Here is a 72,089-nt window from a genome sequence, read left to right as displayed (position 1 = left end):
TGTAAGTGTAAACCCAGGCAGGGGAAGTGATGTTATCTCCCCTTGTGGAACTATTTTCGTTCCAGAGAGAGGAGAGAAGACATCTCACAGTAAGTTGCACCAACACTACACTGACACAGTACACATAGGCACACTTGTCACCCCCCCCAATCGCCTATCTAATAAAATGTTAAACCCCCTGATCACCCGGCGGGTGATATCAGTTAGGTTTTAGCGTCAGTTAAGGTCTGCATCGCCCCAGGCAGCATCAAATTAGTGGCAGTAGCGCTAACACCCACGAACGCGCCATACACCTCCTTAGTAGTATAATGTCTGAAAGGATCAATGTCTGATCTAATCAGAACTATACTACTATTCCCCAATATTTTAGGGTTCCCAAAAACGCAGCATTAGCGGGATCAGCCCAGATACCTGCTAGCATGTGTGTTTAGCCCCTCTGCACAGCCCAGCCCACCCAAGTGCAGTATCAATCCATCACTGTCACTTTCAAAACACTAAACACATAACTGCAGCATTCACAGAGTCAGGCCTGATCCCTGCAAATGCTTTTTTTGGTAGCATTTGAAGCAGTTGCTGACAGTCAGATGCTTTTTTTTCCTTTGTGCTTCACTAGTTGTACCAGTAAATTCAGGGGCCAAATATCCAATCGAAGGTACACTAGTGAAGATCCCTACACATTTCTGAGCTTGACAGATGAGAGTGAAGAGGAAGTCACCTATCTGTCCGAATCATGCTCAGAATATGAACAAGTAGACAGCAGCGGCACCCTGACAGATAGCTCTGACGAAGGAGTAGTGGTCCCTGCCAAGGTCAGGCGTACCTGACCTCGTTCTTCTGCTGTTGTTGAGGTGCAAGATCCGCAGGGCTCTCGTATGGAGCAGAGAGCAAGTACTTGTGCCGCTCATCTTTCTGATGAACTGGTAAGCACCAGCGGCCTAGTGCATCCTGGTCGTAAATCGAGCACTGCAGTAACACTTGGTATAGTTCAAGCTAGTGAGGTGGCTAGCACAAGTAGAGTTCTGCAGCCACCAAGAAGACAAAACAGGCCTGTTGAGCCCATAGTGCCCTTCCTGCTGCATTTGCCAATCTGAATTGGGAGCCCACCACTTCTGCAGCACCCGTACTTCCCCCATTTACTGGCCAACTCGGAATTCAGGTGGAAACAGTTGATTTTACGTTACTTGATTTTTATTCGCTGTTTTTCATGGAAGATCTCTATAGATCTGTTGTGGACCAAAGCAATTTGTATGCTGGTCAGTTAATCGCCGCTAATCCCCAGTTGGCCCTTGCCAGAGATTGGAGATCTATTACGGTCTCCGAATTTAAGACCTTCCTGAGACTATGCCTCCTCATGGGCATAGTTAAAAAAAAGTAGCATTTCACTGCTACCTTACTCCCAGTAACATTATGGGGTCCTACTGCGCACCTAGCACTGAGTCCATACGTGCATTTTACTTCCCTTAACTCCCGCCCAGGGTTGCAGATCTGCTTCCATTGCTACAGTATGGGAGATGGATCGCAGCCAAAGGAGTGCCAACAACATCTCCGTCGCTGCAAGAGGCTATCTCACCTCTCACATGTACACACCAGGGACGTGGGGTGAGGTCAGTGTATGGTGAGGCATTGGCTAGTATTAGAGCCAGATACACACAAGTTACATAGTCACAAGTTACGTATTCGATTCTCATTGTGTAGGCAATTGCAGTTCTACTCATTTAACAAACATTATTATATAAATAGTGAATAAGCCCCACGTCATCATTTAGTCAATAAACTCCCACATTATTTCGTGAATAAACCCCACATCACCATTTAGTGAATAAACTCCCACAGCATATCCGAGCGCTCTGAGATGAAAAATGTAATCTTCAGCCAATTAGCTTACGCTTAAAGACCCTCACGTCAGTACGCAGGCAGTCAATCAGATTCCCCCAGACAAATAAGCGTTTGGTGAAATAAATCTATTGGTCAGCAGATTTTTATTCTTTATTTCTGCATTCTATAACAGCCCTGTAAATTCTGAGATTTCACTGATCAAGTACAGGACTGTTACAGAATTCAGAAATGAAAAATAAAAGTCACACTGTGCTCTACATAGCTACTGTACCAACGGTCTTGATTTTATTAAAACAAGTCCTTATGTTGGATAAATTAGTAAACTATGAGAACTAATGAAAGTGCCATAAATAATCTGATTATATACTGTATAGCACCATCATTAGTTCTCATAATTTACTAATTTAACCAGCATAAGGACTTGTTTTAGCATATGTAAATGGCATTCAAACCACACGTGAGGTATCGCCGCAAACGTTAGAGCGAAAGCAATAATTCTAGCACTAGACCTATTCTTTAACTCTAAACATGTAACCCAACATTTTTAAAGCGTTGCCTGTGGAGATTTTTAAGTACTGAAGTTTGGGGCCATTCCACAAGTGTGCACAATTTTAAAGTGTGACATGTTAGGTATCTTTTTTCTCAGCCTAACATCATCTTTCATATTATACAAAAAAATCGTTAGGGTTTTTTTTTTATTCACAAAACCGTTTTTTTACAAAAAAAAAAAAACACGTTTGAAAAATTGCTGCGCAAATACCATATGACATAAATAGTTGCAATGACCACCATTTTATTCCCCCGGGTGTCTTCTAAAAAATATATACATAATGTTTGGGGCTTCTGAATAATTTTCTAGCAAAAAAATGATGATGTTTACGTGTAGGAGAGAAGTGTCCAAATTGGCATGGATGGCAAGTGGTTAATTACCATAAGTAAGTAACATATAAATAATTATTATATATTGTTTTTTAAGGTAATTTACTATATTTTCAAAAATTGTACTCAAGTAGGTGGCTTAATGGACAAATGACTAAAGTTTTAACTTTAAACCTGCAATTTCACCGTAAATAGATAAATAATAAATTATTATGCTATAACATATATTACATAATAATATATTATTTAGCTTGATTAAAAAAAAGTACCTTTTCAGCAGCAGCAGCAGATTCTCCCTCTTAACTGTGTGAGAAAAAGATGGGATTATGGGTAAACCTTATACCCATAAACCCATATTTTTTACTTGTAGTTAGGAGGGCTGGACTGGAAGGAAGCATAGGTCTTTTAGACATGTGAAACAAAAATATAGAAAATCTTGGACTACATCCTGCAAAAGTATTATGAAGCTAATTTGAACAATGACCAATTTGCGGGCGGGATCCCTCCCCATAAGCAATTAGATACTCTATTCAAAAAAAGAGGGAGAAAGAATTGTCCACAGAAAGCAATTAAGGGATGGGTCAACAATGGTATAGTTGTACAAAAGATAAGGCTTTATTGATGAATTACACAAATAAATGAAAAAAGTCCAAACAATTTGGTACAACGACCGTAATGGTGGACCTCGTTCCTACAAAGTACACAGTGAATAATAAATAATTACTGCAGAAATAGACAACATTGTCATTAAAACCCAGCTGGCCCCGAACCCCCCGCTACCCCCACCATGAAAGTTCTTATATCCAAGATGTGGACAAAAGATAGTGCTACACTTTATCCTGCTCCTTTTGGGGAAACCCCCAGTATTGACTCCACCCATGGGCGTCCGCAGGTAGGGGCAAGGGGGGTCAAGTGCCCCCCCCCCCGGAATCAGGGATCAGATCTTAAATTCAGCACAGTTGCATCGCTATTGGGGTGCGGGCAGCCCGCACCCGGGTGCCATCCACCAGTGGGGTATAATTCGGCTGGAGAAAAATTTCTATTGATTAGCAAATCACAGGTTCCAGCAAAAGTAGGCAGTGTTCAATTATTGCTCAGACACAACGAAGGCAGCAATATCAATTCTACACTGATTGATATTAACAGTGTATATCTGTGTAGAGAGCTGCATATTGATTATGGTGGACAGTAGGAAGTACAAAGCGTTCAACACAGTTCAAGTTTCAGTCTTTAAATGATCGCCAAAGTGACACCCTATAGGGAGGTAGCATATACAAAAAGTTTGCCCTAAACGGGCTCTTATCCCTCCTGTATTCGGCTAATTATATCGCAGTTACTGCCATTCAATGTATCTTTTATAGGGGCGATCATATAGTGTGGTTGTGAAGGCAGTTTACTGAGTTCCCACCCCTTGCAACAACGAGTGGTGGAAAAGGAATGGTTTGGGAGTTCATAACATCCTTGCCTGTAGTTGGGCTGGAGAATTATTTTTATTTTTTTCCAATTGTTTAACTCAGCAACTCACATTTGCCAACAGAAATACACGGTGTTGAATCGTTGCCCTATCACAGCAAATGCAGCAATGTAATTTCTACACTGAGTTATATTAACAGTATATATCTGTGTAGAGGGCTGCATATTGATTGTGGTGGGCAGTATAAGAGTACAAAACGCTCAACACAGTTCAGATTTCAGTCTTTGATTTATCACCAAAATTGCACACTATAGAGAAGTGGCATATACATAAAGTTTGCCCTAAGCGGGCTCTTACCCCAACTGTAATTTGGCTGATAATGTCACAATTAATACCATTCAGTGTGTCATCTGTAGAGGCGATTGTGTAGTATGGCTGTGGGACAACTTTACTAAGTTTCCACCACTCACAGAGACTGAACTCAGGCATTGCTTTTTTCCTCCATGTGGTTAACACATAGGGCTTCCTGGTTCAAGTGTCTGGGCGAGGGGGAAGGGGTGGAGGGAAGGGAAGGATGGGAAGGGAGGGAAGGGGAGGGAGGGAAGGGAAGGAAGGGAGGGAGAAGGGGGGAAAAGGAAAGGGAAAGTGTGAGAAAGGGGAAGAAGGGAACAGGAACGACAAGGCATAACCAACCTCTTCCTCCCACCAACCCAAATGGAGGCAGGCATAAACAGGTGCCCAAGCGGCCCCCCCATTGATGTTCCACAGAGTTGCTGTATTGTACCCTGTATTGTACCCTTAGGATCGACTGGCTCCACCTGGTGGGGAAAAACAATACGCCACACAATTGGATACTTAACCAGAAATATTGTTTACTTAAAATGGTTACAGCAATTGTACTGTCATCCCAAAATAGGATGACAGCACAATATATTTCAATATAACAAAGTATAACAGATGTATATAAATGTATTTATATGAACCTGGGAGCTCCCCTTCCTTTAAAGGCTATACGTGAGGCCTCACTTAAAAGTACTTTAATCCGGGGTTTTCGTTTCTTCGCTAGTTCAAGTCACTCCTTTGTATTTGCATTTCAAAGTAAGGTGGAAGTTTAAGCTGAAATGCTCCTGATGTAATTCCAGTAACTTATTTCGGTGGCTCTGCTACGCCTACGTGGAACTGCAGATTCCAGGGTGGCCTGTAAGTGAGTCTAACTGTGTGCAAAAAGTTAACAAACGATGGGCCGTAGCCCGCTCACCAACTGAATCAGAGTTCCGCGTTATCACTTTGGTCTGGTGACTGTGCCTTGTCCTTCCATCAGCTAGGCCAGATGCTCTGTACCGCTCAGCCAAATCGATCCGATTCTCAGATTCTCTACCGAGTGTCTTTGGACCTTCAAAATCTGGCTACCATCTTTCAGGCTCCATCAGGTTACCTCACAAGCACGAACAGTCTGGCACTCCACAATAGCTGTTAGCCACTGCCTCTCGGGACACCCCTCCACAGATCCGCTCAGGCCGGTAACGTGGTCCCAAGAGACCTAAGATGGCCGCTCTGGTCCCTTTTATTTCCTACCCAGCATGCACTGCGTAAGAGAGTGTTCATGGGTAGGTCACACACGGACTCCTGGGTAACAAGGTCAATCTTCAGAATCCAAACAGTCACTTCCTGTACAAGTCTCCAGGTTGTTCTGAGGTGTGATAAACAGGTGCGTTACCCATAATTGGACACTAGATGGCTCTAGTACGAAACCACAGTAATGTCCACATACCTCATATTAAAGCATGCATAATCACATCAGTTAGCAAGGATGTCAGCGCTACAGACATATACAAAGATTCCACGTTGATCCCAACCAAAAGGACTTCACCAGTGAAGGCCAACTCATTGATCTTGTTTAACCAGTTGCCGACCGCCGCACGCCGATGTACGTCGGCAGAATGGCACGGGCAGGCATAAGGGCTTACATGTACGTCCCTTGCCTCCCGTGGGTCGGGGGCCCGATCGGGCCCCCGCCCGGTGCCTGCGGCGGTCGGTTTTCGTCCGGGAGCGATCCGGGACGAGGGGGCGGCCATTCATTCATGGCCACCCCCTCGCGATCGCTCCCGACGAATAGAAATCCCCCGTGACATCACTTCCTCTCCTGTAATGTAAACACAGGAGAGGAAGTGATGTATTCTCTCCTCCGTGCCGGTATTTTTCGTTCCGACACGGAGGAGAGCGGATCGGTGAGTTGCACCAACACTCTACACACACAGTAGAACATGCCAGGCACACTCACACCCCCCCTTTACCCCCCGATCACCCCCCCAATTACCCCTGCCCCCCAGTCACAGTGACACCAATGTCATTTTTTTTTTTTTTTTTTTTTTTGCATTGGTGTCATTTGTGACTGTAATAACTGTTAGGGCAGTTAGAGTTAGCCCCCTTTAGTTCTAATGTACCCCCCTAACCCCCCCAATAAAGGTTTAACCCCGTGATCACCCCCCGCCGCCAGTGTCACTAAGGCTGGGTTCACATTGCAGCGGTTTATGAGAACGAATGTGATTCGCACCGCACTGCAGTGCAAATCACATCCGATCTCTGTGCGATTCGAGTTCAGCCATTCGCCGCACCCGCCGCACCCGCCGCAAATTCGCACGGGACCCTTTTTTTGGCCCGCAGCAGAATCGGATCGCATGGGTGTTCACACCATGCGATCCGAGTTTGCAGATCGCACTGCGATATGCGAACTGATCTGGGGGTGTCAGTAACATTTCACTGACACTCCCAGCAGTTCGCATAGGGCAGTGTGAACTGCCGCCGGGAGGCATGCGATGCGGGAACCCGCCGCGGATTCGCGGCGTTTCCGCATCGCTCCAGTGTGAACCCAGCCTAATAAGCGATCATTTTTCTGATCGCCGTATTAGTGTCACAGGTGACGCTAGTTAGGCAGGTAGGTATTTAGGTTTGCCGCAGCTTTTTATAGCGCCAGGGACCCCCATATACTACCGCATAAAGCCCCCTGATTGCCCCCTAGTTAACCCTTTCACCAGTGATCACCATATAACTGTTACAGGTGACGCTGGTTGGTTAGTTATTTTTTTATAGTTTCAGGGCACCCGCCATTTATTACCTAATAAAGGTTTAACCCCCTGATCACCCGGCGGGTGTCATTTGTGACTAATAACTGTTAGGGCAGTTAGGGTTAGCCCCCTTTACTTCTAAGGTACCCCCCTAACCCCCCCAATAAAGGTTTAACCCCGTGATCACCCCCCGTCGCCAGTGTCACTAAGGCTGGGTTCACATTGCAGCGGTTTATGAGAACGGATGTGATTCGCACCGCACTGCAGTGCAAATCACATCCGATCTCTGTGCGATTCGAGTTCAGCCATTCGCCGCACCCGCCGCACCCGCCGCAAATTCGCACGGGACCCTTTTTTTGGCCCGCAGCAGAATCGGATCGCATGGGTGTTCACACCATGCGATCCGAGTTTGCAGATCGCACTGCGATATGCGAACTGATCTGGGGGTGTCAGTAACATTTCACTGACACTCCCAGCAGTTCGCATAGGGCAGTGTGAACTGCCGCCGGGAGGCATGCGATGCGGGAACCCGCCGCGCATTCGTGGCGTTCCCGCATCGCTCCAGTGTGAACCCAGCCTAATAAGCGATCGTTTTTCTGATCGCTGTATTAGTGTCACAGGTGACGCTAGTTAGGCAGGTAGGTATTTAGGTTCGCTGCAGCTTTTTATAGCGCCAGGGACCCCCATATACTACCGCATAAAGCCCCCTGATTGCCCCCTAGTTAACCCTTTCACCAGTGATCACCATATAACTGTTACAGGTGACGCTGGTTGGTTAGTTATTTTTTTATAGTTTCAGGGCACCCGCCATTTATTACCTAGTCTCACTAGTGTACCCCTAAATTTAGGGGTGTCTACTTTCCAAAATGGGGTCATTTGGGGGGGGTTTGTGCCATCTTGGCATTTTATGGCCTTCAAAACTGTAACGCCCTTAGAAAGCCTGAAGGCGGTGCTTGGTTTTCGGGGCCCCGTACGCGGCTAGGCTCCCAAAAAGTCCCACATATGTGGTATCCCCGTACTCAGGAGAAGCAGCAGAATTTATTTTGGGGTGTCATTTCACATATGCCCATGGCTTGCGTGAGCAATATATCATTTAGTGACAACTTTGTGAAAAAAAAAAAAAAAGTTTGTAATTTTCCCGCAACTTGTGGCAAAATATAAAATATTCCATGGACTCAACATGCCTCTCAGCAAATAGCTTGGGGTGTCTACTTTCTAAAATGGGGTCATTTGTGGGGGTTTTGTGCCATCTTGGCATTTTATGGCCTTCAAAACTGTAATAGGTAGTGAGAAGTGAACTCAAAAATTTACGCCCTTAGAAAGCCTGAAGGCGGTGCTTGGTTTTCGGGGCCCCGTACGCGGCTAGGCTCCCAAAAAGTCCCACATATGTGGTATCCCCGTACTCAGGAGAAGCAGCAGAATTTATTTTGGGGTGTCATTTCACATATGCCCATGGCATGCATGAGCAATATATCATTTAGTGACAACTTTGTGAAAAAAAAAAAAAAAAGTTTGTAATTTTCCCGCAACTTGTGGCAAAATATAAAATATTCCATGAACTCAACATGCCTCTCAGCAAATAGCTTGGGGTGTCTACTTTCTAAAATGGGGTCATTTGTGGGGGTTTTGTGCCATCTTGGCATTTTATGGCCTTCAAAACTGTAATAGGTAGTGAGAAGTGAACTCAAAAATTTACGCCCTTAGAAAGCCTGAAGGCGGTGCTTGGTTTTCGGGGCCCCGTACGCGGCTAGGCTCCCAAAAAGTCCCACATATGTGGTATCCCCGTACTCAGGAGAAGCAGCAAAATTTATTTTGGGGTGTCATTTCACATACGCCCATAGCATGTGTGAGCAATATATCATTTAGTGACAACTTTGTGTAAAAAATAAATAAAAAATTTTTTTTTGTCATTATTCAATCGCTTGAGGCAAAAAAATAAAATATTCAATGGGCTCAACATGCCTCTTATCAATTTCCTTATGGGGTCTACTTTCCAAAATGGGGTCATTTGGGGGGGTTTTGTACTGCCCTGCCATTTTAGCACCTCAAGAAATGAGATAGGCAGTCGTAAACTAAAAGCTGCGTAAATTCCAGAAAACGTACCTTAGTTTGTAGATGTGACAACTTTTGCGCAAACCAATAAATATACAATTATTGACTTTTTTTTTACCAAAGACATGTGGCTGAATACATTTTGGCCTAAATGTATGACTAAAATTGAGTTTATTGGATTTTTCTAATAACAAAAAGTAGAAAATATCATTTTTTTTCAAAATTTGCGGTCTTTTTACGTTTATATCGCAAAAAATAAAAATCGCAGAGGCAATCAAATACCATCAAAAGAAAGCTCTATTTGTGGGAAGAAAAGGACGCAAATTTTGTTTGGGTACAACATTGCATGACCGCGCAATTACCAGTTAAAGCAGCGCAGTGCCAAAGTGTAAAAAGACCTCTGGTCATTTACCAGCAAAATGGTCCGGTCTGAAAGTGGTTAAGACATCACCTGTGTCTCGCACATAGGAAGGTAATCATTTTACCAGATCTTTAATGAGAGACTCTATATACTTGCCCACCTTCTCTAGGGTGCCCCTTATTGCTGACACGATTGGCCTTGCTGGGGGATTATCTCTATTTTTATGGATTTTGGGGATTATATTAAAAAGTTGGTAAATTGAAATCCTTCACTCTTAGATAATCCAGTGCCTTTTTAGTTAGTAGGTCTACTTCAAAGGCCCACCGCAGTCTATCATTGATAAGCTCAACCAAAGATCTAAAGGGGTTGTCTTCTAATTTTCTATACGTTGACTCATCTGAGAGTAAACGACGTGCCTCTCTTTCATATAAATCTACTGAGGGGTGTACTATATTGCCCCCACTTTGCTTAATAACAATTTCGTCTGACTCAGTTCTTTTAAAGCTTCCGTTCATCCCGTGATAGGTTGTCTACAGTGCCTCATTTTTTCCAATCAAGTTTCTCGAGGTCCTCCCCGACCAAGTCGAGGAACACCCCCAGTTATTTGTTCTTTCTAAATTGTGGGATGCTGGTTGAGTGAATTCTCAGATTGGCATTTCTCCTCCGGTTTGTTTTTCATGAATTTCATCTTCATCAGAAAAGAGTGCTCCCTCCTCCAGCAGTGACAGTGATCAAGGGCTTCAGAATGATTGTTTTTTATTTCTGACATTGACTCATTCTTTTTAACGGTTTTATCAGAATACAGTGATTTAAACTAGACCTTCCTCAAGAAAAGACAAATGTCTTTACATATCTCGAAGTGATCCATTCCAAAAGACAGTGAAAAGGACAATCCTCTACTTAGTAAATCAGTATGTCTCCTCTCCAGCACAAAGTTAGAGAGATTAATGATTTTCAAATCTTCATTAGTTGTATTCCTTATTGGAGAAATACCTACCGAGGGCATCTTTGGCTCCTGGTGGTTGTACGTTCTAATCTCTGAGAGTCCCCGTCTACCTTCTCCTTTCCTTTTCCTAGATTCCTTTCTCCTATTCCTGGTTTGCTCCCTTTCATTATGCTCCTCCAGTTCCAGGAGATCCTTGTCTAAAAAAGTCACCGTAGGGTGGGAACTCAGTAAAGTGGCTTCACAACCACACTATATGATTGCCCTTATAGAAGATAAATTTAATGGCAGTAACTGCGGTATAATTAGCCGAATACAGGAGGCATAAGAGCCCGTTTAGGGCAAACTTTTTGTATATGCCACTTCCCTATAGGGTGTCACTTTGGCGATCATTTAAAGACTGAAACATGAACTGTGTTGAACGCTTTGTACTTCCTACTGTCCACCACGATCAATATGCAGCTCTCTACACAGATATACACTGTAATGGAAATTTGTAAGTTCCGTATATAATTGTATTCTATTTTATATGTATTGCACAATGCCCTCACTGTGCACACGGCACTAATAATGTTTTCAGTACCTGCTTTGCATTTCGAGTTCGAGTCCTGATTAGAATTAGCCTGCCTATGTAACGCCCCTTGTTACCATAAACGCACATTTAAAATATTAAGGTGATACCTACGTAATCATGTGTATAAAAACCTTCAAATGCGTCATAATAAAGGAGAACAGTTATTTGGAAAGATGCCGAGTGTATCTTTTGTGTCTGTTCCCTACTGCAGTAAGTATTATTAATTTGGAACGACTAATCAATATGAGGATAGGAGTTGCCTATCTACAAAATATCTAAATCAACACTGTTAATATCAATCAGTGTAGAATTGATATTAATGCCTTTGTTGTGTCTGAGCAATAATTTAACACTGCCTACTTTTGCTGGAACCTGTGATTTGCTAAACAATAGAAATTTTTCTCTAGTCAAATTACAGGCAGGTTTGTCATGAACTTCCAAACCATTTCTTTTCCACCACCCATTGCTGTTATACTAGTATAAGCCTTTTCAAATGGACAAACGGATTTGTCCTAAGGACTAATCAAATAATCTAAGGGTGGAGTCAATACTGGGGGCTTCCCCAAAAGGAGCAGGATAAAGTGTTGCACAATCTTTTGTCCACATCTTGGATATAAGAACTTTCATGGTGGGGTAGCGAGGGATTCAGGGTCAGCGGGGTTTAAATGACAACGTTGTCTATTAGTGCAGTAATTATTGATTAGTCACTGTGTACTTTGTAGGAACGAGGTCCACCAGTACGGTCATTGTACCAAATTGGTTGGACTTTTTTCATTTAATTGTGTAATTCATCAATTAAAGTCTTATCTTTTGTACAATTATACCATTGTTGACCCATCCCTTAATTGCTTTCTGTGGACAATTCTTCCGTCCTCTTTTTTTGAATAGAGTATCTTTTAAGCCGCGTACACATGGGGCGGACTGTCTGGCCAACTTAGTCCGTCAGACAATCCGACGGACAGTCCGTCATACTTTCGAATGAACGGACTTGACCACACACACCACTTTTTGAGCGGACTAATACGGCGTACTAAGTCCGCCATACTATCCGCCCTACTTTTGAAATGAACGGACTCGCCCACACATGCAGAGGAAAGTCCACTCATTTTGAGCGCGTCTCCAGGTAGGTGGGGCCCGCGAAGGAGACGTCGCTGGCCCCGCTGCCTGGTATGGACTTAAAGGGGAACCCCAACGCCAAAAAAAATCGGCGTGGGGGTCCCCCCCAAGTCCACAACAGACCCTTGTCCGAGCACGCTACCCGGCCGGCCAGGAAAGGGGGGCGAGCGAGCGCCCCCCCTCCTGAGCCGTACCAGGCCGCGTGCCCTCAACATGGGGGGGTGCCTTGGGGAAGGGGGGGCCGCGCGGCCCCCCCACCCCAAAGCACCTTGTCCCCATGTTGATGAGGACAAGGGCCTCTTCCCGACAACCCTGGCCATTGGTTGTCAGGGTCTGCGGGCGGGGGGCTTACCGGATACCGGCCCCCCACCCTATGTGAATGAGTATGGGGTACAATATACCCCTACCCATTCACCTGTAAAATAAAAGTACAAAAAAAAACACAACACACGAGATAAAATACTTTATTGCACAGCTCCGGGGGCCTTCCGTCTTCGGGGGTCTTCTCGCCGGACTCCTCCGCTATCTTCTTGTAGCTCTTTTGCTAGCGGAGGAGTCCGGCTTTCTTCCTCACCGCCGGCCTCTTCTCCCGACTTCGGGGGTCTTGTCCCCCTCTTCGGTTCTTCTGCCGGGCCACCGCGCCTTCTTATAGCTCTTTTACAGCCGGTCTTCTGTCGCCGCCATCGCCGTCGTCGCCGCCTTCCGTTCTTCTTCTTCTTCTTCTTCTTCTTCTCCAGGAGATGTTGCCTCGACGATCTCTCCGGCCGGAATGCCAGGGACGCACTGCGCGGCCACTTATATAGGGACAAGGGGTGGTGTCACATGGCTTTATGTCACATGGGTTGGTCACATGGGTTGATGTCACATGGGGACTATGACATCGTAAGGGGGCGGGGTCACCATGTGACACCAACCCATGTGACATAAAGCCATGTGACACCGCCCCTTGTCCCTATATAAGTGGCCGCGCAGTGCGTCCCTGGCATTCCGGCCGGAGAGATCGTCGAGGCAACATCTCCTGGAGAAGAAGAAGAAGAAGAAGAAGAAGAACGGAAGGCGGCGGCGACGGCGATGGCGGCGACAGAAGACCGGCTGTAAAAGAGCTATAAGAAGGCGCGGTGGCCCGGCAGAAGAACCGAAGAGGGGGACAAGACCCCCGAAGTCGGGAGAAGAGGCCGGCGGTGAGGAAGAAAGCCGGACTCCTCCGCTAGCAAAAGAGCTACAAGAAGATAGCGGAGGAGTCCGGCGAGAAGACCCCCGAAGACGGAAGGCCCCCGGAGCTGTGCAATAAAGTATTTTATCTCGTGTGTTGTGTTTTTTTTTGTACTTTTATTTTACAGGTGAATGGGTAGGGGTATATTGTACCCCATACTCATTCACATAGGGTGGGGGGCCGGTATCCGGTAAGCCCCCCGCCCGCAGACCCTGACAACCAATGGCCAGGGTTGTCGGGAAGAGGCCCTTGTCCTCATCAACATGGGGACAAGGTGCTTTGGGGTGGGGGGGCCGCGCGGCCCCCCTTCCCCAAGGCACCCCCCCATGTTGAGGGCACGCGGCCTGGTACGGCTCAGGAGGGGGGGCGCTCGCTCGCCCCCCTTTCCTGGCCGGCCGGGTAGCGTGCTCGGACAAGGGTCTGTTGTGGACTTGGGGGGGACCCCACGCCGATTTTTTTTGGCGTTGGGGTTCCCCTTTAAGTCCATACCAGGCGGCGGGGCCAGCGACGTCTCCTTCGCGGGCCCCGCCTACCTGGATACCCACTCGAAATGAGCGGACTTTTCTCCGGGCGGGAAAAGTCCGCTCATTTCAAAAGTACGGCGGACTGGCACACACACGGGCGGATTGTCCGTCGAAATGCGAGTCCGACGGACAGTATTACGGAAATTCCGAAATACTTAGTCCGCCAGACTGCACGCTGAAAAAGTCCGCTGAAGCCCACACACGAGCGGACTGTCCGCTGAAATGTGTTTCGGTGGACTAAGTAGGCCAGACAGTCCGCCCGTGTGTACGCGGCTTTAGACACATGCCTGCTTCTGACACTGCAGTGAGAGGAGAGCCTCCACTGCAGCATTTTCACTGGACAACTTGGACCAATAGTGCTTTACTATTGGTCCAAGGCCCCAGGCTGTCCATTGAGCTCAGTGCCTCTGACAAGAAGTGAGAGGCTCTGTGAGCTCATCCTCTCAGTCTGCTGCAAGCAGTGTGTGCCAGCTTGTATTTAAACTGGCCACGCCATATGTAGCTTCTGCACAAGGACCCCCATATCTCTGGAACCATAGGTCCTATGAGCCCCACATTTTGACAAGTGGTGGGGTAGGACTCCACGACACCACACTACAACCCTTTAAGCTTGATCTTCTTTTCTTTGTTTAAGTTTATGGCAGCTGAGGCTCTGCCTCACCTGACTCCCCTGACTGCACGTCCCCGATACACACTTAAAGTGGACCTTCAGTAATTTTTTCAACTTTCCATCTATTAAATCTTCTGCCCTTGTACTTTTAACTTTGGATAGTAAAACATTTTTTTCTGCACGTAAATACCTTATACAGCTCACTTCCTGTTTCTTGTCTGGTCATTAGCCTAGGCTTATGACACCACGCACAGCTCTCTCTCTCACTCTCCTGAGGCCGCATACACACGCGGGGACTGTTCGCTCAACTTTGTCCGCTGAACAGTGTTTCAGCGGACAGTCCGCTCGTGTGTGGGCTTTCAGCGGACAGTTTCAGCGGACAGTCTGCTGAACAAAGTTTTTCGGAAATTCGGAAAAACTGTCCGCTGAAACTTTGTTTCAGCGAACAGTCCCCTCGTGTGTAGGCTTGTTCGTCAAACTAAGTTCCGCGCATGCTCAGAAAGGATTTACACGCCGAAGTTTGCATTGCAGTGTATAGGACGTCGTTTTCTAGTCCCGTCGTACGTGCCGTTCACGTCATCGCGCACGGTTTCAGCGGACTGTTCGTTCGTCGTGTGTGGCCAAGTCCGTCCATGCTAATTTTGAGCGGACTGTCCGCTGAAACTGTTTGACGGACAAAGTTGAGCGAACAGTCCCCGCGTGTGTACGCGGCCTGAGAGTTTTTACAGGATGGGAGGGGGGGGTGAGTCATAATAGGGCCAATGAAAGCTGCAGGACTGCACAGCTGGAGTTGTGCTTTTGTGTGCCTGTGTATATCCAGAAATTGAACAGGCAGCAGCTTCAGCTGCCCCTATTAAAATGGCTGCAGCCAGACTTAGTGGAGGAAGATTTCTGCAGCATATTTGGCAAGTACAGAATCACAATATATATAAAATAATATGCAAAGTGATTCGAGGGAAGCTTCAGAATGGCAAAGATGTTTTTATTACAAATTATGTGAGCAGACTGCAGTTCCTCTTTAATGACAGGCTGCTAGAAAACCCTTCGTTACCCTTGGTATCCACTTCCTTCTTCACACTGCGTGAACTCCTTGTACAGATGTCTTCACACCTCAATGTGTTTAATGACCCAAGCTGTAAAATATATGTGTTGATTACTCACATTACACCCCTTTAGTAACTTTAGACCAGGCAAAGGCAAAGTTTCAAACATTTTATTTGAAGAATAAATTAACATGATGACAATGGCAATTGACACTCCAAGATAAAGTGCAAACATTCCCTAACATCCTAGTCCATAAGTATAGGCTTGTGGCTGCTCTGGCATACCTGTTCAAGCAAAGTCAATGTCTGGAATCTAGCTCTGGCAAGACACAGGTCATTCTGACTCCAGCAATGGCACCAGGCAGTGCATCCCTCTCTGAAATACCCCCCCCCCCCCCCAGGGATCTGGACTATCGTCCCTTTTATAGCACAAAAAACCTGCCAAGAAAAAGCCGGGAGTGTAGTAGTAGCAGCAGTAGCAGTAACCTCTACCTGACTACACACCTACCCCTTAAATTCAAGCCATCCCGGCTGCGTGACCCCAATATTATTCACTTGCAGGTAATTACAACATACCAGTATGGCAACATCAATAAAATAAACAGAACTTTTGTAGGTGGACAGAACTCAGATGGCCAGTACTCAGCAAAAATAGGCAACTTTAAAACATAATAGTCCAGGGCTGGTAGTGAAACAACTTCTTATGTGATGGGGTGAGTACCCCCGATTCTGTGAATCACCGGAAAGCAACTGTCTGGCTTAAGAATCGCAACATGGTCCATGAAAATATGTCACCCCATGTTGTAAAACTCGTACAGGCAGTGGAACTTTGCCTCAAAGGGTTTATTTTGTTGTTTGACAGTTCTCCGGTGTTGATTCGGTGTTGATCAGCTGATAACTTCCTCTGCTCTCTGCTTGTGCTGTACTCTTATCAGTTTGGGTTGTTTCAAGCCATCTCTGAGCACTACAAAACCCTTCCACCTATGTTTGGGAGAAGAGGATAGGGAGGTGCTCTGTAGTCCTGTCCTAGAGTGACAGAAGAGGAAGATCAGGGCTAGTCTGTGCAAAACCATTGCACGGTGCTGGAAAGTATGGCAAGTCTTTTTTTTTTTTAAACAAAAAACTTTTGAATCACTTTAGGAACAGGGATTTACTATGGTGCAGATGCATTAATGCATGTATCTTTGTGCATTTATCATTGGGCCTGCTTAACTCACCTAAAGCAGAACGCCAGCCAAAAAAAAAAAAAAAAAGATAAAAATGAATTGTCTATTAAAACATAAAATAACAAAACCCACATTTGCTGAAATATATACCTTCAATCCAGAGATTTCCCCGTAGTACTTTTTCTGCCACTAGAAGTTCTGTGTCTGGCTAGCATCATCCAAGCCTCTTCCCATGAGCCCTGGTCGTCCTGCCCCAACCTGTGACTGTAAAGTGAAAAAAAGAAGCAGCACCATGATAACCTTGTGGGTAGGTGGAGAGTGTGAGGAAGGCAAAAAACACACAGAATCTAAGTGCAGCAACAGGAATATATTGTAACAGAGGTCCAGTAGTACACAGCAGAGGCAGTGGGAAGGCAACCCAGCCAGGAGCGCTCATAAGTTGCAACAGAGATGAAACAGTAGACCAAAGACTAGAGGTGCCGACAGCGTCTGTCTTGAGGAGTTAAATGCAGCCTGACCGGTCCAAACCCAGATGGGAAGGCTTTCAGGAAGGATGGTATGTCCCTGCATTTTTCCTACTCTGGAACCTTTCCCAGATGCTAAGCACTGTCCCTGAAAGATGGGTTTTCTTTCCCTACATTGCCACTCGCAAAAATGTGCACCAAATCCGGTAGCCTGGATGTTAAATAGACCCCTGAAGTCACATGGGCCAGTATCCAATTGGATGGCTGCCTCACCGTGACCAAGGGAACCATAGAGAAACTAGGTTCCCCTTGACTTTCTCTTCCACCTGCACTCTGCTGCAAAGGAGCACCATTTTTCAAGGACTTCTTGTACTCCTAGAACATCTGCAGAATCTTGTTCCTCTCTATCTTAGGCAAATTTGGCAGAACAATTGCCACTCAACAAGCATTGTCACAGCAGGTTGCGGTGTAGTCACCTGTTAATTTGGTTGGGACCCTCTGAGATCACATCATACATTGGTGTTAAAGGGAAGTCCGTGTTTCTGTACCCGATAGGGGGTGCACTCCCACTTAGGATCCAGCTAACTACCTCTTTTGCCCTTGGTGTTCTGCATCAACACCTGGTTCCCCGGTCACAATGGCAGCTCCTCTAGGGCAGAATCCTTGGCCAAGTCCTTGTGTCTATCAAGCACCACCTGGTTGACTGTCTGTAATTGGTCCCAGTGTTCTTGTACCCAAGTGCTGGTCATGTGGGATGTAGAGCACTCAGGGAAGCCCAGCAAGTGTGGCCTGTGGATTGATGTACCATGTTATTGTAGGCTCACACTACATCCCCCACATGCTTGTGCCATCGGTCTCTATGACCTTTTTCAAGAGTCCATTGCCAAAGGATGGTAACAGGCGGTATGCAAATTCCATATACCACTGAGGCAGCACAGTTCAGACATGATCAGTGACTCAAACTTGGGGCCTTGGTCTGAGGGTATAAGTTTGGGACAACCATATGGTTGGACCATGTGTTCCCAAAACAATTTAGTCATGGTGGGGGCCATCTAGTCCTTGGTGGGGACGACCACAGTGCACTTGGTGAAGTGGTCAACAAGGACCAGAACATAACAATACCCTGAGGGGGAGCTGGAGATCTTCAGGAAGTCCACTGTAACCAGCTCAAAGGGCTTGGAAGAGGTAATGGGGACCTACTAAATATTATGCAAGTGGTCATATTGTTATGATGGGTGATCACAATGGCATGGCTGATTGGAGTATATATATATATATATATATATATATATATATATATATATATATATATATTATTATTATTATTATTATTATTATTATTATTCAGGATTTATATAGCGCCAACACTTTGTGCAGCGCTTTAATATATATATATATATATATATATATATATATATATATATATATAAAAAAATTTTTTTTACAGTAAGTGAATATAAATTTAGAAGGAAGTAAATGGGGATTGCACAATATTTCAGCCATACGAGAAAATTAGATTATGTGTTCAGATGTGTAATGTTCAGGCTGTGAGTTAATATCTCTACGTACAGCTCAAAGGTGTTCAAAGTGACCTTTCACACACAAGACATTTGTATTTGGCTAATAGTTTCATTTTAAACTGTGAGCCAGCAGTCTTTTTTAACTATAGTTAAACAATTTCCAACAATTTACATGCCAGGGAGCTTCCTCTTTATAAACTTAGCTATTGCCGTTACTGCATTACTGCTGGTTAGATGTTGGAAAATCTACATTCTTCAATGTAGCGCCCATAAACATATACTGGACAACTATCTATATCTGAAACTCCTCCCAGGCTAAACACAGCTGAAAAGAGCAGACAGTCTTCAGATACCTTGTAAGTAAAATGTACCTCTCATTTCCATGATTAGAGCTGCATACAAATCTGACACCCATAGGTATAGAGCCTCAAGGGCTAGAAAATGTATCTAAAGCCAAAACGTTGTTTTTGGTGATGAATAGAGCGTGAACGTGTTTAGATTTTTCTTGTTGTCTGTGTCCTCGTTAGAAAAACTCGCTATTTGTCCTAGTGACCTTTCTCACAGAGAGATAGCAAAGGGAACTAACAAATATTGCAGCTGTTGCCTCAATAGGAATAGAGGGAGAAATCCTAACGTTAGAGAGATTTCCTTTCACTTACTGTTCTGTCTCTTAGAAAGGAAGTGAAAGGAAATCTCATCAATTCGTTTTTAACCATTCAGTACATAATCGCACATGTCTAGCGCTAGCCAGAGTGTTCTGGCGGGGAAACGTCCCCCTGTAAGAACACAATAGTTCAGTGGGGGGAAATCACTGTACTATCCTGAAAACATGACCTGTTGGGGCACCTTGAGGACTGGAGTTGAGAAACACTGTTCTATCTTTCATTTTTTCCACTCTTTTTTTTAGAAAATTAAAATTTATAAGCTATATGCACTGCAGTTAAGACAACGTTTGCACTATAAACAAAAAAAAACACCGTAAATTTTGAAAAAATATATATTTTTTTTACTTTCTGTTATAAAACAACAAAAAAAAATGTATTTCTTCATAAACTGAGGTCAATATGTATGTATTCTTCTACATATTTTTGGTAAAAAAAAAAATCACAATAAGCGAATATTGGTTAGTTTGCATTATAGCGTCTATAAACTATGGTATATATACTAGAATTTTTTTTTTTTTTACTAGTAATGGTGGCGATCAAGCAACTTGTGGCAGGACTGTGATAGTATGGAGGGCAGTCTGACACTAACTGACACTTTGTGGGAACCAGTGACACTAATACAGTGATCAGTGCTGTACTAATGACCCTGGCTGGAAAGGGGTTAATATCTGGGACGATCAAAGGGTTAAATGTGTGCCAAACCTGTGTTTATGTGTGTTGCTTTTACTAAAGCATGTGATGGTTTTTCTTACCTGCTTTGGAGGAAAACAAAAACTGCAACATCCCCACTGACAGGACAGAGCTCTGTATTGTTTACACTCACAGAGCTTTGCCCTGTGTTCTGCCTCCTCTCTGATCAGCAGGCACCGACAGTAATCCATTGGCCGGCGTCTGCTGATCAGCTTGTGCTGTGACTAATCACAGCACAGCAGGCGAACGTGCACACTCCCTTAGGATCCACTGGCTCCACCTGGTGGGGAAAAACAATACGCCACACAATTGGATACTTAACCAGAAATATTGTTTACTTAAAATGGTTACAGCAATTGTACTGTCATCCCAAAATAGGACGACAGCACAATATATTTCAATATAACAAAGTATAACAGATGTATATAAATGTATTTATATGAACCTGGGAGCTCCCCTTCCTTTAAAGGCTATACGTGAGGCCTCACTTAAAAGTACTTTAATCCGGGGTTTTCGTTTCTTCGCTAGTTCAAGTCACTCCTTTGTATTTGCATTTCAAAGTAAGGTGGAAGTTTAAGCTGAAATGCTCCTGATGTAATTCCAGTAACTTATTTCGGTGGCTCTGCTACGCCTACGTGGAACTGCAGATTCCAGGGTGGCCTGTAAGTGAGTCTAACTGTGTGCAAAAAGTTAACAAACGATGGGCCGTAGCCCGCTCACCAACTGAATCAGAGTTCCGCGTTATCACTTTGGTCTGGTGACTGTGCCTTGTCCTTCCATCAGCTAGGCCAGATGCTCTGTACCGCTCAGCCAAATCGATCTGATTCTCAGATTCTCTACCGAGTGTCTTTGGACCTTCAAAATCTGGCTACCATCTTTCAGGCTCCATCAGGTTACCTCACAAGCACGAACAGTCTGGCACTCCATAATAGCTGTTAGCCACTGCCTCTCGGGACACCCCTCCACAGATCCACTCAGGCCGGTAACGTGGTCCCAAGAGACCTAAGATGGCCGCTCTAGTCCCTTTTATTTCCTACCCAGCATGCACTGCGTAAGAGAGTGTTCATGGGTAGGTCACACACGGACTCCTGGGTAACAAGGTCAATCTTCAGAATCCAAACAGTCACTTCCTGTACAAGTCTCCAGGTTGTTCTGAGGTGTGATAAACAGGTGCGTTACCCATAATTGGACACTAGATGGCTCTAGTACGAAACCACAGTAATGTCCACATACCTCATATTAAAGCATGCATAATCACATCAGTTAGCAAGGATGTCAGCGCTACAGACATATACAAAGATTCCACGTTGATCCCAACCAAAAGGACTTCACCAGTGAAGGCCAACTCATTGATCTTGTTTAAGACATCACCTGTGTCTCGCACATAGGAAGGTAATCATTTTACCAGATCTTTAATGAGAGACTCTATATACTTGCCCACCTTCTCTAGGGTGCCCCTTATTGCTGATCAGCGTCTGCTGATCAGCTTGTGCTGTGACTAATCACAGCACAGCAGGCGAACGTGCACACTCCCTACTCAGAAGTGCTGGATCACATACTAGGTATGTGATCTGGCACAGGAGAGAGCCACTCTGCAGTTACAAAAAGCATGCTTTGAACTGTTTAGTACTAGAGGACAATCTTGAAAATCAACTAAACAGACTTGTATGGTATGAATGAATGAACAGGTGCTGTAAAGAGTTAATTGAGTTGGTTTACTAAAAGCAAATACACTGTTCACTTTGCAAATGAAGTAAATGTGATTAATCCTCATTTTGCAAAGAATACCCAATCACTTTCAAGGAAAAAAAAAAGCATTTTTGCTTGCACGTGAAAGGATAATGGAAACAGAGCTTCACTTCATTCACTAATCTCTGAGGATAATTCCCTTGCAGAGTGTAACTGGAATTGCAAAGTGAACAGTTTATTTGCTTTTAAGAAATCAATCCCAATCAAGCAAAATCACGTCTAATAGATTGATGAGGAAATGGCAATTTTCTGGCCATATCGCAAGAAGCATGCCTAGAGAGAAGCTATGCAATGTTGTGGAAGCACAAGATAAAGAAAGGGTGAAGAACATAGTGGGTGGATGACATCCACGTGTAAAAATGTGTGTGTGTGTGGGGGGGGGGGGGCGCAGATTAGAATACTGAAATCGCTGAGCAGCAAATTATATCACCTGTGATGTATTTCAGTTATCTTGCAAACCTGGCCTGTTAGTGGGTCCGGAGAACCATTTCCCTATACCAGTGATGGCGAATCTTGGCACCCCAGATGTTTTGGAACTACATTTCCCGTGATGCTCATGCACTCAGCAGTGTAGTTGAGCATCATGGTAAATGTAGTGCCAAAACATCTGGGGTGCCATGGTTCGCCATCACTGCCCTATACCAATGGTCATCAACCCTCTTCCTAGACTTTTGGGTAAACAGTCCTCAAATTAGCATGCTAAAGCCCTATAACCAAATGGAGACACCTAGTTGCCACCTTTTTTTACCCACCCTCTAAAGACAAAGGGGCAATCGTAACGTTTGGCGTAACGTTTGGCTTTGATATACTAATAAAGGCAGGAAAAACTAGTTCTTTTAATGCCGCGTACACACTTAGCCGACTATCCGGCAGACTTAGTCCGGCGGACTTCCCGCCGGAGTGTCTGCCGGACTTTCCGAACGGGCTACTTGCCCACACACGGCACTTTTTCAGCGGACTAATACGGCGTACTAAGTCCGCCGTACTATCTGCCGTACTTTTGAAATGAACGGACTCGCCCACACACGCAGAGGAAAGTCCGCTCATTTTGAGCGCGTCTCCAGGTAGGCGGGGCCCGCGAAGGAGACGTCGCTGGCCCCGCCACCTGGTATGGGCTTAAAGGGGAACTCCAACGCTGGTCTTCTGTCGCCGCCGCCGCCTTCTGTTCTTCTCTTCTTCTCTTCAGATGTTGCCTCGTCGCATCCTCCGCTCACAATGGCACCGACGCGCGGCGACTTATATAGGGACATCACCGGATGATGTCCCCGTCCATTATGGTGTCACAGTCGCGTCGGTGCCATTGTGAGCGGAGGATGCGACGAGGCAACATTTGAAGAGAAGAAGAGAAGAAAAGAAGAACAGAAGGCGGCGGGGGGGCGACAGAAGACCGGGCCACCGCCTGTAAAAGAGCTAGAAGAAGGCATGGTGGCCCAGCAGAAGAACCGAAGAGGGGGACAAGAACCCCGAAGTCGGAAGAAGAGGGCGGCGTCGAGGAAGAAAGCCGGGCTCCTCCGCTAGTAAAAGAGCTAGAAGAAGATAGCGGAGGAGTCCGGCGAGAAGACCCCCGAAGATGGAAGATCCCCGGAGCTGTGCAATAAACTATTTTAACCCTTGTGTGTTGTGTTTTTTTTTTTACTTTTTTTTACAGGTGAATGGGTAGGGGTACATTGTTCCCCATACTCATTCACATAGGGTGGGGGGCCCCTTATTAAAGGGGACTCCCGGAATCCCAATAAGCCCCCCGCCCGCAGACCCCGACAACCAACGGCCAGGGTTGTCAGGAAGAGGCCCTTGTCCTCATCAACATGGGGACAAGGTGCTTTTGGGGTGGGGGGGCCACGCGCCCCCCCTTCCCCAAGGCGCCCCCCCATGTTGAGGGCACGCAGCCTGGTAGGCTCAGGAGGGGGGGGCGCTTGCTCGTCCCCCCCTTTCCTGGCCGGCCAGGTAGCGTGCTCGGACAAGGGTCTGATGTGGACCAGGGGGGGACCCCCACGCCGATTTTTTTCGGCGTTGGGGTTCCCCTTTAAGTCCATACCAGGTGACAGGGCCGGCGACGCATCCTTCGCGGGCCCCGCCTACCTGGAGACGTGCTCAAAATGAGCGGACTTTTCTCCGGGCGGGAAAAGTCCGCTCATTTCAAAAGTGCGGCGGACTGGCATACACACGGCCGGATTGTCCGCCGAAATGCAAGTCCGGCGGGAAGATTGGAGTGCAAAACTACTTTCTAAGTCCACCGTACTTTCGGGTAAAAAAAAGTCTGCCGGAGGCTACACACGGGGGGATTGTCCAGCGGACTTGAGTTTGCCGGACTTTTCCACCCGATTGTTTGATCGTGTGTACGCGGCATAAGAAACAGGAGGCAACTGTGTCCTCAGGGCCCACTGACAAGCCAGGTTTGCAAGATAAATGAAATACATCACAGGTAATATAATTTGCTGCTCGGTGATTGCAGTATTCTAGTCTGCATCTCCACAAGGTAATACATAAAACCTTGCCTGTTAGTGGGCCCAGAGGACAGGCTTGATGACCACTGCCCTATACCATCAAGCAATACAACTTCTGCCCCATGGAAGACATACCCAAGGAACCAAAGGCAAAAGTCCAGCAATCATAAACTGGCAAGATATCTAACTAGCAAGTACATCCAATATTACCACTCTCCATAGTCAGCCTCCAGTCAAGATCTCCTAATCAAGTCTCTAGTCAAGCCTTCCCTCAAGTCTCTCCCCCATCAAGTCTCAAGTCCAGCTTTCTTCATTCTTCAAGTGGCCCTGCTCTATCATTATTATACCAGTTCCCTCCATTTGGCTTATGACACAATCATAACTTTCTCAAGAAAGGATGGAACTCTATTCTTACTTTGCTATGATGCTTATCCCATATTAATTATGATTGACCTGATGTCTACAGCATATATACGTTTGTTTAGACTTCCTAGACTTTTGGCTAAACAGTCCTCAAATTAGCATGCTAAAGCCCTATAACCAAATGGAAACACCTAGTCGCCACCTTTTTTCACCCACCCTCTAAAGACAAAGGGGCAATCTCACAACATTTTTACAATGCCTAACGTTTGGCTTTGATATACTAATGAAGGCAGGAAAAACTAGTTCTTTTAAGAAACAGGAGGCAATCTTGTCCCGTATAGCAGTGGTCATCAACCCTATCCTCAGGGCCCACTAACAGGCCAGGTTTACAAGATAACTGAAATACATCACAGGTGATATAATTTGCTGCTCAGTGATTGCAGTATTCTAGTCTACATCTCCCCAAGGTAATAATACATAAAACCTGGCCTGTTAGTGGGCCCTGAGGACGGGGTTGATGACCACTGCCATATAGTATACAAACATACTTTAGAAGAGCTATGTTGATAGTCATCTCACTATGTATTCCCACATATATTTCCTATAAATATATATTTTATTGGGTATTGCCAATCCTTACACATGAAATGACAATCAGCCACAGCAAGGTTCCAAGTGTGAAGTTCTCCATATACCGCAAGTAGTCATGCTAGTGCTACTGGTAAGTGTGGGAGTCTCAGGAAGGTGGAGGGGGTTATGGTAACACTGCTTGTCTACTGTCCACAGTGCCATCACAATGCCATGATACCAATAACATTTTCATCTTTTCACCTTTTAAAAGAATTATGCTACATTTCCAGCTCAGATCTTATTACTAGAGTTATGTCACTTTACCAGTAGGAGCAAGCTACCATTTTACCAAAATCAAATTGCTATTATGTTATTAGACAGGTACTACATCCTTTAGATACTGTAGTTGTATGCCAAGGTTGTTGAGCTCACAACCTTACACAATATATCTTAATCTCAGTGCAACAAGCAGGAGTTATTATACCACATAACAGAAATAGTATTTTCCGTCATACATCTTATGCTTAGATCAAATTCAACAGTATAGTAAATAAGTATTCTGATATATGGGAACATATTTAAACCATTAGTGCATTTCTGCATTGTACCACTTCTAATATCCAAATTGGTATTGCTGGAATATTTTTATACCTTCTACAAAGACCTAGCCATTGTTTTTCCTTATCACATATCACATGGATTGTAAACAGAAGCCTTATATGGATTCTTCAATCAGGCTGCACCTAATATTCACTTGCTGGGTGTAGTACACAAAGATGAGCTCTGGTGTGTTCGCCTAGCCCACTTGACTCTCATAGTGACACTGACAGTAGTGTGCAGCATCACACATGATGATGACATTTCACGGACACGACACGCCCCCTCCTGAGTCACAGTGACAGTCTCTCTCCATGCCAGGTGGTCCCTTTGGTCCACTCCAGTCCAAACAGCACTAACAGTCCCGCTCCCGGCTTGCCTTGCTCCTATACCCTGACTAAACACGAGAGTCTGCTCAACTCCCCTGTGCCATGACATCACAAGACACACTCAGGCACCATCAAACACACTGTAATAGGCACGTGGATGGTCTTGGCCGGCTTCAAGCATCACAGCTATATTTTTGACTGCCATTCTTTTCCAGTCCCTGGCATTTACTGGCAGGAGAAAAGTGCCTGTTTTTTACTGGCTGCCAGTAAAAATACTGACAGTTGGCAACACTGGTCTAGAACTAACTGAACTCCTGTGATCCATAGGAGAAGTAAAGCCAAAAAAGCTTTAGCTGTACTTCTCCCTTAACCTAGCTAACAAGTGGTGACGGTTCATTGGATGCTTATTGGTTTCCTTCAGCAGTATTTTTATTTGTTTCAATATTACAAAAGCACACTACTGAAGGGTTTTCTTTTGAATGGTACCAATGAACAGTGAATGCCCTACGTCAGGGATATGCAATTAGCGGACGTCTAGCTGTTGCAAAACTACAAGTCCCATCATGCCTCTGGGTGTCATGCTTGTGGCTGTCAGAGTCTTGCCATACCTCATGGGCCTAATTGCATATCCCTGTTCTATATGCTTGATATAGAAATGGGCTATAACAAATAACTTGAAACAAAAAGCAAGGGGCAGAATCGCATGACCCTGGAGGGATCATTGTAAGGCTGGGTTCACACTAATGCAAATTGGATGCAGGAGACTGTGACCTTCTCTCAATGGAGCCGCTTCACATACCTCCGGGGCAGACGTGATCTGCACTGAAAAAGGGTTCTGTGTGTATTTGGCTCCATTTCAGGCAAACATTTGGCCCTGATTCACCCCTGAAACAGAGAAGCGGGACGCATCAGACCCCCTGCTGCGAGCTGAGCTAGCGTGAACCCAACCTTAAGCTCATCACAAAGCATGTATAAAATCTTAAGATGTTAAAACAGGCTACATAACAGCTCCTCAATCCCTGTCAACTGCCCTTCCGAAAAGTGATCCAATGCAAAGTGCTCTTCAGAGGTCTGTATAAAACTGCTAGTAACATCACAGTCTCTCCCGCTGCTTCTACATCCATCTCAGACTACTCACTCCCAGTTCTCTCCAGCACGCCTCTCCCAGCTATCCCGACTGTGCCTGCCACTCACCGACACTTCATGGATCCCCCCTGGAAACTTGCCCAGTAGTATTTCCTGCTGTCCTCTCCTGCTCCTGCTCCTGCTCAGGACACCCCTTGGATTTTATGGGGCTTCTGTACAGCTCCGAGCCCCTGTCCCAAGGTCACCCCCCCCCGACTGGGGGGCTTCCTCCAAGGACCCGATAGTCTAATACTCCATCTCCAGTTCTTCCACCCGAACAACTCCTCCCCAGATGGGTTGATTCTAGTTATTTAAGGGGGCTTGCCAATCCTAAGCTCCCTAGAACACCCCAAACAGTTCCACCCTTCTTCCCCACCTTCCTTCTAGAAGCATCTAGAAGCAGAAGGGGAGGTAACCAAAGGATGAAACTAGCTGAGAGTCACCAGCCTACTATATGCCACTCCCAGCCCCACAAAATAAACAGGCCTAGCTTTCAGCTGCTGGGTGAGAGACACACATGGCCAGATTAATGGGGTGCTGGTGTGGGCTGTGCCCACCCAGATTTTAGTTCTGCCCCTTAGGCCAGCCCATTCAATGGATGTTGTGCTGGCCGGTGACTGCTAAGCTCCTTTCCCCACCCGTACTCAGGACCGGAACAAGGAGATGGGAGGCTGGAGCACTGAGAGAAGAGGCAGGGAGGAAACAGCCAGGAGGAAATGTGCTGTGTTGTACTCTCCCCACCTGTCAGAAGAGCGATCGTCTATACAGCACATGAGAATGGATCACTCTTAGATAACATTGGACTGCACACACACGCCCCCTATCCACATTTACTGCTGCTGGGAGATGGGCAGCCCTTGGAAGAGATAGGGGACTTTGTGTGTGCATGCAGTCCAATACAATCTAAGACTCATGTGCTGCATAGACGAGCGCTCTTCTGACACAACACAGTGCACCTCCTCCTGGCTTTTTAGTGGCTTTCCCCTGTAAGTTGGGAGAGGGGTGTGTGTGGTTATCTGTGCTGGGAAGTGTAATAGGGATTTGGGGAGGGGGATATGTGCTAGAAGGAAGAATGGGGGGTATGTGATAGGAGGAGGGTCGGGGGGGTTTTAGCCAGGAGAGGTGGAGCATAGATTTGCGCTGGGAGGGGAGATTTGAACTGAGAGTTGGGGAACATGTGCATTATTGTTTGGGGAGAATTTTGGCTTCCAGACAGAATTAATGTTTTTATGTATGATGGAATGTTTGTGTCCACTAATAATGATATTCATGTATTATTAATAAAAATATAATTTTGATATTTTTGCAGGGGGAGCTGTCAGGTAGGCTGTATGGGCGTTGCATTGTGGGCGCATGGGCATTGCCCCCCCTGACACCTCCGCCGCCCTCCCTATTCATGTGCCCGGCCCCTTTCAGGATGCCGGACACATGAAATACGATGGCGGGGATAGGCGGGGGGGTGTGTATTTTGAAGCACGTGATTAGAGCCAGAGGCTCTAATAGGCTTCAAAATAGGGTGGGCTCAGGGCGCAGAGCATTGTGTCCCGGTACCCCCCTGTTGTGTGGCATAGCGAATAAATTTTCGCTATTTTCACACTAACGTTCCTCCCTGCCAAGGCAGGTCAGTGAGACCTGTCTCCCGATTGGCCAAAGCATTAGGCAATCCTATTGGATACCTAACGCTTTGGTGGAAGAGCAGACATGGCGGAGGAAGCCTGAGGAGCCGAGTGGACACAGGAGCCGCAACCCCCGCTTCCCGCCGCTGCACAAGAGGAGGAGAGCCCCGTCACTCCAGGAGAGGAGCATAGCCCAGCCACACGAGCGGTAAGTGCCGCCGGACCAGCCATGTGGGGGGGTTAGTGAAGTGACAGCCGGGGGACGCACCTGGCTGCATTTGATGGGCACAAGTGGCTGCATTTGATGGGCACAAGTGGTAGCATTTGATGGGCACAATGGCTTCATTTGATGGGCACAATGGATGTATTTGATGGGGCTGCAATTGATGGGGGGTTCAGTATTTTTCAGTTTGTTTAGTAGAGTAGAGTTGCTGGGCCTCTCCAAAGTTCGTACAACCCCCGGAACACTTTAGAATCCTCCTTCCAGTTATTGTGCCTCGAACTAGCCAGTTTCGAGGCTCGGAAACGGATGGATCCGCACCCCAGACCATGACGACCCCTGGGGGCTGGTCAGGAGGACCAGGACCACGGATTCCGCAACAACTTCTGGACCGGAACCCAGAACCACGTGACTTCGGCACCTTAAGTACCCTCTCCCGGAATACATAGTGAGACAGATGCACCCACTGATTGGCTCCGAGAGAGATTGATACCCAATGCGTCCAATCAGACTGCGTTCTAAGGGCTCTCACAGGTGTACAACCCTACCTATGACCAGGCAGAACTTCTATACAGCCCCGCCAAACTGATGCTAAAGCATAATTTAGAACCATTAACCCAAAAACTCAACTACAGTTTTGGTCAAAAACTAAATTTAAATACATAGAGTGTACTTAGGAGTACCGGCGCTACAGGTTAATGAACTTAAAAGACCAATGATGGTGGTAAAAAGTACAAGTGAGCTAGAGAGACGTGTGAGGGAAGCCAGTGCTCCTCCAGAAATTAAGGATGAGCCCAAGTACCACAAGTAAAAAGGGAGAAGAAGGCTTAGTACAAAGAACAGAAGGACCCTGTTTAGATTTAAGGAATTGCATATGTGGAAATGTACCTTGAAAAAGAATTGGGACTACGTGGCTGACAGCTGACAAAGAGGTGTCCCGATCAACAGTACGGGCTCATATTTCCTGAAACAAAGGGGGGCAGGGTTATGTGGCAGTAACAGGTCCAGTCATAGTGTAAATAGTTGTAGAAAGGGTAGGGTTTGCACATATGCAGAGTGGTGAGTCCAGAGTATTATGAGCGGAGAAAACAGTTTTTATGGCTTTCTCCGGATTTTGATATTCCCAGATTGGGCTCTGAAGTTTGGAGAAGAGAAGATCTCCAACCCAGTGTCCAGGTCTTGCTGAAGACAAGCAGAGTGTGTGTCCAGGTGCACACAGCCCTTAGCATGATAGACTGGGGCAAAGCTCAGGACTCCCATTTGGAGAGAGGTGTGTGCTCTTGTTAGACAGAAGTGCTGTTAGACAGAACTCCATGATGAAAGAGCAAAATTATATGCCCATAGGACTGGGAGAGTAGAGATGGCTAAGCAAAGGACAGGTCAAGGACATCTGTATGAGTTCAGAGGACTGAGAGAGCCTGGGGTGTCAGGAGAACCACTATCGAGAGATAAAGATGTGGGCTGTGCAGCAGGGTGCTGCATCTATGAGGCTGAGAGCCAGGAGAGCCCAAATAGCCAGGAAAGCTGGGTAGGATGGCCCGAGGGACCGGTGAAAGGAGCAGTGATGCTGCTGAACAGAGAACAAGGTGGCTTGGTATTTTATGTTATGTTTTGCTGATGAAAATCCTCTGCTTGGGTAACTGTTTCAGTGGGCTAAAGGAAAAAAAAACTGAAGAGCTCAAGCTGCCGTGTATTGAACCGGCCAATTCAGCCCAACATTTGGCCCATGTGTACTAGCATACCTCCCAACATTTTGAGATGAGAATGAGGGACACCTACTAACAAATGTATGTAGGCATAGGACACGCCCACTGCCACACCCCCTTAAAGGAGAATTAATTAAAAAAAAGGTTAATTAAATCAACAAGTGATATTTTTTTACCACTACTATTTCTTTATACCGTATATACTCGAGTATAGGCCGACCCGAATATAAGCCGAGGCCCCCAATTTACCCCCAAAAAAACTGGCAAACTTATTGACTCGTGTATAAGCCGAGGGTGAGACATGCCTGTCCATCCCTGTGTGTGTGTCCGTCCCTGTGTGTCCGTCCATCCCTGTGTGTGTGTGTGTCCATCCATCCATCCATCCCTGTGTGTGTGTGTGTCCATCCATCCATCCATCCCTGTGTGTGTGTGTGTCCATCCATCCATCCATCCCTGTGTGTGTGTGTCTCCATCCATCCATCCATCCCTGTGTGTGTGTGTCTCCATCCATCCATCCATCCCTGTGTGTGTGTGTCTCCATCCATCCATCCCTGTGTGTGTGTGTCCATGTGTGTGTGTCTGTGTGTGTGTGTCCGTGTGTGTGTGTGTGTGTGTGTGTGTGTGTGTGTGTCCAGCCTACCTGTGTCCCGAGCCTCCGTCCCGTGCCTTGCCTCCTTGCCTCCGTCCCGTGCCGTGCCTTGCCTCCTTGCCTCCGTCCCGTGCCGTGCCATGCCTTGCCTCCTTGCCTCCGTCCCGTGTCGTGTCGTGCCGTGCCGTGCCTTGCCTCCGTCCCGTCCCGTGCCGTGCCTTGCCTTGCCTCCGTCCCGTGCCTTGCCAGGATCGCCTCGGCGGCCATTCTAAAATTCAAAAGCCCCGCCTCCGCCTCCGCCTGTGATAGGCGGAACACTGAATTTCCCAGCAGCCTGTGTTCCGCCTATCACCGATATCGTCTCATCCTCGTACTACGGACGAGGATGAGACGATGTCCGTGATAGGCGGAACACAGGCTGCTGGGAAATTCAGTGTTCCGCCTATCACAGGCGGAGGCGGAGAAGGAGGCGCGGCTTTCAAATTGTAGTATGTCCGCCGTCTGTCTGCTCGATACGCTGATCGAGCAGTCAGACGGCGATGACTCGAGTATAAGCCGAGGGGGGCACTTTCAGCCTCAAAAAAGAGGCTGAAAATCTCGGCTTATACTCGAGTATATACGGTATTTGCTTTTAAAATTTACAGATACAGCAATTTAGAAATTGGATGAAAGGTTTAGCACTGGGAAACCCTTTTTGAAAGCTATAAAGTGCATTTTATATACAGCTATATAGATCAGACCAAAATGAGGGACAAATGAGGAGGAAAGAGGGAGAGAGGGTCAGAGGGACAGAAGGTCATTGCTCCAAATTCAGGACAATTGGGAGCTATGTGTACTAGGCTTTAGTATTTTTCTACTTCAAAGACCAGGCCATTGTTTTTCCTTATCCAATCAGGCTGCACTCCATATGCATTTTCTAAAGGAACCAGTTAGGGTGCATTATATTAGCCACTGTACAGAAAGGATTTAATGAATTGTTAGAAAGCTGTATTGTCTCTTTGTCCTGGGACACACAGGCACTCACTATGAACAGATCCCAAGCTGAGAGGTAAGGTAACTCCATACTTTACTCCTTACTGTACTGTAAATATGCTTTGGTTTGCAGTGGTAGATATCATGCAACCCACCGTACTTTTATACTATACATTGGGGGTTATTTACTAAAGAAAAATTCACTTTGCACTGAAAGTGCACTTGGAAGATCCAAGGGGGACATGCAAGGAAAATAAGAAACAACATTTTAGCTTGCACATGATTGGATGATGAAATCAGCAGAGCTTCCACTCATTTCAGATCTACCCCCTAGATTTAGAGCGACTGCACTTCCAAGTGCACTTGCAGTGCAAAAAGTGGAGTTGCCTTTCGTAAATAACCCCCAATTGTGTTGTAAATACTGTTTAGCGTGTTAATTATAAATTTTACGTGACCCTATCAATAAATGTATATTGCCTATTGAACTACTTTTATCTAAAAGCCTGTACACACGATCAGAGAATTGTATGAAAAATACTGATTTCTAAGCAATCGTACGATAATCTGATCGTTAGTAAGTACACAGCTTTCGAGAGCCGATCAGGACAATTTGTGCAAAATTATCAGTTGAATACTAGATGATATGATTTTCGTTTACCGTATATACTCGAGTATAAGCCGAGATTTTCAGCCTCTTTTTTGAGGCTGAAAGTGCCCCCCTCGGCTTATACTCGAGTCATCGCTGTCTGCCCGCTCGATCAGCGTGTCGAGCAGACAGACAGCGGCCATTCTGATTCAAAAGCCGCGCCTCCGGCTCCGCCTTCGCCTGTGATAGGCGGAACACTGAATTTCCCAGCAGCCTGTGTTCCGCCTATCACGGACGTCGTATCATCCTCGTACTACGGACGAGGATGATACGACGTCTGTGATAGGCGGAACACAGGCTGCTGGGAAATTCAGTGTTCCGCCTATCACAGGCGAAGGAGGAGGCGCGGCTTTTGAATTTTACAATGGCCGCCGACGAAGAGGGCACGGGACGGAGGCAAGGCAAGGCACGGCACGGGACGGGACGGGACGGGACGAAGGCAAGGCACGACACGGGACGGAGGCTCGGGACAAAGGCTCGGGACACAGGTAGGCTGGACACACACACACACACACACACACACACACACACACACACACACACACACACGGATGGATGGATGGATACACACACACACACGGATGGATGGATGGATGGATACACACACACACAGGGATGGATGGATGGATGGAGACACACACACACAGGGATGGATGGATGGATGGATGGAGACACACACACACAGGGATGGATGGATGGATGGATGGAGACACACACACACAGGGATGGATGGATGGATGGACACACACAGGGATGGATGGACGGACACACAGGGATGGACGGACACACAGGGACGGACGGACACACAGGGATGGATGGACACACACACAGGGATGGACAGGCATGTCTCACCCTCGGCTTATACACGAGTCAATAAGTTTGCCAGTTTTTTTGGGGGTAAATTGGGGGCCTCGGCTTATATTCGGGTCGGCCTATACTCGAGTATATACGGTAATCAGTACAGTTTTTGTCCAAAAATACAATGCAATACATTACATCACTTTCTGATTTTTATTCTGTTGTACGAGAATTTGCTTAACTATAGTAACCTCATAATATTCATTTTCAATACGGAGACTAGCATGCAAAAAAAAAACAGACGATCATGAGCCCGATAATCTCATCATGTGTACCAGGCATAAGAATCCCCAGATCTAGCTGTATTCATGTACTGTGAATACTCCTATAGTGATTGGAGTGTATTCGCTATACACTTAACCTGGTGAACAAGTATTTTCATCAGCTCAAACAGTGTTGAGAATAAAATCTGGGTCATAATAATTCAACCTCAATTTCCACTGTTCAAATTTGATAAAAATGTTGTGAATTTCATGTTGATAGATGTTTTCCCCCATTCATCATGTCTTTGTTCACCCTTTGACTCTGACTCATAGCAGCCATTGGGGGTTATTTACGAAAAGGCAAATCCATTTTACACTACAAGTGCAAACTACAAGTGGAAAGTGCACTTGAAATTCCACTGAAAGTGCCCTTGGAAGTGCAGTCACTGAGGAGTAGATCTGAAATGAGGGGAAGCTCTGCTGATTTTATCATCCAATCACGTGCAAGCTAAAATGCTGTTTTTTATTTTCCTTGCATGTCCCCCTCGGATCTACAGCGACTTTACTTCCAAGTGCACTTGTAGTGCAAAGTGGATTTTTCTTTCATAAATAACCCCCAATGAGTTGTAGGGAAGCCAAAGCAGGCCATAGACGAGTACAAAAACTAACGATCTGTCAAATGGAAATCAAAATTGTTGTTCAATTTTTCATCCGATTGTGCCATCATTTTTTGGGGAGTTTCTTCATCTGATGCAATGTATTTTGACCTATTGGCTTGAAATAATAAAAATAATAACACTGGGGGTTATTTACGAAAGGCAAATCCACTTTGTACTGAAAGTGCACTTGGAAGCGCAGTCGCTGTAAATCTGAGGGGTAGATCTGAAATGAGTGGAAGCTCTGCTGATTTTATCATCCAATCATGTGCAAGCTAAAATGCTGTTTTTTATTTTCCTTGCATGTCCCCCTCGGATCTACAGTAGGGTTGCCACCTGTCCGGGATTCACCCAGACAGTTCGGGTTTGGAATCATGCGTCCAGGTTTCAGACTGCCTAAAACCTGGACACATTATTCAGACCAGACTAGGGCTTCCAGATACATCTGGAGCTCAACATCCATCCCTGTTTGTGACCAAAGCCTTCCTCCTTCTCTCTCCTGCCTCTGAGTGAGTAAACAAAGGCAATTCAGGGTTGTCACAGTACCCTTTGCATCAGAGTTCCTCTTTACACCAGAGGTTGCAGTGTTTCCCCTTACATCAGAGTTCTTAGTGTTCCCCCTTAAATCAGGGTTCCCAGAGCATCCCTTATGTTAGAGTCCCCAGAGTTCTCCCTAACATCAGAGTCTGCAGAGTCTCTCCTTACAGTGAAAGGGAACTTTGCAAATTCAGTTGTATAAGGGGAACTCTGTAGACTCTGATGCAAAGGGGGACTCTTGTTATTAACTTCATATGATTAGAAATGCAATTTAATAGCGAAATATATGTATAGTTTATACCAGGGGTCTCTGGAGGGCCGTAGTTTGGAGATTCCCTGGTTTATACTATTAAAAAAAATAGCTGTGTGCCCCTAAAGTGTTCAGGTTTGACTTGAAGAAACTGTGGCGACCCTAATCTACAGAGACTTTACTTCAAAGTGCACTTGTAGTGCAAAGTGGATTTTCCTTTAGTAAATAACCCCACCGAGTTTATTATGTTGAATAGCTTTGCTTCACACCCTTCTAGCACCATCTGTCTGAGTTCCTTGTGATAAGAAGGCTGTAATACACAATGGGGGTTATTTACTAAAGGAAGATCCACTTTGCACTGCAAGTGCACTTGGAAGTAAAGTCGCTGTAGATCCGAGGGGGAAATGCAAGTAAAATAAAAAACAGCATTTTTTCTTGAACATGATTGGGTGATAAAATCAGCAGAGCTTCCACTCATTTCAGATCTACCCCTTAGATTTAGAGCGACTGCACTTCCAAGTGCACTTTCAGTGCAAAGTGGATTTGCATTTCCTAAATAACCCCCAAAATGTTAAATTTGCTTGTCCCCGTGATTGCAGGAAAGAAATTTGCTGCGTGTATGGCCGGTCTAAGTCCCCAGCCCCCCTCCTTAACCTCCCTGGCGGTATTTCCGAGTCTGGCTCGGGGTGAGATTTATAAGCGGTATTCCCGGACTCGGGATCGCATCGCTGGATTCATGGAGGGGTTTACTTACCTTGTTCCCTGGATTCAGCAATGTCCCCCAGCTGTATGAGCGAGCCGTCCTCCGCTCGATTTGTCACATCGCTGGGCTCCGTTCCCTGCAAGCATTGCGAAGCATGGGGACAGAGTTTGGCGCCAAATTCAAAAAGTAAAATACACAGTATAGATAAAAAGTGTCCGTTTACATCAAAAGTGGTTACAGACCAAAAAGCGATAATAAATTAGAATGACTCGCAGAATTGAGTGATAGTGGTTGTGGGGAAATTCATCATCAAACACTAAAAGTAATGACAGCGACAATTCTGCAACTCAGCACATTTCAGTGTTTTTGACTTGATTACATTATTGAATAATTTTTATTATTATTATATTATTATTTGTTATAATTATTTATAGTTATTTATTTCATTATATCTATATTCTATCTATCTATCTATCTATCTATATATATATATATATATATATATATATATATATATATATATATATATATATATATATATATATTATAATTAATGATTTCATATTTCAAATTTTATCATACCCGGGATGTCTATTAGACTCTGGTTTGGACAGATTTAAGTGAATTATTTCCAAGAATTACAGGCCTACAATATAAAACGCCAAATTTCCATGCAAAATAATTATACCACTTTCAGCACCTAAAATCAGAAATAATCATACTGCCGGGGAGGTTAAAGTGGTTCTAAAGGCTAAAGGTTTTTACCCTAATGTATGCTCTGCTTTTTTCTCCTGCTGCTGTTAGTCAAATCCAGGTAGCAGATGCAGTGGGCTTGCTCCCGAGCTGCCTATAGACACACATAGTGCAGCTCAGTGTCGCTTCCCACTCTCTCCTCACTGGATTTGACTAACAGCAGCAGGAAAAAAAGGCAGAGCATACATTAAGGTAAAAACCTTTAGCCTTTAGAACCCCTTTAAAGAGGGGGCTGGGGACACGGAATGGGTTTCTCCACATTCAATTTGCATAGTAGAATATTGTGACCTGCTCTCTATGGAGCTGGTGCACACATCTCCAGTGTGAATTGCACAGGCGTCCGTCCTGTGCGTACTTTGGCCTGTTTTGGGTCCAAACTCAGCCCAAAATTCGGGCTGAAATCTGACCTGAATCAGTGAATGGAGATGCACCGGACCCCTGCTGTGAGCCCCTTCATGATCTAGTGTGATAGAATAGAGAAAGAGACGGCGCCATCTAAGTGCAGCAATAAAGTTGCTAAAATTTATTAAAAATGGTTAAAAAACACTCACATTAAATTAGTGGTGTACAGGCACATCAGGGATGTAATGTTTCATCCGTATGTCCATGGGGGCGACTCGCAGGGCTGTAAGGCAGGGTTTCAGGCATCTGACTTTATGACCGATGGTTGGTGTTTTGGTCTATTCCTTGTGTTCCTCGGAATGGTCAGAGCAGACAGGGTAGTGCTGGTAGCTGTAGTGCCTTTAGTCCGATGTTCAAGGAGTCGGTGTCCTCAGGAGACGGGCTGGGCAAAGCGGCGCTTCGGAGCATGCATCCTTTGACCTAAAGCCTGATGAAGGAGCATGCATGCTCCGAAGCGCCGCTTTGCCCAGCCCGTCTCCTGAGGACACCGACTCCTTGAACATCGGACTAAAGGCACTACAGCTACCAGCACTACCCTGTCTGCTCTGACCATTCCGAGGAACACAAGGAATAGACCAAAACACCAACCATCGGTCATAAAGTCAGATGCCTGAAACCCTGCCTTACAGCCCTGCGAGTCGCCCCCATGGACATACGGATGAAACATTACATCCCTGATGTGCCTGTACACCACTAATTTAATGTGAGTGTTTTTTAACCATTTTTAATAAATTTTAGCAACTTTATTGCTGCACTTAGAGGGCGCCGTCTCTTTCTCTATTCCATTGTTTCCTAGAGCTACTTCTTGCTTTAAGACTGGCAGCCCTTTAAGGTACAGCCTGTACTGCTGATCCTCCTTATGGACCACTTTGATGATCTACAAAGACCCTGAACTTCTCTTCGAGGATACTGGTGTGTGGATATACCCAAAACTCACACAAAAATCGATATACTTTGGCTATATAAAGACGACCAATACATACAATCTTTATATTAACATTTTGTGATCATATTACAATATATTTTTTGGGATCCCCAGCGAGCGCCATAATACCCTCCTCTGATGATCTAGTGTGAACCCAGCCTTAGACAGTGTCCCTCCCATACAGTTAGTGCCAGATTGGCCACCACATTATCAGAGTCACACTATAAGTTGCTGATCTATATAGTGTCTGTACAGATCAGCATCTTAATCACGATCAGAACGATACTAGTGTCCCCAAAAACGCAGTTTGGTTTTTACCAAAGACATGTAGCAGAATACATTTTGGCTGAAGTTTATGAAGAAATTTGATTTTATTGGTTATGTTATATAAAAGAAAGTAGAAAATAGATTGCATTAAGGTGAAAAACCTTGAGGGTTTGCAACCACTTTAAAGTAGCATAGTGCTGAAGAGCAAAAAATGCCTTGATCATGAAAGGGGTAACCTTTACAGGGGTCAAGTCATTAAACTAATTTCATCTTTGAAAATGTCAAATTCCCTGCAGTAGATTGGATAAATCACACAGGTTCACCACTTACAGGCAAGTACAGGGCACCTTCCAGGCATATTATTTAATGGAATTTTGCATTTTTAGTGTTTCGTGTTAAGCATTGATAAAATCACTGCTCCTCACGAAACTAAATTCTTTTAAACAAATGTTTGCTTTGGTACATGTTCCCCAGGGCAGTGCCTGGAATCCCATGCCATTTGTTTGACAACCCCCTTGCCTCTTAGCCTAGAAATGGGCATTACCTTTTGTTGCACTCCTCTCCCATTGACTTCAATGGGGTTCGGATTCAGCATCCAAACATTAGTCGTGTTTGCTAAGCCCTGCTTGAGCCAAACCCAGGTATGTTCAGCTCATCACTGGTCCTCAATCTTCTGGGTTGAATGATGGTCAAAACTTAGACTTCCACTTTAATCCAGTAATCCAGTAACACTTGCAATGTGCATTCTTTTTCAGGAATGTCATGGACACTTTGCCATTTCTACTTTACTTTCTCCTTATTTGTTCATATCCAACAAATGGTCACAAGCCCAACATTTTATTGATCATGGCCGATGATCTTGGAATTGGCGACATAGGATGCTTTGGGAATAACACAATAAGGTAACAGTTACTTGACCATTTATTAGGATAGTGATGTTGTTTTGTCTTCCATGAAAGGAAATACAGTTTTGTTGTCTCTTCTACCAAATTTCTATTCTTTTGCCTGAAAATACTTTGGTACATTTTATTAATTTATGAAGGTATAGGCACAGTTTTAAAGTGTTCCTAAAGGCATCGTTTTCTCTGTGTTGAGGTAAAAAAAAAAAAAAAAAACTTCTAATCATATGATTAGCCCCCTAACCCCTTCAATACTTACCTGGCTCCTCTTTTGATCCAGCATTGTGCCTGTCTGCAACAGCGCTGCTCTCTCTACCTGTATTCATGGGGCACAGAGGCAGCAGAGGGAGCACTGCTGTCAATCAAATCCTGTAAGGATGGAGCAGGGGACTGGGCTGAGCTGTGCTGTGTGTGTCTATAGATGCACACAGTTCAGCTTGGCAGCGCGACTTCACAAGTTCCCCCATAGCACATAGCTTGCTATGGGGGCACTCAGAGAAGAGAAGGAGCAGACAGGGCTGGCCAGAAGAGGAGGTAGGAGGCCGCTCTGTGCAATACCATTGCACAGAGCAGGTAAGTAGAACATTGTTATTATTTAAATTAAATAAAAAATATGCCTTTACAACCACTTAAACCTTCAGAAAATGAATTATACAGTAAATATAGAATCCTGATCTATACACCCCTTTCAGTGTTGTGGCCTGCCTGGATCTGGTCAGTGTGTTAAGTTTGCAACACTGTGCTTCTGCTTTCAGATGCTGAATATTTGAATGGGGAAAACACTGGTTTATTTTACATTTCTTAGTTTATTTGTTCTTATTTCAGGTATGAGTTACTAATTTAGGCATTGTAATTTTCAGGACTCCTAACATTGACAGATTAGCAGAGGAAGGTGTGAAACTTACGCATCATATTGCTGCAGGCGCTTTATGCTCCCCAAGTAGATCAGCCTTTCTGACTGGTCGATATCCTATAAGAACAGGTAATATATTGGTAAATGCATCAGAATATTTGGTATTTGGAACATTTGCATATATAAAATAAACATGCATTTTTATTATTCTAACAAGAATGCGTATTAGGGCAAATGATCAGACACAGGGTAGCTTTAAAATGAATTTTACTAAGTAGGTGCATTGCAGGGGTAACAATACAAACAGGGTCAGAAATGCAAAAGGAGTATGTTATCAGTATAGAACCAAGTTAAACAGCCCATGTAGAAAATAGGAGCTCCTAAGAAATTCCTCTCTTAAAGAGGAAGTAAACCCTGATGGGTTTACTTCATCTTTGATTCCCTGCAAAGGTAAAGCATAATGGACTACTATGCATCGCATAGTAGTCCATTATGTGTCACTTACCTGACACAGGAGCCAGCGAAGTCACCGCTGTCCCCTGTAGTCCGGAGCCTCCATCTTCTTGGTGGGTCTCGCTGCTCCGGCGCCGCCACTCACGGCATATCGGCATTAACTGCGGCTCGCTCAGTGCACCTCGTGCCGCTGTCTGCGGCGCATGCGCCATAGACAGCGGTGCCTGTCTTTCAGCAAATATCTCCTAAACCGTGTAGGTTTAGGAGATATTTCTTGGACCTACAGGCAAGCCTTAATCTAAGCTCACCTGTAGGTCAAAGTGGTTTGTAAGGGTTTACAACCACTTTAAGCCCCATACCCACTATTAGATTTTCTGCAGATTTTTGTCTTCAGATTTACCAAAACCATGAAGTGCAAGGGCCTGCCTGATTGCATACAAATTGAAACTCCTAAGGTTTGACCTCATATTATATGGTTTTAGTAAATCTGAGTATGGGGCTTCAGACCCCTTTCACACTGGTAGCGGGCCACATTAGCGGTAAAGCACCGCTAGTTTTAGGGCAAATGTTCTAGCAGCTCTTTACCACCATTACTGGCTGCTGAAGAAAGGGTTAAATGCACCCGAAAGGAACTACTGCCGAAGCGCTTTGCATGCGCTTCAGCAGCAGTACCCATTTATTTCAATGGTCAGGGGCCACAGAGCACGTATACATTATTCCTAATCTGCTCCAAAGATGCCGGATCCAGGACTTTTTCTAACGTCCTGCAAGCGCAACGCTCCAGTGTGAAAGCACTCCGGCTCTCACACTGGGGCTGCAAGGGAGGCGTTTTTCTGGCACTTTATGGGCACTATTTTTAGCCCTTTAGCACCTGAAAAATGCCTCCAGTGTGAAAGGGGTTAACTGAATAAGGACACTAGGTAGCAGTCCCTGTGAAACTCTATAGCACAGTCTTTGTGAAACTCTACAACAGGGATATGCAATTAGCGGACCTCCAGATGTTGCTAAACTACAAGTCCCATCATGCCTCTGGGTGTCATGCTTGTGGCTATCAGAGTCTTGCTATGCCTCATGGGACTTGTAGTTTTGCAACAGCTAGAGGTCCGCTAATTGCATATCCCTGCTCTACAAGGACATAATATAGAGAGGAGCTGCTACAGCAATGATCAGTACAGTAAACTGCAAAAACATCTACTTGGATATATTTTCACAGGGCTACTGCCTGGCTGGGACTGGCTACACTAGGACAACCAATGTAGCACTGCACACCTGGCTGCAATTTACATGCCCAGCCACATCTGCCTCATCAGCTGTGGTCTCTCTGAGCTGCTTAGACGACTTTCACACCAAGCCGCCCATAGCGTCGCATTTTGGCCGCTTGCTGGGCGCTTTTACCACCCGCAATTTCAATGGGGAGCAGCGGTGGAGGAGCAGTAAACACACCGCTCCTTCACCACTCCAAAGAAGCTGCTGGCAGGACTTTTCCTGACGTTCTGCCAGCGCACCGCTCCAGTGTGAAAGCCCTCAGGCTTTCACACTGGAGTGAATGGAGCAGCAGTTTGAGGGCGGATTGCAGGCGCTATTTCTAACGCTATAGCGCCTGAAAACCGCCCTCAGTGTGAAAGGGGTCTTATGGCAGAAAACAGGGAGCCCAGTACGCGCCACTAGTTTTTCTTTTGCATTCAACCCAGCGTTTTGAACAAAAAAAAAACCTGACAGCTCTGGTCAGAGCCGCTGTACTAACATGGGATTGTTAGTCTGATCTCCCCTGCTGTTCTATTGTGTTTTGACAGGAGGTCGGCCTACCCACCAGAACATTTCGGTCATCGCTCTCAGCCATTGGCTATGAGTGCTGATTGTGAGCTGGTCGCCTGCTGGTTTTTCAGCATGCTCACCCTACAGAAGCTGGCCAACAGCTGGCTTCTTGTTGGACTGGCTGCCATACGCACAGGCCAAATGTTGGCCAGTTTTTATTGAACCGGCTAAATAATCCACCAGTGTAATGGTGGTCAACTTGTTAAATATAGGGTGCCTTAAGTGCAGCTCCTGACATGTCTAGAGAGTTTCGTTTTTAGGTTTGCTATTTTTTATAAGGATGGTATAAGCTAGATATTAAAATAAAATAATTTTACACTTATTTTGAGAAAACTGGTGCTCTTTTAGAATACTTTTTGAAATCTCCTGTCCCCAAATTTTTCTCTGATGAAAAAGTGATAAAGCAGAAGTTTTTTTAATTGAGGGGATTTTTTTCCCCCTATGGATGTTGCATTGTGATGCACACAGGAAAGAAATGTGTTAGCCCTTGTACACACGGTCGGACATTCTGACAAGAAAATCCGAAACTTGTGTTGCATACACACGGTCGGACAAAGTTGTCGGAAAATCCGATAGTTCAGAACGTGGTGGCGTTATTTCGTTAAGACGGGACTACGTTCAGGCTAGTAGCCAATAGCTTTGGTCTAGGAATTTGATCTGAGCATGCGTGGCACTTTGTCTGATCGGAATTCTCTACAAACGATAGGACAAAGTCCGATTGGACCATGTTGTCGGAAAATTTTATAGCCCAGCTCTAAAACTTTGTCGGTCGGATATTCTGACGGAAACAGTCCGATCAAGCCCACACATGGTCGGATTATCCGACAACACGTTCCGATCGGACACTTTCCGACCGTGTGTACAAGGGCTTAAAGTTATTACATCTCTTTGCTTTGTCTTCTAATTGTTTAATTAGCAAAAGTATTTTACTATTATTACTTCCCTTTTTTCCATTGTCCTGTCTGTAGGCATGTCAGGCCACAGTGGTTCTAGGGTTTTGCAGTGGAACGCTGCATCTGGTGGTCTTCCCAGTAATGAAACAACATTTGCAAAGATATTAAAGCAACAAGGTTATTCTACAGGAATTATTGGTGAGTATTGCTGAGAAGTATCCATATTTTATGTATGTAATGTTTTAATGTCCACCTTTCTCAATTCAACCTCTGTGTGAATTCACTGTCTGCCTTTTTAAAGTATTAGTCTACACAAAAATTATATTTTAGTTTTGAATATATGCTAGCAGTACACTGGTAGAGGGTTATCTAAGATAATCTAAGTTTAGGATTTTGGTAGACTCGGGAAACATACTGTATTTATCGGCGTATAACACGCGCCGGCGTATAACACGCACCCCAAGTTTAGGAGGGAATTTTAAGGAAAAAAACTTTTAGAAGAGAAGTTTAAGGGGAAAAAAAAAACTTACATTTATATGCCCATCAGTGTCATCTGCAGCCTTGTCCATAATTGCAGCCTTGTCCACCATTGCAGTCTTATGCAGCCTTGTCCACCATAGCAGCCTTATGCAGCCTTGTCCACCATTGCAGCCTTATGCAGCCTTGTCCACCATTGCAGTCTTGTCCCCCATTGCAGCCTTATGCAGTCTTGTCCCCCATTGCAGCCCTATGCAGTCTTGTCCCCCATTGCAGTCTTGTCCCCCATTGCAGCCGTGTCTATTTTATTTTTTTAAAATGCCGCCGGCCGCCTTCGGATCTTCTCAGGCAGCTTTCGGCCGTTCTCGGAAGCTTTCGGCCACCAAGAAGAGCCGAAGGCGGGCGAAAGCTTCTGAGAACGGCCGAAGGCTGGCAAGAAGAGCCGAAGGCGGCTGAAAGCCGCCCAGAGGCTCAGAATTTTGGGGGATCGGCGTATAACACGCACCCACGATTTTCCCCCGCTTTTAAGGGGAAAAAAGTGCGTGTTATACGCCGATAAATACGGTAATTAATTTTGTCAAGTTTTTTTTACTGTCTGTGACCTTTAGGCCCCTTTCACACGGGACGGATCAGTAATGATCCGCCCCGTGATGATCCGCTTGCTCAGCGGGGATCGCTCTGTTGTCCCCGCTGACCCGGCGGATAACAGGGCGGTCCCGGCACACTGTGCAGGGACCGCCCTGTCAGCTCTCCATTCTCCTCTATGGGGGATCGGATGAGCATGGACCGTCTGTCTGTGTTCATCCAATCAGCTCTGCAGAAATAGGTTTTTCCTCCGTCTGCAGAATCAGACAATTGCGGAGGCGGACGATAGCGGGTGTCTGCGGATGTTCATCCACAGACACCCGCTATCCCATAGGAATGCATGTATGTCCGTATTTCATCCGCAAACGGATGGATGAAATACAGACATAATGTCTGCATGTGTGAAAGGGGCCTTAGGCTCCATGCACACTAGCTTAAACATTTTTGCTTCTACAGGAGTTTAGTGTTCTGCTTGTAGGAGCAGCTCAATGTTATCCTATGTGCCAATGCACATTAGGACGTTAAGAGGCATATTTTGAGTTTAACATTTAGAAGCAGAAAAAAATACCTTCTGGTTGTGTTTCTGATTGGAGCTTGGAAAAAACCCAGAAAAAACGTAAAATGCTCTATATGAGCATTTTTTACTCCCGAGAGAACAGACTTTTTTTTTTAAGCCCAGTGTGCATGGAGCCTTATGCCACGTACATATGATCAGAATTCCAGCCAGAAAAAGACCGATGAGAGCTTTTCATCGGAAAATGCGACCGTGTGTATGCTCCATCAGAATTTGGCTGTCCGAATTCCTGCCAGGCAAAAATTGATAGCATGTTCTCAATTTTCCAGACGGAAAAACTTTCCATCGGTAATTTCGATCGTGTGTATGCAATTCCGACATGTCAAAAAAATCACGCATACTCAGAATCCAGTACGAGACAGAAGCTATTGGCTACTGGCTGTTGAACTTCCTTTTTCTAGTCCTGTTGTACGTGTTGTACGCCACCGCGTTCTAAACTGTCAGAATTTGGTGTGACCGTTTGTAGGCAAGACAGCTTGAGCATAATTCAGTTGGAATTCCGTCGGGAAAACCATCAGAGCTTCTTCCGACGAGAATTCCGATCGTGTGTACGCGGCATTAGCAGGATGACAAATGAGGAAAGCAGTGGTGTCTGGGATAGTAAGACACAGACAATTTTAATACCCTGACAGAGGTCCATCTAATGCCGCGTACACACGACCGATCATTCCGGCAGACTAGGTCCAACGGTCTTCCCGACGGACTTTCGGCGGAGCTCCGACGGACTTTCCGAACTAACAGACTTGGCCACATACAAACGTTCGACAGTCCGTTGGTTTTGAACGCGATGATGTAAGATGGGACTAAAATAGCCAGTAGCCAATAGCTTCCCTTTGCGTCATATTTGGTCCGTCGGACCAGCATACAGACGAACGGTTTTCCCGATAGGAATTGAGTCCGTCGGACAGATTTGAAACATGTTCTATTTCTAGGCTCGTCTGATTTTTTTAATGAAAAATTATTAAATTAGCCCACACACTATCGGATTGTTCGACGAACTGATTCCGTCGGACCTAGTCTGCCGAAAAGTCCGGTCTGGTGTACGCGGCATAATTCTGTAATATTTTACACAAAATAAATATTTTGGTGCAGTCTGTGTCCCTACTGGGGACACAGACACAGTCTGATTTCTCATCACTTCCTTTCCTTAAAAAAGTAAAGTGAAATTTCCCCCACCTGTTGAGTAAATAGATACCAAATATGTAATTGAGGGTGAAGGTTCTTCGCGCTACCAAGTGAGCTGATACTAAAAACATGAATGAATTAACAAAACTGTGATATTTCAAAACTGCATGCAAAACCTATTTGTGTTAACAATACACAGATAAAAAATTAATAAACAAGTGATCTTGCGCAGTAATAAATTATCCCAAACAATAATGTAATATAAATGTGCAAACATGGTGTATTAAATCAAGTCCCAAAAACATCTAATCCATATGGTTCTTTGTGCTAGGGATGTCTCTAATATGTATTCTTTTCGTGCCTTCACACACCTATTATGTGCTCACAGAACCCTCACCTTAAAACAGTGAATATCCAGACTCAGATTACAAAGGAATACCTAGCCTTCAAATGTATCACTTCAGGATCCTCTTAATGGTATATTCACACCTTCCTGAAACCCATAGGGTAAACTAGCATCTGGACTCCAAACCAGACTTTAAACTGCTACCAAATCTCTATAGGCTCCAGTTAGAATCAAATAAAAAAGAAACATGCCCTCCATAGTGCAATACATTCAAATACAGGGATATATATTGCAAATAAGTGGACTCTCACATCAAAATAAGCTTTAAAATCACATAAGAATAAAAACAGAGTTTGAGCGCCTTCTCAATTTACTTCCGGTCCACGTCTGTCTCTGGCCACGCCTTAGGTCACAACACATGACTTCATCAGGGGAACCAGATTGGCTATTAAGAGATTATATTTATAAGCTCCAGACAGGAAGTGATGTTGTGGCCATTCTCTTGTAGTTAATTTCTAAAACGAGGCTTCACGGCCATTTTCTTAGTGATATGTCTGTATAATCAATGTGTGAGGAAGTCATAAGGTGAGAACAATCGGCCAGAAAGAGTCTAAATGGATACACACAATAAGGACTTTTACATGTGAAGGTTTGAAAGAAGAGTTCGACCTTAACTGTTTTTTAAGTAACTTTTGAGATACTTTACTGTTCATTTGATTTCATGTTACGCTTCGCACTTCATTTCTGGTGTGTGACATTTTAGTATTTTTTTCCAGAAAAGATCTCAGTGCAATAGTAGCTCCACAATAGGATTCATCACATTTTTATTTTATTTCTATTTTTATTTTTAGTTATTTTTACTTTTATTTTCATTTTATTTATTTTCATTTTATTTTTCTTTATCATTAATACTACAAGAATGGAGAACGTGCTGCGATTATATGATGACCTCACTTAGGTTGGCCTAATCATTCAAACCACAATCAGAAATTTTTTCTCTATTTTTTTTATTTACATATTTGTTATATATTTTAACTCTGTTTGGTATTTGAAGTTCATGCATCATCTTTGCATTTTTTAGAAGCCGGTCGGGAAAGTATACTTTGAGACTGACCATAATACATTTTGATATTGACCACAAGATGGTTGCTAGACACATTGGGGGTTATTTACTAAAGGCAAATCCACTTTGCACTACAAGTGCACTTCAATGCACTTGGAAGTGCAATCGCTGTAGATCTGAAGGGGACAAGCAAGGAAAATAAAAAACAGCATTTTTTGCTTGCACGTGATTGGATGATAAAATCAACAGAACTTCCCCTCATTTCAGAGTTTCCCCTCAGATCTGCAGTGATCTACACGACTGCACTTCCAAGTGCACCTGTAGTAAAGAGTGGATTTGCCTTTAGTAAATCAACCCCATTGATTATACAGACATATCACTAAGAAAATGGCCGTGAAGCCTCGTTTTAGAACTGAACAAGATAATGGCCGCGGCATCACTTTCTGTCTGAAGCATATAAATATAATCTCTTAACAGCCAATCCAGTTCCCCTGATGAAGTCACGTGTTGTCATGCAATGCGTAGGGTGTGGCCTGAGACAGACATGGATGGGAAGTGAAGTTAGAAGGCTCTCAAATGGCGTGTTTTTATTCCTATTCAATTTTAAAGCTTATTTTGATGTAAGTGTAATGTGAGTCTGCTTTATTTGCAATAAATATCCCTGTATTTGAATTTATTACACTATGGAGGGCATTTTTCTTTTTTCTTTGATTCTAACTAGAGCCTATAGACATTTGGTAACAGTTTAAAGTCTGGTGGTTTGGAGTCCGAATGCTAGTTTACCCTATGGGTTTCAGGAAGGTGTGAATATACTAGTAATGCCGCGTACACATGAGCAGAATGTCCGACAAAAAAAGTCAGATGGAAGCTTTTCATCGTATATTCCGATTGCATGTATACCTCATTGGACTTTTTTTTTTTTCGAAAATTCTGATGGACCTAGAAATAGAACATGTTCTGAATATTTCTAATGGAACAAATTCCTTTCGGGAAAACCGCTCATCTATATGCTGTTCCGATGGACCAAAAACGACGCATGTTCTGAAGCAAGTACGAGGCAGAAGCTATTGGCTACTGGCTATTGAACTTCCTTTTTCTAGTCCCGTCGTACGTGCTGTACGTCACTGCATTCTTGATGATCGGACTTTGGTGTGATCGTGTGTACGCAAGACAGTTTCAGTGGAATTCTGTTGGAACTCCGTCGGAAAAACCTTCAGAGTTTATTCCGACAGGAAAACTGGTCGTGCATACAGGGTATTAGAAGATGCTGGAGTGATACATTTGAAGGATAGATATTCCTTTGCAATTTCAGGCTGGATATTCACTGTTTTAAGGTGAGAGTTCTGTTTTTGAAACTGTTACTGGATGGGTTTATTTACACTTTAAGGATACATCAGGTCTCTTTGACCACACATAACAGATTGCAATTGATCAGCTTCTTCCCCAGCCAGAGCTACCGAGATTTAATTGCTTTGGAAATGGCAATGTAAAAACAAGTAGTTGAGCCACATTTTACCGTACCCCAACTGCCCCCCTTCAAGCTGTACAGGCAGCTTATGGGGGTATGCATATGGCATGGGTGCAATGTTTATCCTCCCGTCACGTTCAGTGAATGATGAATATACAATGGCCTTCATTGTAGTGGTGATGTTAAAATAGGTGGTGAGGACATGATAGAACATCTCAACAACGCCCGTTAAACGCCTTGTAAAAATAACTCTATAGCCAATTATTATTTAGTGATTTTTTTTTTCTAAGGATAATCTGCCCAAGCAACTTAGAAAGTATTTTTTTTTCTACAAAATGATACCAATAGCAAGATTGATTCGACCAATTTACACAAAATCACTCCACTTATCCCAAATAGCAACATATCGGGGTTTTTTTACGAAAGGCAAATCCACTTTGCACTGAAAGTGCACTTGGAAGTGCAGTCGCTCTAAATCTAAGGGGTAGATCTGAAATGAGTGGAAGCTCTGCTGATTTTATCATCCAATCATGTGCAAGCTAAAATGCTGTTTATTTTCCTTGCATGTCCCACTTGGATCTACAGCGACTTTACTTCCAAGGGCACTTTCAGTGCAAAGTGGATTTTCCTTTAGTAAATAACCCCCATTGTTCTTAGGTTGGTGCTTTTAACCCTGACATGAAAATACTGTATATTGTTTTTAAATGTTACACTCCAGCGGTATTTTAAGTTACTGTACATTGGTGTTTGGGTCTATCCTTTTCCTTTTTAATAATTCTTTTTATTTTGTCTTGTTCTAACAAATCTGAAATGTTTTTTTCATTTTTTTTTAATTTGTTTTAAAACAGGAAAGTGGCACTTAGGTGTAAATTGTGAATCAAGGAATGACTTTTGCCACCACCCATTAAATCACGGCTTTGATTATTTTTTTGGTACTCCTTTTACTCTTATAAATGATTGTGAAGCATCAAGACCAAGTGAAATGCTATTGAATGACAAGAAAAAAATGACGTTTTATGCACAGATTTTCACCATCACTGTGCTTACATTACTAGTTATCAAACTCTTACATCTAATCATTATTCCATGGAAGCTTTTTATTTTGGCATTTTTTGGCTCAATGTTTTTCCTATATTGGTATGTAGCCCTTGCATTTCTACCACACTGGAACTGCATATTAATGAGAAACTTTGACATTGTGGAACAACCGATGGATCTGGAATTAAAAGTTAGCCAGATAGTGGAGGAGGCCAAAACATTTATTACCAGGTAAGGATAAACATATCATTGTTACAATAAAGCACCAGCATAGGTTTATAGGTTTTAGAGTTTTATATATAAAGTGGACTGATGTTTTGTCTATGAAGTGCAAAGCAACAGGTTCACTTTAATGACGGTGCGAATCCTTCCTTTCTTTTTTCTTCTTTTCCTCTTCTGCTCCATTCAGCTGTCATGAGTGCGGATGCATTTTCCCTGTGTAAGCTCTATTCTGGAGCTTGCACAAGCCAGAGAAGTATCCCTCCTACTCTATGTGACAGCCCTAGCCTATCGTTTGTCACATGCTTCCCCATGCCTGGAAATGATGGGTAGATTTCATCACCGTCAATCAAGAGAGGTTAAGTATATACTGCTGGTGTGGCTGCCCTCCATGGACAAAACAGTGGGGGTTATTTACTAAAGGTAAATCCACTTTACACTGCAAGTGCAAACTACAAGTTCAAAGTACACTTTAAATTGCACTGAAATAAACATAATTTTAGCTTGCACATGACTGGATGATACAATCAGCAGAGCTTCCCCTCATTTCAGCTCTTCTCCTCAGATTTATGGCGACTGCACTTCCAAATGCATTTTCAGTGCAATTTCAAGTGCACTTTGCACTTGTAGTTTGCTCTTGTAGTGTAAAGTGGATTTGCCTTTCGTAAATAACCCCCAGTGTTTTTTAACCACTTAAGCCCCGTACCATCTGGCTGCCCAAATACCAGAGCACTTTTTGCGCTTCGGCACTGCGTTGCTTTAACTGACAATTACGCGGTCGTGCGACGTGGCTACCAAACAAAATTAACGTCCTTCTTTTCACACAAATAGAGCTTTCTTTTGGTGGTATTTGATCAACTGCGGTTTTTAATTTTTGCGCTATAAACAAAAAAAGAGTGACAATTTTGAAAAAACACATTATTTTTTTTACTTTTTGCTATAATAAATATCCCCCAAAAATATATCTAAAAAAAATTTTCCTCAGTTTAGGCTGATGACGTATTCTTCTACATATTTTTGCTAAAAAAAAAATTGCAATAAGCGTGTATTGATTGGTTTGCGCAAAAGTTATAGTGTCTACAAAATAGGGGACAGTTTTATCCATACTCCCCACTAACGATGCAATTTGGGGCATTGCCACAACATATGCATAATTGTACATTACGGAACTAGATTACGGAAGGTAGATTTTTTTCTATTTTTAATCTGCCATTGATTAATATAAGCATGTGGCCATATAAGGGGAGTGATGTCACTAGCATCCTGCCCCTTATAGCACTCACTGTCCTATCCCAAAAAAAGAAAAAAAAAAAAAAAAAGTTTTGGCGTCAGATGCACTTTAAGTTTAAAAAGTAAAATTGACAATTTTTTTGTATTTTAGGAATACAAATGGGCCCTTTCTACTGTTTGTATCTTTCTTGCATACACACACTCCTTATTATACCACTAAGAGGTTTAGAGGAAGAAGTAAACATGATTTGTATGGAGACAATATAGAGGAAATGGACTGGATGATTGGTAAGTTAATTTCTGCCCTGTTTAAAAGAAATGTATTTTTTTTATTTATTTTTTTAGAAACAGGAAAAGTAATTTTAAATAGTCTCATCAATATATTTTGTTTTTATAAACTTTGCTTCTATGTGTATTTTTTTATTTATTTTATATTTACATGAGGGTAGTCATATTTACTTATTAAAATGCAGTCACTACTGGAATGGTTGTGCGTTACTGTTCCATCTTACAATGCACCAAAACGTTGGTCCCCTCATAGCTGAAAACTGTGGAGGACTGGGCTGGGGGGCAGTACTAAAAAAGTATGTTGGGCCAGAGAGATCTTTTCATTAAGGCCAGGTTCACATATGTGCCAGTTCACTGGTTTAGCTGTGATTCAGGTCCGAATGTGTGAACCCAGCCTAAGTGAAAACAAAAGTGACATACTAGTAAACTAATGCAGCCACCACATCTGTTTTAAGGACTTGTAAGATGTATTACATTTTTGTTTTGTGGCTTTATTGGCTAATTTGATACAAAAGTTATAAACATTTTTTGACATTTAAGGGGAAATCCTAGAAGCCATTGATAAAGAAGGCTTAGTGAATAATACGTTTACCTACTTTACGTCAGACCATGGGGCATATTTGGAAGGAATGGAAGGAAGTCCTCATCTGAAAGGCCACAATGGAATTTACAGAGGTAACGACTCATCTGCCATAAAGAATCCTTATTTTCATTCTTTTCTTTTTATTAAAAAGATGCGCTCTACTGAAGCTACTGTAGTTATATCATGAGTGCTTGGTGGTGCTGCACCAGGCTGAGGTGTAGGGCCCTGTTGGCACTAGGATAGAAGGGATGCCAGCATAAGATAAACTCCAGTGAGCAATGGACATTTAAGCATAAGACTGCCGCTTACCATAAGTGATCCAGGTATGGATATATACATGTGAAAGCCTCAGTCAATGCCACTCTCCGGATCATGCCCACTGCCATGTTTTGCCCCACCCACGGGGGTCCCTTGTTTTCACATGTATACATCCATACCAGGATCGGCTAAGGTGAGCAGTTATACTGTAGTGATGTGATCATTGCTCTGTCTGTTTATTTAGTATGTGTATCCAATGACCTCTGAGAAAACAGTTTTTATTTTGCCCTTTTCAATTTTGGCCCCTGTGCCCAATGCCCTTTGGGCTGAGGCTGTCAAGTGTGACCTGCCTATTACAAGGTTTTATTGGCTAAGCCCTTTGGAAGAGCACATGGAAAGGGAGATGGAGGGAAGTGGGTCTCTATTCATGGGGCACAGAATGTATGTTAATGTAGCATCCTACCATTGAGACATGTTCTGAGGACTGTACAATGTACTAATATTCCTGTTTGGAAAATATATAAAGTTTGTTGGTTCACTGGATGGTACTTATTCCTAACATTTAATATATAGGCTTTTGATTACACTACAATGTGGATTATTCTCTGTGGTATTGACATATTTTCTCAATCGGAACTGTTTTTTATTATACACACGGTCTAGTTGATTGGAGGTACAGGCTTCTATTGGAGATTTAGGAAACTATTGAATAAAAATGGATTACTTTCTCTCTAGGTGTTATTTACTAAATGCTGTATTGCATTACAAAATCTTTATTGTACCAAATATAAAAATATAAACAAAATGCACGAACATCTGACAGCTGCTCTCATTATCTAGTAAACACAATGCCTCATAATATATATCCTGGATATGGATATAGTCCGAAGATGAAAAGTATACAGATATGGGACTTCTCCAATGTAGGAGTTATCTTCAACTGAAATATAAGTGATGCCCATAAAGTAATGTGTTTCCTTGTTTTTCTTTCTTTCTTTCCAATATGATGGCCCTGCTGAGCGCGTGAGGTCATACATAACTTCTACATTGGAGAAGTACTCTATAAACTTTTCAACTTGGGGGTACATCCATATCCAGGATATATATATATATATATATATATATATATATGCATGTATGTGTGTGTGTGTGTATGTATGTATGTATGTATATATATATATATATATATATATATATATATATATATATATATATATATATATATATATATATATATATATATATATATATATATATATATATATATATATATAAAAAATGTGTATATGTAGTAACTAGCATCAAATGTAGAGCTTTAAGGACACCACCACTCGCAGTTTATTTTTGAGGGCTTTGTTTGCCTATTTTTATTAAAAGAAAGTTCAGCAAACACAAAAAAAAACATGAGTTTCCCTTGCAGGGGTTTTCAGCATTCCTTTCAACATAAATGACCTTCAGCCCTTTTGGCTCTCACTTGCAGCACTGCCGCTCCCGGCCTTACACTCCAAGCCCTTGGCTGTCTCCTACAGACTTTTCACTGACCAACTTAGTGCACACAGCTAGCAGTCTTGTGGAGCCCTCCTGAATCCTGGGCCAGATCTCCTGTCTGTCAGTTTTGGAGCTCAGAACCATGGTCAGGTTATTTACTAAAAGCCCAGCACACACCTGACCAATAGTATGCTGGCTGTTCTGAATACCTCTCTTTGAAATCTCCAGGCTCCAGGTCCCGAAATAAACTTTAGAAAACACTGAGGAAACTGAAAAGTCAGTTTTCTCTTCATGTCACAAGCTCCCTGGAGCCCCTCAACACGTCTGGTTGAGAATTCTGAGTCACAACCTCTTTCTAGACTATGGCCCGGCAACGGTCTGCCACAATAATGAGTAAGGACCTTTGATGGTCATGGCATGATGTTTACTAGATAATGAGGGCAATCAGTGGTTTTTATATATGTATGTGCGTTTTGTTTGTTTTTATATTTGGTACAATAATGATTTTTGTAATAATATCTGTCAGAAGATGCTTATATGTTGGATACACAGCATTTAGTAAAAACACCATTAGGGAGGTATAAAGAGCAAATAGTCCGTATTTATTGAATAGTTTCATAAGTAAATTTTGTGGACAGCTTTCCTTCCCTCATAGGGATAAAATTGAATACACATTGTCTAAGGAAGCTATAGGACTATTTTTTATGTGAGTTGTCTTCCATTACTTACTGATAATGTGAAGGCTCTGCTCCTTAACACATACCTACCTCATACCTACCTCATACATGGTGCCAAAACTCATCAATATGTAAAGTGGGTTTCCTTTTAGGCTATAGGCATATCCCCTCCAGGTGTGTGCGGTTCTCAATAAGCCAGACCTCTCACTATAATAGAAGAGAGGAGCAGTTAAGGGTCCTGGTCTATGTGCATTCATGAAAAGGTGAATAGCGTTATAGCATGTCCTCTTCTGGGAGAAAGGTATGTATGGGCCTCAGACCTGAAGAGGAATATATTGTACTCTGTATTATTACCAAGCTGGCTGTTCCTCCTCCCCTTTACTTCACCATCACCCAGAAGGTTAACATGAAGTTTACACTTTGTTCTCCATTCCCATCCACCGTAAGAGCACAATGTCGCTTTCTTTGTGAGTAAATCAGACCAGTCATTGTTAGTAAATCAGAAGTTGCTTTATTTAAATGAAAGTGCATTATGCCCTGTCCACACGGTCGGACTTTCCAACGGAAAATGTGCAATCGGATCTTGGTGTCGGAAAATCCAATCGTGTGTGGGCTCCATCTGACTTTTTCCATCGGAATTTTCTGACAAAAAAATCTGATCGTTTAAACTCCGATCGTGTGTAGACAATTCCGATGGACAAAGTGCCAAGCATGCTCAGACTAAATTACGAGATGAAAGCTATTGGCTACTGCCCTCTTTATAGTCCCACCGTACGTGTTCTACGTCACCACGTTCTGAACGATCAGATTTTCCGATAACTTTGTACGACAGTGTGTATGCAAGACAAGTTTAGGCCAAAATCCATCGGAAAACATCCAAAGGATTTTGTTGTCGAAATGTCTGACCGTGTGTACAGGGCATTAGGGTAACAGTTCCATTTCATAACAGTTGCATTACAGTTCTCCAAATGTTACATAAGTACAGCAATATGTCAAACGTGTTTGTACTCCTTCTCCCTTTTTTCATAAATTTTATATTGCAATTTGCTACCAGCCATTACAACCAGAAGTAGTATGGATTCAACCTTTAGTGTAATTTCAGTGTCCCGCTAAGGGGTTACCCCACTCTTGGTGCAATGTCACATCTCCATATGTGTATGTGTGTATGGTCTTTTCGACTCCCATGATCAACAACCCTCAAGCCCAACCTCCTATTGAGATATATATATATATATATTTACACTGATCAGCCATAACATTAGGACCGTCTACCATAACCCATTCACTAGACCTCTGAAGGTATTCTGTGGTATCTGGCACCAGGTCGTCAACAGCAGATCCTTTAAGACCGGATCAAACTTGTTTTTCTAGCACATCCCCCAAATGCTCGATTAGATTGAAATATGGAGAATTTAGAATTCAGTACCTCAAACTCTTTGTTGTGTTCCTCATACCATTCTTATATTCATCAGGCCAGGCCACCTTCTTCCATTGCTCCGTAGTCCAGTTCAGGTCAGTTCATGCTCATGTGCCCATTGTAGGTGCTTTTGAGTGCAGGCACGGGTCAGTATGGACACCTTGGCTGTTCTGCAGCTAGGCAGCCCCATACACAACAAGCTGGGATGCAGTTTTGACACCTTTCTATGGGAAACAGCATTACATTTTTCAACAATTTGAGCTACAGTAGCTCTTCTATTGGATTGGACTACACAGGCCAGCCCTGCCCCCTATGTGTGAAAATCAAGCTTATTCATATTAGACATGTGCATTTGTTTTCGTCCGAATTTCAGCTATTTTTGTTTTCGTTTTAACAAACGATAACGAAAGCACAGAATCCGAAAAACGAATGATCCGACATAAATAAATGCTTTATTTTCGTTTTCATTGTTACAACAGTTCGATATAGAATAGGAGATTCGATGTGACTCTGACAATAACAATCTGTCTATAGAACCTGGGGTTGAATGTGCCTAACCTTACCTCTATTAGTCCAAGATTATATAGAGAAAATATTCGACAGAGTAAAAAGATTTGACAGAGAGAAAAGATTCTGCAAGTTACTGTCCTAAGGACATGTTACTGTCCCAGAGGACATGTATCAATGCAAAAAAAAGTTTTAAAAACTGCAGTTTTTTCAGGAGCAGTGATTTTAATAATGATTAAAGTGAAACAATAAAAGTGTAATATTCCTTTAAATTTCGTAGGGGGGGGGGTGTCTATAGTATGCCTGTGAAGGGGTTCATGTTTCTGGTGCTTAGAACTGTCCGTGCACAAAGAAAAAAAGTCCTTTAAAATCACTCGCAGCTATTATGAATTGTCGGCTCCATAATACAGAGAACACTCATTGAAAGTCATTGATAAAAAATAAATAAATAAAGCGTGGGGGTCCCCCAAATTCAATTACCAGGCCCTTCAGGTCTGGTATGGATATTAAGGGGAACCCTGCCTCAAATTTAAGAAAAAATTTGACGTGGGGTTCCCCCTAAATATCCATAACCAGACCCTTCAGGTCTGGTATGGATATTAAGGGGAACCCCGCGTCAAATTTTTTAAAAAATTGACGTGGGGGTCCCCCTAAAAATCCATACCAGACCCTTTATCCTTTAAAAAAAGATTCCAGCGGTGCTAATCCACTCTTGCTATCCAGCGACGGACGGTCATCTCTCCAGCGATGGCTGATGAATCAGCGCAGCGAATCCATCCTTCTTCTGTCTCCACGGAGGAGACACTGCAAGGATTCCGGAGGCCTGACGTTTCTTATATACGGAGGGCGGGGCCACCCGTCACCTGACCCCGCCCCCCTCTGACGCAAGGGGAAACCCGGGGTTCCCCGTGACGTATGGGTGACCCTGCCCCCCTCTGATGTAACGGAAACCTGCCTGTGTTACATCAGAGGGGTGCGGGGTCACCCATACGTCACGGGGAACCCCGGGTTTCCCCTTGCGTCAGAGGGGGGCGGGGTCATGTGACGAGTGGCCCCGCCCTCCATATATAAGAAACGTCAGGCCTCCGGAATCCTTGCAGTGTCTCCTCCGTGGAGACAGAAGAAGGATGGATTCGCTGCGCTGATTCAGATGAGCCATCGCTGGAGAGATGACCGTCCGTCGCTGGATAGCAAGAGTGGATTACCACCGCTGGAATCTTTTTTAAATTTTTTTTTATTTTTAATAAAGGAATTTTTCAAAAGTGTTTTTGTCTTATTTAACTATTTTTTACACTTTCTTTGTGAAACGGTAGGGGTACTTTTGTACCCCCTTACCATTTCAAACACGGGGGGGCCGGGATCTGGGGGTCCCCTTGTTAAAGGGGGCTTCCAGATTCTGATAAGCCCCCCGCCCGCAGACCCCCACAACCACCGGCCAGGGTTGTGGGGATGAGGCCCTTGTCCTCATCAACATGGGAACAAGGTGCTTTGAGGGGTCACAGACCCCCAAAGCATCCTCCCAATGTTGAGGGCATGTGGCCTGGTACGGTTCAGGAGGGAGGGGGGGCCGCTCTCTTGTCCCCCCTCTTTTTTTCTGCGGCCTGCCAGGTTGCGCGCTCGGATAAAGGGTCTGGTATGGATTTTTAGGGGGACCCCCATGTCAATTTTTTTTTTTATTTGACGCGGGGTTCCCCTTAATATCCATACCAGACCTGAAGGGTCTGGTTATGGATATTTAGGGGGAACCCCACGTCAAATCTTTTCTTAAATTTGAGGCAGGGTTCCCCTTAATATCCATACCAGACCTGAAGGGCCTGGTAATTGAATTTGGGGGACCCCCACGCTCTTATCAATGACTTTCAATGAGTGTTCTCTGTATTACGGAGCCGACAATTCATAATAGCTGCGAGTGATTTTAAAGGACTTTTTTCCCTGCATAAATGACACTTTGTGCAGGGACAGTTCTAAGCACCAGAAACATGCGCCCCTTCACAGGCATACTATAGACCTCCCCCCCCCCTACAAAATTTAAAGGAATATTACACTTTTATTGTTTCACTTTAATCATTATTAAAATCACTGCTCCCGAAAAAACTGTAGTTTTTAAAACTTTTTTTTGCATTGATACATGTCCCCTGGGGCAGGACCCGGGTCCCCAAACACTTTTTAGGACAGTAACTTGCAAATTAGTCTTTAAAATTAGCACTTTATATTTTGAATGTTGGAGTCCCATAGACTTTAACAGGGTTCTAAAGTATGCTATATACTAGCTCCATCGAATCTTCTTTATACATTCGACAGACACCATAAGCCTTCAAAGACAGATTCGACTGTAATTCATGTGGATTTTCGGACGAATGCAATTTTTGAACGAAAAACGAAATAAATAAAAACGAATTTCGGGAGTAACTAAATAAATTAAGTTTTCGGACGAAAACGAAATTCCGAAACAAAATATTTTACTCTGCACATGTCTAAATCATATACAACATCAATCTTAGATATCTAAAGCTAATGTAATGAAAATAATGAAATGTTATACTTTTAATAGTTGTTTTTATTTACAGCTATATTTTATTGGTCATGTTTAATTTATACATGTTGTTTTGATCTGTACATTCCAGGTGGTAAAGGTATGGGTGGGTTGGAAGGTGGAATACGAGTACCAGGAATACTTCGCTGGCCGGGTATTATCCCTACAAATACATCTGTTGATAAGCCGACAAGTCTAATGGATATATTCACCACCGTAACTAAGCTTGGTGGAGGCACTCTGCCCCAAGACAGGTAATGTATTTCAATAAACCATTATACTACTATTACATTTTAGTAAAATATATGCATATGTATATGTGACAACAGTCCTTACGTGCAGCATGTTTTAAAATCTGCAAGTACTTGTGTTATTCTTTAAATTATTCCCTTTGTCATTCAACTTTAACCACTACAATACAGGGCACTTTCACCCCCTTCCTTCCCAGCCCAATTTTCAGCTTTCAGCGCTCTAGCGCTTTCAGTGACAATTGCGCGGTCATGCTACACTGTACCCAAATGAAATTGTTATCATTTTGTTCGCACAAATAGAGCTTTATTTTGGTGTTATTTATTCACGACTCTGTTTTTTTTTTTTTTCGATATAAGCGCAAAAAAAGCGGAAATTTGGAAAAAAAACAATATTTTCTTTTTTCTATTTGAAAAGAAATCCAATAAAATCAAATTTTGACATAAATTTAAGCCAAAATGTATTCTGCTACATGTTTTTGGTAAAAAAAAATCCGTTAAGTGTATAATAATTGGTTTGTGTGATCACGGACATATGTACGCAAATGATCATGTACATATGTGTGCAGGTGATCACGTACATATGTGTGCAGATAATCATTGGGACATGTGATTTTAGTGGGACATATGTGGGGGACATGTTTTTATTATTAGGGACATGTGTTTTTATTATTTGGGGACATGTATGTTTTGGGGACATGTGTGTTTTGGGGACATATGTGGGGACTGTGTTTGTACTGTGTGGTGTGTTGTGTGTTTACACTACACTGATGATCAGTGAGTAAAAAGCTGTAAAAAGCAGCCCATACTCACTGATCATCAGCCGGCTGCAGCGTTCTGCTCTCCTCTCCTCAGCGGTGACTTCCGTGTGAGGAGAGGAGAGCCGATTGCCTAGCAACCGGCTGTTTGTTTACATCACATGACGGCCGTGATTGGACGCGGCCGTCATGTGATCAGGAGGGCCAATCACAGAGCCCTCCTGCCGATCTGAGATGTGCCGTGTCCGGGTGACACGAGCACATCGGGATCGCGCCGCTGCGCGGGCACGCGCGCGCGCGATCCCGCTACTCCTGAAGGACGTTCCTGAACGTCCTATCAGGAGTAGACGGCTCCCACCCGGCCGTATATATGCATTGGCCGGGTGGGAAGTGGTTAAAATGTCAGACTCTCTACTTCCGACTAAAGTTCTGCCACTTGACAAGTGAATGGAGCTTAGCATTGGATGGCAGGGCTAATTTCAATTTAGGTGGACATTGAGGTTCTGTGTACAGCCTTGGCCTATGATCCTAAGGGTTCCTCACTCCTCAGTGAACAGTCCATGACTTTGTTATTTGAGGGTTAATAACTTAGATAGGGATGGGAGGTTATGGGACGCCCACTTGACTTTAGCAAAACTTCAACAACAACTTCAGGGACATCATCCTATATAGTCTATATACAGTCTCCTTCACTTGCCTCTTGCACACACTTGCATGTTCCAGCTGAATCACTGTAGAGTAATCTGACAGGCTCCCAGTCAGATTTGTAGCAATAGCCCTTTACAGGCAGGAACTCGTAGCCCCTTGTTGTGTAGCAAAAAAAATAAAAAATGATTGGTCTCTGGCACCCGATGATCAGTTCCGGACATTACCTGTGTAGGCAAACAAACACAGGCCTGGCCTGATGAATTCTGAGAGCAGCAATGTGCTGTTTTTTTCTTCTTGCAAAGCAGGAAGTAACAAAAAAAACAGCACATGGCTTAGTAAAAACAGCACACAGTAACACATGTTGGCCACGCATTTAACCTCATTGAGTACCCTAGATGTTAACCTCTTCCCTGCCCGTGTCATTAGTACAGTGACAGTGTATATTTTTACCCCCGATCACTGTATTTGTGTCACTGGTTCCCAAAAAATGTCAAAAGTGTCAGTTAGGTGTCTGCCGTAATATTGCAGTCCCACAGTTGCTGATTGCCGCCATTACTAGTAAAAAATAAATACAAATTCCATATATATATATATATATATATATATATATATATATATATATATATATATAATTCCATAGTTTGTAGATGCTATAACTTTTGCGCAAACCAATCAATATACAATTGGGATTTTTTTTTACCAAAAATATGTAGCAGAATACATTTTGGCCTAAATTGATGAAGAAATTAGATTTATTTACATTTTTATTGGATGTGTTTTATAGTAGAAACTAAAATATATATATATATATATTATTATTATTATTATTATTATTATTATTATTTTTTTTTTTTTTTTTTTTTTTTATTGTCTGTGTTTTTTTGGTTTATAGCACAAAAAGTAAAAGCCACAGAGGTAATACCACTATCAAATACCACCATCAAATATGATATGGTGTTATGAACATATAACATGGTGTTATCAAATAACACCATCAAATACCACCAAAATAAAGCTCTAGTTGTGGGGAAAAAAGGTAATTTGGTTAGTGTCGCACAACTGCACAATTGTCAGTTAAGCCCCATACACACTATCAGTTTTTCTGCTGAGTTTTTCCTTCAGATTTACCAAAACCATATAATATGAGGTTAAACCTTAGGAGTTTCAATTTGTATGCAATCAGGCAGGCCCTTGCACTACATGGTTTTGGTAAACCTGAAGGAAAAACTCAGCAGAAAAACTGATAGTGTGTATGGGGCTTTAAAGTAACACAGTGCCATATCACAAAAAATGGGCCGGTCATGGAGAGGGGTAAATCTTGTGGAGCTGAAGTGGTTAAAGTGGTTTTAAGGCTCAAGGAAAAAAAACCTTCTATGTGCAGCAGCCCCCTCCCCCAGCTCCACCTAAGGCCTCATGTACACTGCTGCTGGTAAACAAATGCCCAGCACTTGGGCATTTTTTTCAGCTGCCCCTGAACTCTACTCTATTATCTTATCAGTACATGTACATAGGGGCGTTTATAGTCGTTTATAGGCAGTTAAATTTAGAATCCTTTTTGTAAAGCAAAAAATGGGTTCAGACAGATGTTCAGAGGCATTTGAAAGGCCAAATGCTTGTAACGGCTTGTAAACGCTGCTAAACGCGATAACTGGTGTTTAGTAGCATTTCGTTTACAGACATTTTTCATTTTAACAAAAAATTAAAAAAAAATTTTTTTTATCAATCTTTTTTTATAAATGTTTTTTTTATAAACGCAACTAAACGCAGCTAAACAGATGTTTTTTAGACGCCAGTTTCTAGCTGTCAAGTAAAATCGTTCGGGAGAAGTTGAACAACGTCCCGTGTGTATGAAGCTTATTACTTATCTAAGCCCCATCTCGATCCAGTAAAGAGCACAAGAGCAGTGTGTCTCCCAGGAGAAGTTATTTACAGCCAGGAAGCCAATCAGGAGAGAGTGAGGGTGGAGCCGAGCCATGATCCAGGTATGAATGGATAGAGAGGGCAGTGGCTTGGGAGCGGGGCACTTGGCAGGATGGAGGGGCCAGGAGAACTGACAGGGGACCTGAGAAGAGGAGGATTGGGGCTGCTTTGTGTAAGGTATGACAGGTTTGTTGTTATAAAAAATAAAATGTGCCTTTAATATCACTTTAAGTTCATGTTCTCGTTTATGGCAGTGCATGCAAATTTTGGGAGTAATGAGTTATTGTTTTCTTGGTTATAGGACCATTGATGGAAAGGATCTAATGCCTCTTGTGCAAGGAACTGTACCTAATTCTGAACATGAATTTATGTTTCATTATTGTGATGACTACTTGCATTCAGTACGATGGCAAGACACAAGCAGTAAGTAAAATACAATATCTAATTTACAAGAAAATTAACTTTTTGTCCATTAATTCAAACTTATATACTGAAGGATTTAATTGTTGCCCCTTCCTCTTATATCAAGTAGAGGGAGCTTCAAGTACCATCTATGGCATGGGTAGGTAACCTAGGAACTCCAGCTATGATGAAACTACAAATCCCATCATGCCTCTGCCTCTAGGAGTTATGTCTGCGTCTTGCAATGTCTCATGGGACTTGTAGTTTCACCACAGCTAGAGGACCGAAGTTGCCTACCCCTGATCTATGGCTATGTCATGTAAGCACATGCAGAATCAGCTCTAAGAGTTCCTTAGCTGGAATATATCACATTTCAGCATCCACAAACAGGAACTTCTGTATGCCTTTTTTCATGAGATGTGCAGATGGCCATGGCATTAGCAAGTGCCAAGTATGGAAGGCATGTGTATTACAGGATGCACCCACAGGTAGAAGTCTGGCCATAATAGGGACATTGAAGATGGGAAGAAAGGGGTGTGGTACAATAACAGACCTTTGAGTGCTGCCTGTCAATGATGGTAGGTTCACTGGAAAGGGTATAATGGATGTCAAGAGCAGGATCAAAATTGCTTATTGAAACAAAAAAAAAATCTGTAATTGTTTGGAGGTTATGCATTGCCCTAAGAACCTGAAGAGAGAGGAATATGCTCAAAGTTGCTTTGCCCAATGCAGAACTTCCCAACTCCATTAAAGGAGAAGTCCAGCCTGAGCTTGTTTAGCTGGGCTTCTCCTATGGTTTACAGGAGTGCAATTTGTTTTGCACTCCTGTGACCCCTAGTCTGCTCTCTGGTGATGGAGATCAGTCTGGGCACCGCGTCATCCCAACTCTGGGAGTCTGGATCCGCCAGGTACCTGGACTGACGCCTGTTTCAGCCTCTCAGCAAGCCGCTGAGAGGTTGAGGTGGCGGCTCCACCCCCTCCCCAGCTCAGCGCTCCAATGAGCATGGAGGAGCAGAGCAGGAGAGCTGCTTACTGACAGGCAGCAGCTCACCGCTTGGGGAGCTGAGAGAACTGAGCCATCGGTGGTGTTTAATCGCTTGGTTCTCAGTGCAGAGGCACCAGGGGACAGATGCAGCATCAGATTGATGCTGCATCCACCTAGGTAAGTATGATTATTTGAAAAAAAAATTCCCATACTTCTCTTTTAAGAACCTTAAAGTGCAACTAAAGGCAACATTTTTTTTAGTTTTGGATAGAGCGGAGAGGGATTAGAACCCCTGACAGTTTTAATTGCTGTCTGTACCCCTGTTAGGGAGATTCACTCTCTCTATTTGTCCTCTTTATCATTATCATTGAAAGTAAAATAAAATCTCAAATGTTGGGTTTTCCCCAGAAAAGTAATAGAGGGGAAATCTTCCAATGGGGACACTAGTTCTGGTGACCTAGGAGTCCTCCAAGGGATTGCCTTTATATGGATTTCCTCTCCTTTCCTGTTTTGACTATGGGACAGAAGGTAAAGGATAATCTCCCCAATGGGACACAGATGGCAAAAAAATAAACCCTCTCTTACTCTATCCGAAATGGGAAACAAAAAGTTTTGCTTCAATCATTTTTTTTACATAAGAAATGGTCTCTAGGAGAATTGGTTATTTAAAAATATTATTAGTCATTAGATGTGTCAAGCTCAAGAGCTCAGCCCCAGGAAAATGAATATTATCCATGTGTGGGTTCTAATAAAAGCACAGACTGAGCATCCAATTTGAAAGGAGAGATAACAGAACAAAAAAAAATTTAAGCAATTGGCATGAATTCCCAAAAACTGCACAAGGGGGAAAAAAGGGGGAACGGGAGTCCCTCCACCAATCCATACTAGGCCCTTTAGGTCTGGTATAGATTTTAAGGAGGACCCCATGTAAAAAAAAAATGGTGTGAGTTCTCCCACAAAATCCATACCAGACCCTTATCCGAGCATGCAGCCAGGAACCGAACCATACCAAGCCAGATGTCCAGCAAAGGACCTTGTCCCCATGTTGATGAGGAAGAGGCCTCTTCCCTACAGCTCTGGCCCGGTGGTTGTTGGAATTTGTGGGCGGGGGCTTAACAGAATCTGGAAGCCCCCTTTACCAATAAGGAAACCCCCAGATCCCAGCCCCCCCTATGTGAATAAGTCCCCTACTCTGTGCATAGGTACATATTTACTAAAAGAGTCGGTGGTAGACAATCAGTATATAATTTTGGTTCAACATAATGTCACTTTACCAAGACCCATGAGGTGTAGACATTTTTTTTTTTTTTGCAGGCCACCTAAGCCTGCTCTTGGTCTCATAAGGACTCGCTTGAATTTTTCGAACCCCAGATTAATCTTCTTGAAACCTACAGTTGAACACCTGTTGGTCTATGATATGTCCAATACTGTTTCTGTACTTTTCTATTGATTAGAATTTGCAATAAAAACTCTTTGTACAAAAAAAAAAATTGAGTCGGTGGCAAATAAAAACACAACACAATGTTTGACAAGTCCTTTATTAAAATTTGTTTTCTAAATGTCCCTGGTCAATCACATTGTCCAACGATGTAAGACCATGTCAATCACAGTGAATGATAGCCACCGACCCAAATAAAAAATCAAAAACCTGCCACCCGCCAGCACTTGATGACTCGCACATTTCTTCCACACTGTTTCCTAGGCAGCACCACAATTAGTAGAGACGTAGGTTTTATTTCAGGCTTCAATTTTGACTAAGCAAATGTTTCAAAACCACTTGGTTAAAGGAAGCCATGAGCTTGGTACTATAACAAAATGGGACCCGTCCCCACACTGCCTCGTCATATAGTGAGCTACACTTAGTAAAAAAAAAAAGCCTCAGCTTGGTCTCTTTTCCCATGGGAGAACTCCTCTAATGTGTTTCATCCAGTAGGGGCTTACGATCTATGATTAATTCCCTACTGTGTGTAGTACTCAATGTGTTTGACGAACCAGTATTCTACCTGACCAGCACCTGTAAACATTGTGGCCAGTCCAACAGACTGGAGCATTTAAATGGTATCAATGTTATTTGGTTTTTGGGTAGCTTGGTACTGTTTTGTTCTGTTGGCTAACAGTTATCCAGTAAAAGTGATGTGGGCGGTTATAGTACCATGAATGTGCCAGTAAAATAACAAATTTCATTTATGGGTCTTCAGATCAAAGAGTTTAAAAATCCCTGGTCTAATCCTATGTGGGTAAACAAAAAAGAGATAAATGATAGCATCATATACTCTGAATTGCCATGTATGAAGTACTGTAAAAAACTATCTGCAGCAGTTATTTACCAGTCACGGGCAAATCAGAGACCAATAATCACTCAGCTAGTCTGGTTATAGCATTTTTACATACTTAATTCAATAAAACTTGTCTAAATCCTCGCTTGCAGTGATATCAAGTTGAATAAAAGCAGTGTGCCTTCAACTTGAATAATAGCACAGCAAGCTCTTAACTTGCAAAGCTTTTGGAAAGAATGAATTTGATTTGAGTATTTTGGATTAATTAAAGCTTTTGGAAAGAATGAATTTGATTTGATGATTTTGGATTAATTGTACAATCTAATGTTTCTTTGTATTTGTCAATAGGTAATACCACTTGGAAAGTCCACTATATTTCTCCAAAATTTCCAGCAGGATCAAATGCATGCTATGGTTCCAAGCTTTGTTCTTGCAGTGGAGAAAATGTTGCATACCACATTCCGCCATTGATTTTCAACCTTTCCAATGATCCTTTTGAGGCAAATCCTTTGCCTAATGACTCTGTGTTCTATAAGGTAGTGCTACAGAAAACACAACTGGCTACAGCACATCATAACTCAACGTTGCATCTAGTGCCTCAACAGCTCTATGGGCTAAAAAACATTTGGGACCCCAGACTACAACTGTGCTGTGGAACATTTCCATTCTGTTGGTGCAACAACAAAAGTAGAAGCTAGATCGAGCTATACACATTATTTCATCTGCTATGACAATAATCTACTCACTGAAATTCACACAACTGGTGTAATGATAACCAAAACTGTGATATGTACTGTACCTGTTTTATTACCATCACATGCTGTTATTTTAAGTTCTGCCGTGAAGGGGAAACATATTAAAGTGGAAGAAAATCCTAACTATAACTATTCCTAATAATGATATCTCCCCCTTCTTCTTACCTATCCTGTCTTCGCACCAAAACATACCAAACAGGCAAAAAATTCAGATGAACAAACGAACACCATTAAAGTCTATGGGACACGAACATGAAAAATCAAAAGTGCTAATTTTAAAGGTTTATATTCAAGTTATTGTCATAAAAAGTGTTTGGGGACCTGGGTCCTGCCCCAGGGGACATGTATCAATGCAAAAAATTGTTTTTTATGACAATAACTTGCATATAAGCCTTTAAAAGGAGCACTTTTAGTTTTTCATGTCCCATAGACTTTAACTGGGTTCATGGTTCGCCGAATGTCCGAACAACCAATGTTCAGCCTGAATTTAACCGTTTGCCCATCCCTAATCCTGTCTAACCTGTGAAAAAAAAAAAAAGGCTGCACTTACCTATTTTGAAACTGCTCCAGTCCAGTTACGTGTTCCTGCAGCTCTGTGTAAAGCCTAGTACACACATTTAGAAAATCTGAAAGAAACTAAAACGCATTCGGAGCAATAATCTGATCGTTAATACACAGCTTCCAATGTCTGATCACGACGGTTCGGAAATTTTTGGGGCCACCTCCAACCTTTCTTCAGAGTTTCTTAGAAACCACAAAGAAATACATGTTAGTCTTCCGCAGACAAGCTACAGCAACATAGTATATTTATAAATATAAATGTCAGTCATAGATCAATAGCAATTGCACATTTTGTAAAAAAATATATTTTCAATTAATTACCTCGTTACAGAAAAAAAATAATGGAACATTACCTTTAGCCCCCATTCACATTGACAGATCCAAATTGCATAACTAGTCGCACCCCATTGTCAGCAATGGAGTTGTTCAAATTAGCACAACTCACGTAGAATGTTCTTGCACTACTTTTCTACGATTCCATTGTGACTTGCATAGACTTCTATTCTACGAAGTCACAAGCTGCAATGGAATCGGCAGTGCAAATTGCACTTATGTGCACCTTTGAAATCGAGCTGAAGTAGCACGATTTCAAAGCTGCCCCAGTGTGAAGGGGGGCTTATATATTCATTCTGTAGTCCTGTGATGAGCGCCTTGCACATCTCCGGGATGATCTTTCCTAGGGTCTGTGGGGATATGCCGGTTGAAAATTTTAAGTCCTGCAGGCTTCGCCCTGTGGCCATATAACATAGGGTGGCTACCAACCTTTGCTCTGGACTAATAGCTTCCTGTATTACAATGTCCTGTTTCTGGATATGTGGTGTAGCAGCATTTAGTAGTTTCTGAAAGCACTCATCACTCATCCTCAAGTAATTTCGAAAGTCACCCTGGTTGTTTTCCTGGAGTTCTTGAAGAAGAGGCATGTGTAAGTATTTTCTCACGGCTAAGAAGCCATTCCTTACACCATGTTCTTTGCCAGGTCTTCTTTTTTTGTTTCAGGACATTTTGGATAGCCAAAATTCCAAGGATAGCTATTAGACGAAAGGAATCTCCCATTTGTAGTATAGAGGAATCCATTTAGGAAGAAAAAATGTGCACAACAGCCAAATAAACGTGTCATGTACCTGGCCTAGGCTGATTTGATGTAGGTGAGTATAGGGAGTGCTAGGCTCTAAGAAGCACCAGTACCGTTTAGATAGATGTGCTGGAAGCTGCTTGCAGCACAGCAGAACTGGATAGCTGTCAACTGGTCTGTCAGTACAGATGGCAACACCTCCGTTACCCCTGGAGATGTAGCAGAATCAGGGCAGCAACCATAGGCAAGGTGACACCTGAGGAAGAAGCAAGATCAGGCTGGCAGGACCAGACTGAAGAAGCATAGTCAGGATGGTAGCCGAAGTCATACACAAGAAAGAAAGCCATGGAGTAGGAAGGTGTGTGGTCAACAACAGAGTCAAGGTCATTCACAGGGATCCAGTGGAACAAGCAGAAGAGTAGTCAAGAGCAAGTCAGGGTCATGCACGGTAGAGCAAGAGAAGCAGAGTCCTTAGAGCAAGCCATGTTCAAAACCAGGGATCAGGAAGCAGAGAAGTCCAGAGGCAAGCTAGGTCAGTAGCACAGGAGCAAGGACTGCTGTTGGCTGAAGATCATCCAGTAAAGTCTAAGTGCAGCCACTGTCTTTACATAGGGCATTTGGCGCCAGTTATGGCAGCAGATGTACGGGAACGTGCGCCAGCATGTACACATTTCTGAGAAAACGAGCACAGCCATGTAAAGTATTGACAGACAGGTCTTTTCCTCAGCACATGCACATTTTTATTCTGCTGTCTCATTTTTAGCACTGGTAAACCGCTGGTAACAAAAGTGAGTACACCCCTAAGTGAAAATGTCCAAATTGGGCCCAATTAGCCATTTTCCCTCCCTGGTGTCATGCGACTCGTTAGTGTTACAAGGTCTCAGGTGTGAATGGGGAGCAGGTGTGTTAAATTTGGTGTTATCGCTCTCACTCTCTTATACTGGTCACTGGAAGTTCAACACCTCATGGCAAAGAACTCGCAGAGCTTCTGAAAAAAAGATTTTTTGCTTTACGAGAAGATGGCCTAGGCTATAAGAGGATTGCCAAGACCATGAAACTGAGCAGCAGTACGGTGGCAAAGACCATACAGCGGTTTAACAGGACAGGTTCAACTCAGAACAGGCCTCGCCATGGTCAACCAGAGAGGTTGAGTGCACCTGCTCAGCGTTAGAGGTTGTCTTTGGGAAATAGATATATGAGTGCTACCAGCATTGCTGCAGAGGTTGAAGGGATGGGGTCAGGCTGTCAGTGCTCAGACCATACACCTCACACTGCATCAAATTGGTCTGCATGGCTGTCATCCTAGAAGGAAGCCTCTTCTAAAGATGATGCACAAAAAAGCCTACAAACAGTTTGCTGAAGAAAAGCAGACTAAAGACATGGATTACTGGAACCATGTCTTGTGGTCTGATGAGACCAAGATAAACTTATTTGGTTCAGATGATGTCAAGTGACCTCTGCCGGGTTAACCCCCCCCCCCATATCAACATTTTTGAAAAAATCTTATGCAGTTTGTTAGATCGGGTTAGATCAACCGTTTTTTACGTTAGATTTCACACAGAAGAAGCAATATTAACAGTTATTTGCTGGGGGGGCTAACCCGTCCTCAGCCCCCCCTTATCAAAAAATTGACCAAACAGTTTGCTATTTTGGAAGCTATTTATTAGATCCGGTAAGATCAAGTGGTTTTAATGTTAGATCTCACATCATTTCAGAGATATTCCACATCAAAATAAAGATATTAGGTGGTGCATATGGACGGGTTAGCCCCCCCACATGCAATTTTCTGGCCAAAAATCATTAAGGCTAATAGATATCCGTTAAATACGGTAAGATCAAGTGGTTTTAACGTTAGATCTCACATCATTTCAGAGATATTCCACATCAAAATAGACATATTAGGTGGTACATATGGATGGGTTAGCCCCCCTTATCAAATTTTCTAGCCAAAGGTCATTCGGGCTAATAGATATTCATTAGTTCCGGTAAGATCAAGTGGTTTTAATGTTAGATCTCACATCCTTTCAGAGATATTCCACATCAAAATAGAGAAATTAGGTGGTAAATATGGACAGGTTAGCCCCCCCACATGCAATTTTCTGGGCAAAAAACATTCAGGCTAATAGATATTCATTAGATCCAGTAAGATCAAGTGGTTTTAACGTTAGATCTCACATCATTTCAGAGATATATCACATCACAATAGAGATATTAGGTGGTACATATGGACGGGTTAGCCCCACCTTATCAAATTTTCTAGTCAAAGATCATTCAGGCTAATATATATTCATTAGATCAAGTAATATCAAGTGGTTTTAATGTTAGATCTCACATAATTTCAGAGATATTCCACATAAAAATAGAGATATTAGGTGGTACAGAAGGTACATCCACCTTCAACCATCTCTGGATGGTCTCTGGAACCGTCTTTGGAGGGTTCTTCAGTGGGTGCCTGTAGTCTCTCCTCACAACTCCCTGCCTCATGGTGATCTCTCCTCAGACAAACAAGCCTTTAGATAGCCCCGCTTTCTTGCAAAGCAGGCTGGGCTTGGTAATTCAACCCCCCTGTAGAAATCAATGGGGCTGTATTGTGATGAGTCTTCAAGTCCGGTGGTCCTCTGCTGTTGCTTGATTGGCTCCCTCTCCCTGCTAATAGGGACACAGGAAGAGGAGAGGGAGGGGGAGAAATCCCCTGCAGGGACTGATAGGCGTGCTCTCCCTAAGTGAGTGCCTGTGTCAGTGTCTATTCAATCCAGCAGTCACTGGCAGGAATTCTGGGAGGTGAGGGACCACAGGTGATAGAGTAGCCCCTGCTACAAACTCCCCCCACCAAAGAACCTTTGGTCCACCAAAGGAGGTAAAGAATCTATGACCTGTTACATGCTTTTTATATACACACGAAAAAAAAAACAGGTTAGTGTGCACAGGAAACCATATAATTACATCTGCATAAAACCCTGGCAGAGGAACATCCCACCAATTAGCATAGGAGGGGAGGTTGTCCTGCCTACAGGCCAGGGAGGATTGAGGGTCTTCCAACTCTTCAAAAGGTTGACTTTG

At 43.5% G+C, this 72,089-nt stretch overlaps 1 protein-coding gene and 1 long non-coding RNA gene across 2 annotated transcripts; one reads left to right on the top strand and one right to left on the bottom strand.

The window, feature by feature from the left end:
* Window positions 1–15,536: 15,536 nt before the first annotated feature.
* On the bottom strand, window positions 15,537–17,063 carry LOC143984290 (uncharacterized). The gene is made up of 2 exons (XR_013274774.1): window positions 16,947–17,063; window positions 15,537–15,720 (listed from the first exon to the last, which is right to left on the bottom strand). It is a non-coding gene; the product is annotated as an uncharacterized LOC143984290 (long non-coding RNA).
* A 1,826-nt stretch (window positions 17,064–18,889) lies between these two features.
* Window positions 18,890–67,519, top strand: LOC143982248 (arylsulfatase D-like). Its single transcript, XM_077480813.1, has 10 exons — window positions 18,890–19,136; window positions 39,371–39,517; window positions 40,375–40,496; window positions 43,604–43,726; window positions 50,015–50,435; window positions 51,805–51,941; window positions 52,482–52,616; window positions 59,496–59,658; window positions 63,280–63,401; window positions 66,990–67,519. Exons 2-10 carry the CDS (start codon window positions 39,378–39,380, stop codon window positions 67,337–67,339), a joined length of 1,713 nt encoding a protein of 570 aa, XP_077336939.1. The 5' UTR covers window positions 18,890–19,136; window positions 39,371–39,377; the 3' UTR covers window positions 67,340–67,519.
* Window positions 67,520–72,089: the final 4,570 nt, after the last annotated feature.

This window comes from Lithobates pipiens, unplaced genomic scaffold (genome assembly GCF_037356315.1).
Source record: "Lithobates pipiens isolate NorthernLeopardFrog02 unplaced genomic scaffold, aLitPip1_a1.2 Scaffold_16, whole genome shotgun sequence".
Lineage (NCBI taxonomy): Eukaryota > Metazoa > Chordata > Amphibia > Anura > Ranidae > Lithobates > Lithobates pipiens.
The sequence above is the reverse complement of the archived record's forward strand: the minus strand, read 5'-3'. Positions and strand labels throughout refer to the sequence as shown.

Bases quoted from the DNA above. Each gene is read 5' to 3' on its own strand.
- LOC143982248 (XM_077480813.1), top strand. From the start codon at position 39,378: ATGGACACTTTGCCATTTCTACTTTACTTTCTCCTTATTTGTTCATAT. The intron at 39,518-40,374 runs GTAACAGTTACT...TGTAATTTTCAG, and splicing joins TTTGGGAATAACACAATAAG to GACTCCTAACATTGACAGAT. The intron at 59,659-63,279 runs GTAATGTATTTC...TCTTGGTTATAG, and splicing joins GGCACTCTGCCCCAAGACAG to GACCATTGATGGAAAGGATC.